This window comes from Alosa alosa, chromosome 21, assembly GCF_017589495.1.
Source record: "Alosa alosa isolate M-15738 ecotype Scorff River chromosome 21, AALO_Geno_1.1, whole genome shotgun sequence".
Taxonomy (NCBI): Eukaryota; Metazoa; Chordata; class Actinopteri; order Clupeiformes; family Clupeidae; genus Alosa; species Alosa alosa.
Window position 1 is genome coordinate 13911654 of NC_063209.1, and position 69970 is coordinate 13981623.

Here is a 69970-nt window from a genome sequence, read left to right on the forward strand (position 1 = left end):
GCTGTCTTTTGCTGACACCAAAGATCCTAGAGATTAAAGTTGACATGATATTTCAACTTTATTCTCAAAATGTTGTGTTTCATGTTGACATGTCGACTTTAAACAACATTTTGGGTTTGGCTTCTCATCATGGCAAAAATATTTGTTTTCTTCATGTGTGGCCCTAATAGTCTGTATGTATGTGACTGAACTGACAGAAAGTCGTGAAAAAAAAGTACAATAAAATGATGTCTATTGTTCTCTATGCTTTAAGTAGACTGAATTGGCAGCATGGTTGGAAAGTTGTGGAAAAGGAGGGACTAATTACAATTCAATAGATTATAATTAATTCATGACCTCTTGTTATGCCACAACCATCTTTTTAGGATGGCATGATTTAATGAAGGATTGTGTGACATATATGATTCAGTGACCTCTCAATCTGATTAAACACAGATATATCTGCTTCAGATATAGCCAAAATGAGCTTTTGGTGGCCATCTTGAAAATTATAAGTCTTTGAAAATGATGAACTGATACTTTAGACTGACATATGAATCAGTGACCTCTAAATCTGATTAAACACGAAAACACTTTCCTAGGCTGAATAATGCTTCAGATATCCCAAATTAGCTTCTGGTGGCCACCTTGGACGCCATCTTGAAAATGACCCCTTTACTGGGGTCAGATTTTACTAGATTTTTAATATGTTATTAAGTACATCTAAAGGTATCATAATCAGTTGAAAACCCTTTTGTATAATTTGTTTTGAGGTTAGGTGTTTTTTTTTTCATGTATTGACCCGCCTAATTAGATGGAATGGGAAGTTCAAAAGAGAATGAACCACCATAGGCTACATTAACGTCGATGTTTTTCATGAAACAAAAGAATCAGCTCTGAAGCTTTTGAAACAAGCACCTAGCTCAACCATCCATCCATAGCAGGACACGCCCCTTTTTCAATTGTTTAGATTTTTTAGGCATTGTTGGATGTAATTTTATTACATTGCAAACAGTATTGGAGACTAGGAGGAGACTATTGGAGACTAGCCTAACTAACAGCCCCCATACAGCTGTGCTTTTGGTTGTTTGGACTAATTTCATATAATTCCTGACAGCCGGGCCTAATCACATGACCGATTTAAGTCATATGACTTCCCGTTTCTCACTACAGCTGCTGAACCAGAACTTACGTCTCCACGGTATCCGCCGGTCGCAGCCAGGAAGTTATTTTAACCACAGATTGTCTCCCGTTTCCATCCGACTGGATTTGCCCCTCTAGGCGGGATCAGGTCGGGATGTGTCGGTACAGCTTGCTGTGTTTTCTCGTCGTGTTTGTGTACGGCGCCCAGGCACTCTATGCTCCGGATGAGGTTTTCGAGCTGCCTGGCATGAAGTTTAAACCCAGCTACCGACAGTGGTCCGGCTACCTGCAGGCCAGTCCTGGGAAGTTCCTTCACTACTGGTGAGTTCCAGGGCAAACTGCGAGCATACTACGGTGCTGGTAATTTGTCGTGGTCATGTTTTGCTGTATGTATATTGCCTCAACCTGCAGCTTCGTCTAGTGCACTTCCTTATTGAAGTGGCGGTGGGCATGGGCAATATGTCCACTGCAGCCTGTAATGCGGAAAGGTGGTTATGGGAACTTGCAACAATTGTTGCTCAAGGGGGGTTAAATCAGCAGATTGCGTGTTCCATAGGAACGCGATTTGAGACGGACATTGCACAACGTTGTCAATCCATTTGTGCAAATTGCGACATTAGGAGACATGGAATGAAAACACCCCTAAAAAAAGACTCGTATCACGCCTTTAAAGAAATGTTAGTTGTGCTTTGAACCCTGCTGGTTCAGGACCGTAGTTTATTGCATTTGTCAGCTGACTTGCAGCCACAGGTCTTCCTGATCTGCTGACTTCAGGACTTTGTGTGTCAGGTTTGTCACCTCTCAGGGAAACCCTTTCAAAGACCCAGTCGTCCTCTGGCTCAATGGTGGGCCTGGCTGCAGCTCGTTGGATGGATTTCTTTCTGAGAACGGCCCTTTCCATGTGAGCGGACCCCCACAAACGTGCAAACTAACACATACCGTATACAAACTTGTATGCTAACACATGCTGAATGAACACGCCACAAGAGTATAGCCCACCCATCAATCAGTAAGTGAGGTCCTGTGTGTGTGTGTGTGTGTGTGTGTGGATGATGATGGAGCCACGCTGTATGAGAACTCCTACAGCTGGAACCTGGTGGCCAACATGTTGTACCTGGAGTCCCCTGCTGGGGTTGGGTATTCCTACTCCGATGACCAGAAGTATGAAACCAACGATGACCAGGTGATACTCGCTCACTTCTACCACACCCTTTTCAGAAATCCCACACTTATGGGTTGTCACACAACCTGTAATGTTTTTTTTTTTTTTTTTTTTAAGTTTTAGATCTCAGTGTTCTGTCCTGGTGTTGTAGATCCCTAAATGCTGTAAGTTGTGGGTTTCTAAATGCTGTGTGGTCACCAGGTTGCGGATGATAACTATTTGGCGCTGCAGAGTTTCTTCACAAAATTCCCCAACTTCACTGAGAATGACTTCTTCATCTTCGGGGAGAGTTACGGGGGAATTTATGCTCCAACGCTCAGCCTGCGAGTGGCAACAGAGGGGGCCATCAAGCTCAACTTCAGGGTGAGCGGGGCCACATGTACCCTTACTTGTATGTACCCCCCCACCGTACCCTTATATGCTGCCCCCCCACCGTACCCTTATATGCTGCCCCCCCCTTATGCCATTTTCATATGCTATTCTTAAACACCTTGTGTTCTTTCTCTGCATAGAAAGAAAGATTGATTGAAAGTGTGTGTGTGTGTGCTCCCCTCCCCGCAGGGCTTTGCTGTGGGCAATGGTCTCAGCAGTTTTGCCCTGAATGACCAGTCCCTGATCTACTTCGGCTACTACCACGGCCTGTTCGGAGAGGAGTAAGAAACCCAGTCACTGCTCTTGCTCTTGGTGTTGATGGGCATCCTGGTCGCTGTTCATCATTTTTCTGTGTCTCCTCATAGTCTCTGGCGTGACCTGAATGACAATTGCTGTAAAGATGGTGTCTGTAACTTCTACAACAACTCAAAAGAAGATTGCTCCGTCTCGGTAATGCTGTGTGTGGGGCAGAGCTGCTTTGCATGATTTTTAAAAAGTTTGATATGTGTGTGTTTATGTGCGCACCTCAACTAGGTTTCTGTGTCTCTCAGGTGGGCCGGGCGTTCGGGATCGTGTACGAGTCTGGTCTGAATGAGTATGCGCTCTACCTGGACTGTGCAGGCGGAGCCAGATCCCAGACAGCCTATCAGAGGACCATGTCCCACCTGTTCAAGAGCTACAGGGAGCACTGGCAGGCCAATAACGTAAGGGCATGAAGTACCGCTAGTAGAGACTTTGTGACCTCTGTAAGAGGTGTTCCTGAGGTGGACCCTCCATTTTGTGTGTGTGTGTGTGTGTGTGTGTGTGTGCAGTTGCTGAGCAGCACTCCGACTCTGGGCGAGGTCCCCCCCTGCATCAACAGCACAGCTCAGATGAACTGGCTCAACAGGGTAGATGTGAGGAAGGCCCTGCACATCCCAGACACACTGCCACCATGGGACATCTGCAGGTACACACACACTTCCAGACACACATACACTCCCAGACACACTGTCGCCATGGGACATCTGCAGGTACACACTTGCACTCCCAGAGACAATGGCACCATGAGACACCTGCAGGTACACACTCGCACTCCCAGACACACTGCCACCATGGTACATCTACACACACCCCCAACACTGTTACCATTGGACTTGGTGCTTGTGTGTGCACACACCCACATGTTGCTAGACGCCTGTAGGTATGCACAACACACTACCACCAGATGTCTGCAGTAAAGCAAATGGCTCCACAATCCTCCTCAGGGGTGTCTTGTTCATAGTACTTTTCTGTCTTCAGGCAGAACATGGACATGTACCCTCCTGTGGCACACTCGGCTGCCCCATGGTAGGCACATTGAGCATTGCTGGTAGGCTGCAGTTCATCGTAATTGTCCTGTGTGTGTGTGTGCGCGTGTCCGTCCAGTGATTTAGTGGGTCGTCAGTACAACACGGTCTACCAGACGGTGAAGGGTGTGTATGAGAAGCTGCTGTCACTCGGCGTCCGAGCACTGGTCTACAACGGCGACACGGACATGGCCTGCAACTTCCTCGGAGATCAGTGGTTTGTGGAACAGCTTGGATTCAAGGTAAGCGTACGCCGTGTGATTGCACTAACGTGTGTCCTGCCAGAGCTCCTGTGGGTTTGAACGTGCATGTGTAGGGTGTTGGAGATTATGAATGGGACTTCATATCTACACATGTCTAGAGTACTTTTGCACACCAGCACTGGGTGTGCAGATTGATCATGTTCATAATCTTTGTGTCTGTAGACTACTCTTCCATACCAGCACTGGGTGTGTGATGGCCAGATCGCAGGGTTCTACCAGATGTTTGGCAACGTCACGTTCCTCACAGTGAAGGTGAGTTCTCTTAAAACACACACCACCGCCACAACTCAAACTTGCAGCTGCAGTCAACGAATTTGGTGAGTTGATATTTGAGCTCAGCAGTCAATCGAATGACTCCCCACCTCCATGCCCCTGGAGCAATGTGTTGATTGGCTGGGACAGATTATGCTGTGGCCCAAGCAGCTTTGTTTCCAGTCTGAGCCAGGAGTTCATACAAACAGATGATTAGAGGGGAGAAATAAGGGAGTAGTATCGGGGCCTTCATGTTGTCCCCGTCATGATCTCCATGTTCTCTGTTTCAGGGTGCTGGTCACATGGTTCCTCAGTGGGCTCCAAGCCCTGCCCTCTCCATGCTGAAGAGCTTCTTGAAAGATGGCCTTTACTAAGCTTGCCCCCAAACAACCACTTTCTGCTCATGCCCTTCCTGTCCACTGATTGGTCCTTTTTCTCAGGAAGAGGAAGGGCTTGAGACCTTGTGAATGAGGTGATTGTATAAGCACTGGATGCTGTAAAGGGAATGATTTGTGTTTTCTGAATGTGACTTGATGTGCTCAGCTTTTGATAAAATAAATGTCTTTCTAAAAGATTTTGGTTGCCTTGACTTCAGTTGACTTGCTCATCAATAGACCAAATGGTCTGTTCAGTAATGATATTGAAATTTTCCCATAGTTTACTTTCCCAGTGACACCCATGTGATCTAAATCAGGGGTCCCCAACCTTTTATGTACCATGGACCGGTTTGATTCCCTTTTTTTTTTTTTTTTTTTTTTTTCACGGACCGGGGGGTTGGGGGGTTTCCATGTTCCATATGTGTTGCGCATGAAAAGAACTAGCTCCAGTTAACAGTGAAGGTAACGAACTCTTAAAAATGTGAAAAACGTGAACTTGAAGTGAGAATTGAACAATCAACTATAAAAATTGAACAACTTGAAGCTACATCTATCAAGTGTGAACATGCTTAACAAAATATGGGAACTAAACGTGCATTACGAATATAATCAGTGAGAGCCCTGTGCTTGTTTTCCTGCAACAAGAAGGTTCCATCTGGGGGTGATGGAAGACAGTGACGCCCTCAGTGTGTTTGAAATGTCCAGTCGATTGCGCAATTTGGTGTTAGTTGCAGTCATTGCAGAAAACCCGGCCTCGCATAGATAAGTGGTGGGAAATGGTAGCAACGTTTTCAGAGCTTTTACGGCTATCTCGGGATATTCTGCTTTGGGTTTGATCCAAAAACCCGCCAGAGAGGTTTCCTCATACACACACTTAAGACCACCGTCATTTGACATTTCGATCAACTGCTCTTCCTCCTGCGCTGACAAGTTAGGACTATTCGGGATATTGACAAATGGGTTGCGGACCCACTCATTGTTTTGCCGTGGATCTTTGGAGGATCGGAAGTAGCCTAACGCTCAAACTCATTTGAAAGCGCAACAAGGTGATCGCGCACCAGCTGCGAGAGAAAGGGCCCTGCCTCAGTCTCTCCCAAAACCCCCACTACTGTTTGGAACATATCAAATACACCCCGCCCCCATTCGTCCCCACAGATCAAGCTTGGCTTTAAATACAACATATATACATGCATTCACAGTCGAGTGAAATCCGATATAAGCATACAAAGACGCTTAGAACTCACGTTAAGCCTAGCCTGGGTGTTCCCATGCTGCCTTGCGCGCGATTTGATTCACGCTGCTAAGGCAGCCTGGAGACCATGGAGCAAATTTTCGCCTGAGATAGGGAACCAATCCCAGAACAGGGGGGGAAGCAAGACGATGATGAGCTATGCACAGACGCATTTGATAGACATCCGTGGCACCCAATAAACGGATCTGGGCATTTTTTTCAAATACGAGAAAATGAACGTTTGGTTCCCAGACCACGTCTCATTGAGAAGTGGTGGCACACTGAATGCGAATGCACGATTTGATGTAGGCAAAAGTATTGACTGTTACTAACGAAGGTTTTATAGCAATATTATAAATGTGACGACAGAATAGCCTAGAACCCTTGCGTTTAGTAGCCTAATTGTGGTGATGGCCAAAACTAATGTGAATCACGGACTATCCTACAACCAAAGAAAGTAAAGGTGATTAGTAGGCCTACCTGCGTTAGCCAAATAAAGGACGGGACTGCACCCTTCACAAACCGTAAAATAAAGTTTATTAGTTTTACAGTTGGCTACAGTTGACAGTTCACCATCAGTCCACACAAACAATTCTGGTTTCCTTGCACTAGCCATTTAAGCCACAGAGCCTATTCTGTCTGTTTTTAAAGCGCAAGTTTTGGTGAATTTCTGTAAAGACACAGTGGCACCTATAGGCCTGGGGTATGAAGTGTCGTGTTGAGATGGATCCTTTTAGACGCAAATATTCTTGATAAGGTTCCAGGGAAGACGGAGGAAAAAAAGATCGATTTGGTTCGTGTGGACTAGGCCTTTATCTGCCAGTTTAAAGACAGTCGTCATTCTCCCCTGGAGTGACAGGTTGAGGTCATTAAGCAATCCGAATATGCCACACAGGTAGCGAGTTTTGACACGCAGTCCTCGTCACTAAAATGTGCAGCGGTGACTTTTTTTCTCTAAGAAATCTCTGCAGCAGCTCTCGAACACTCTGGCCAGTGACCTGCTAAAGATGCTTGTTTTTTGTTGCTCATTCTAGCAGTTTAGCTAACTTTGTGTGACACTACCGTTCGCCAAGAACTGATCAAGTGAAGTGAGCTGACCTGAGGCTGCTGGCGCTTCTGAAGGCTATATGTAAAGTGTTGAAGGCGGGACAGACAGACGTAAGAAAATAGACCTTGCAAAATGCAAACATGCGTGCAATCAAACAACTGCATATAGGCCTATGCCATGTAAAAACGTGACATTATTGCGAATTAAACTGAGTTTAGTTTGCATGCATTTTTTTTTAAACTCATGTCGTAGGCTAAGGGCCGCTGATCTAGATTAACTACACGGAAAGTAAAATATTTCAAGCCTTAATTTATTTAATCACTAGTTTTACAGCTCAAATCACAAATCCGGTACCTCAAAATATTAGAATAAAGAATTTGTAACATGTTAACCCGAGAAGAGCTGTAATCAACAAATTAAGTTAAAACGCTAACCATGGTTTCCTGAGCCTTAATTTTCCATTCTGGGCAGGGCAAGGGACTTTTCCACAATATGTACCTATAGGTTGGTTCAGTGATCTAGGTCTAAAATTGAATAGACTTGTAATGTGAACTTTTACAACCTAGTGTATAATAGTGTCCATTACACCTGAGGCTGTGCTTATTGCTTCTAATAGGAAAGTTTGGCTATGTCAAGTAGAAATGTTATCATGCTGCACACATCCACACAATTATCCAAAGGAGAGTGCAAATAACTACAACTACATAAAATCAAATTTCACAATCTTTCCAATGTTCACTGAAACAAGGACAGACAATACTGTTGGGTATCAGGTTTTTTTATTCTTTCAAGTGTCATTAGATTTTTCCCATAGAAACTGTAAAGCCATTTAGACCAATACAAGGCCCAATACTTGTTCACATCCACATTCAATAATACACTAGAGTTCTGAGTATCAACACTGATGTACAGGTTGGGTTGCAGTGTCAATGATTCCGAGTCTCCTTCCACAAAAAGGAGGGGAAACAACAGGTGTGTCATTACCACCGTTTCAAGTTAAAATAAGGCAAAGTGCAGACTAACATTCATCAAAACAAAAATAAAAAATAAATGTTCAGCACGGCCATGATGGCCTAGGTCGAGATTTGAGACACTCGTTCCAGAGAGTTCCACTGATTGCTTTTACATCCAACAGTCAAATAATTTGTAAGAATGAGGTCATTCAACCCGTTTGGAAGCAGAACTTTCCCTCCACTGACTAGTATCGGAATGCTAAACTAACCAATCACTATTCATCTCATTATTACATAATTATCGGTTATCATGGTAACCAAATATAGCCCCTGAAGACAAAATCCCTTTGATTAAAATGAATAATGGTCCCTTCCCCAGGGAAACCATGGCTTTCAACCACGCTAGACAAACATGATTCAGTCAAGTCTACTGCTCAGTAAAAACACACTTTGGCTGTACATTACACACCCCAATTCTCCTGTTGGCCCTGGAGGAGAAAACCCCTACAAATAATGCATTTATACAAAAACAAAAACACACTCACACACACTCACACATGAATAGGTGCAGAGGTCACAGGTGAAAGAGCAGTATGTGTGATGACTGTGGTAGGGCTCAGGGTCAACACATGCTGGACCTGAGGTCAAAAAGTCATGTAAAAACACCCAAGGCAACTCCTCCTCCTCCATTGTAATGTTTGGACATCCAGACAAGGATTAATACTTAAAGGATTATTAAAGGATTAATACTTACTAGTCTTCACTTTAGTAAACATTAAAATCAGATAAATAGTGTTTAAAAAGTAACTGATGCCACAATTCTCTGTTGTCAGTCTCCTTCTCTAGTGCGTGTGTGTTTCATTAATGAGACATTTGACAAAGGGTGGCATGCTGCATGCAGATTGTGTTTGTGTGTGTGTGTGTCAGCAGTCTGCTGATGCCTCTCTTCTCCTCTTCTCTTTGTGAACTGTCCTACTCTGAAGTTCCTGCTTCCTCAACCAATCAGCAGCATGTTGATGAGGTCAGTGCTTTTGGCCTATGAGCCGTCAGAATGGTCGATGATGTCATGGTAGATGGAATTAGTAGTGGTTTGTCCAAAGATGAAGGCTCCGAGGGTAACCATGACGATCCCGTAAACCACCAGAGCATTCCAACTTCAAGGATAGAGCAGACAAAAAAAAGAGGTGATAAACAATAAATTATTTAATTTCCATAATGATAATTTGTGTGTGTGTATATTATGTCAGACAAGACAAGACAAGGCCGTAAGGAAAGCTTATGATAACATACTGTATGTGTAAACATGAGTGAGTGTGTGTGTTTGGATAGTTAAAAAAGGTAAGATTTACCTGGCTGATCTAGCATCAGTTTCAGACAGCTTAGCCTGAATCAAACATAGACCTGAGAGAGAGAGAGAGAGAGAGAGAGAGAGAGAGAGAGAGAGAGAGAGAGATTGTTTTACATCTATTAGGATAGAGCACTGGGTAAGCAGAGAGAGCAGCACATCACTACTAATGGCCTTCTCAAGATGATGATGATGATGATGATGGTCACACACCCGGGAAGACAAAGATGAAGCAGGCGGCGAGTCCGCCGATGAGGGAGATCACACGGCCGATGTCGGGGATGAAGAGGGCGAGGACAAGTGTGAGGAAGAACCAGACTAACGTCTGCAGTAGACGCCGACGTCGCTCACGCGCTACATCCACCTCCACCTGCTCGCCATGGAAACGCAGCCACAGCCCCTCCAGCACCGCCCTAAACACACACGCGCGCCCACACACGCACGCCCACACACACACACACACACACACACACACACACACACACACACACACACGAGGGTTTGTCTGGATGTATGTCTGGAGTACATTTTTGCATGATCACAACTTCACTACTCCATATGACCGTGACCTTTGACCCTATGACATTGAAAATACCTATCTTCTGGCCTTTATGGTGATTAAGAATGCCAGGTTTGATGAAGATCCTCCAACATGCAAATGAAAATCTCACTATATATATTCAACTCATTTTGAAGAGGGGGTCTATTTAAGAGCTGTAAACTCACAAAGCTACCAGATCCAAATTGATATCATGCAGATATATACTCTAGGCATATATAAAAGGTAGCTTTTGGGGAAAATATGTCCGTCCAAGTCATAGTGAAACCCTCATTTTAGGGGCCCTCCAGAGTGTAGGTGACACACACACGCAGAAACGGCGGGAACAGGACGTTTATTGTAAGCAGACAGAATGTCACCTTACAACAGCAAATAGTGTACCTAACTACCGTAATCATTCCCCAATGATACATCTTGATTGAATAAGGCCATATCACTACCGTTCTGGACCCCCAATCAATTTCACCCAGGCGTTAATGTATATTCTGGCATTTTAATTAGCAACTAGTATCTTAGATCTGGGCTTCGTTCATTACCTTGGCTTCACTGTGCAACACTGTGCTGTGCTGTGCATACAACAGAGCTACAGAACTCTGTTGTTAAATCCAGAATAAAGAACTCTTCTTTCGCAAGCCAGCCTCAAGTTTTTACCTGCTCTTAACTATACTGGAATCTACTCGGTCAACGGTGTTTCCATTTGGAATTAAGGAGACAATTTGAATAGCATTCTTCACTACGTATGACACACTACTCTTTAGTCCTTCTTTAAACACTGTATTCAGTGTCAATGGCACAGATGAGTAACACACACACACACGGCCAGACACAGACACAGACACACACCTGCCCTTACCTGCCACAAAAGTGCAGAATGGGGTAGGAAGTGACCACACAGATGACGATGAACGCTCGGGCAATTGCCACGGCAACATCATTAGAAGGGTATGACATCAGCACGTCCTGATTGACGTTGGAGCCGAATGACAGGAAGCCACACACACCTGCAAATCAAGCCCCGCCCCACGAGCTTAAACCATCAAACTTGAATACAACATGCAGTACACCATGAAAAACCTCACACAACACAACACACTAATCAAATACAACATGCAGTACACCAACACACCTATAAGCACTCATTTACACATGCACACACACACACACACCTCATAAGACTGTCATCCCCCACACACATGTATACATGCACACAGACACAAATACACAAACTTGTTCACTTTTTGCTTTTTCTTTCTCGGTCTCTCCCTCTTGCTCACACATACACACAAACTTGCTTACACTTGCTTTTCTGTCGCACACACACACGCATACACACACACACTTGCTTTTATCTCTCTCTCTCTCTCACACACACACAATTGCTTTTATCACACACACACACACACACACACACAATTGCTTTGATCACACACACACACACACAATTGCTTTTATCACACACACACACAATTGCTTTTATCACACACACACACACACACACACACACACACACACCTGTGCCGGTATAGACAAAGAGGCAGATGATCATGCCAACTGTGACCACGCCCCCCCAGGGCTTTATGTCCCGCCTCCTCATGCTGTTAAAGACAGGAACGCTACTGATGTGACACTGAAAGAGAGAGAGAGAGAGAGAGAAAGGGAGAAAGAAAGAAAGGCAGAAAGAAAGAAAGAAAGAAAGAAAATAAGAGAGGAGGGAGAGAGAATATAAAAACATATGGGAGATATATGGGAGCAGGGACAGCAGAGTGAGTGATATGGGAGAAGAGAGAAAGAGAGAAAAAGAGAGGGCAAGAGATCAAGGAGACAAACAGTACAGTGTGTTATTCAATAACCAGTGACATCCAGTCAGTCACATGCAGTACTTAAAGACCAAACACACACACACACACACACACACACACACACAAACACTTAATGTCATTTCAAGTCAGACACATCTCAGGTGCTGTTCTCTCCCTGCAGTGGCAATCCACACCTGGAAGCCAAAACAGATGGTAGGCATGGCATTAAACACAGCAGTCCAGTCTGACGGTCTGAAAAACAAAACAAAAAAGAATGAGATTTCAACTTCAATTCCCATAAACTTTTGTGCACCAGGCAGTACTGGAGAGAACTATGGAAAATGTGGTTCTTACCGGGTAGGGATGTACCCTGGGGTCACCTCAGGATCAGGCCAGATGTACTTAACGATGACCACGATGGTGACGTACCAAGTGCCAATCACACTCAGTGCGCTGCGATGAAAACAACAGAGCGGTCCAGTCAGCCAGTGACATCAATACAACAAAAATATCTGGCCAATCACAGAGCAGAGCAGCAAACACAATAGAACACCCCAGGGCAAGAAAGGGGGAGTGTTCTAGAGATCCTCTCCAAACGTCAGGTCAGCTCAGAGGCAGTCCAGGGAGCATGTATGTGTGTGTGTGTGTGTGTGTGTGTGTGTGTGAGAGAGAGTGTGTCGTACCTGGCATACTTCTGGAAGCCAATCTCTTTGGGGATGGACAGCGGCAGGATGACCAGTACTGCTGTCATGGCGATGGTAAACTTCCTGTCAGTGTACCAGTGAGCGTTCACCACTGCTTCAGACTCCTTCGCAATCGCACCGATCACTACACACACACACAGACACAGACACTTGCAGTTGAGTTCCTGAATGAGAGAGAAACTGTTTTAGACCTGTTTCACTTTAACTACCTCTAAACAATGTGGTGCCTTCTCATGTTAGAAGGAAGCTGTACTGTCAGTCAGTAAACATTGGTCAATTTCAATTTCAATTTATTGTGCTTATAGAGCGCCAAAACATTACACATGTATCATGGCGCTTTACAGAATGTAGGCAATCAGAGAAGGAAGAGAGGAAGAAAAGAAAAGAAAGAAAAGAAAGAAGTGGTCGTAGTGTTATCCAGTTGCGATAACAAATAATGTTATTTGCAAATGCATGCTTGGTGCCGCCCTTTGATTTGGGCCATTTTCATTACTCGTAGCCAGACCCTTAATCTTTCTGATTTGGGTCTGGATGTCAAGCTAGCAATTCCTTTGGAAACCACAGCTCTTACATCCCCTGACTATTTTATACTGAGGGATTTTTTCAGTGTGTGTGCATGTGTTGGTTTGTGTCTTACACTTGTCCAGCTGGTCCCCGATGATGATGAGGAAGGCGATGCAGGTGCCGAAGGTGTAGACGGCGATGGCCACCTCACACACCACCCCCATGAAGCGGCCACACACGGCCCGCACCACCTCCTGATATGTGCCCTCATTACTGACCTGCACATTCACACACTCATTAATCACACTGCTGCAAGTGAGTGTGTGTAGTGTGTGTGTGTGTGTGTGTATACAAGTGTATGTATGTGTGTGTGTGTGTGTGTGTGTGTGTGTGTGTGTGTGTATACATACTCACCTGTGAACAATATGCCAGGATGACAAGTCCAGTGATAATGAACACCATCATGATCTGTAAACAGGTAGTGAGGTCATCATTAATTCTTTTTATACACCCATTTGACTATTGTCTGTCTGTCTGTCTGTCTGTCTGTCTGTCTGTCTGTCTGTCTGTCTGTCTGTCTGTCTGTCTGTCTGTCTGTCTGTCTGTCTACTCCTACTGCTGATCCAAATGCTTCCTACCCACTGGAAACCTCACGAGAGGAAGTAGTGTGGATGTCACAAGAGCAAAATTGCTTGTGTGAGCATACCCCTTACACCCACCCACACACACACACACACACTGAAGGTCAGGGTCCCTTCACACAAGGCCAAACTCTGGTTCAGACCAGGGCCAGATCAGTGCATGTGGCAGTACATTTTCTCTTCTTTCTTTGTGTGTGTGTGTGTGTGTGTGAGAGGATGTACCTGATACACAAATAGAGTAGAAGTACCTGATAGAATAAAAGAGTGTGTATGTGTGTATGTATGAACGTGTCTGTGTCTGTGTGTGTGTGTGAGAGAGAGTGCGTGTGCGTGAGTGTGTGTGTGAGTATGTGTGCTTAGTGTGAGTGTGTGTGTGTGTGTGAGAGTGTTTGTGAGTGTGTGTATGTGTGAGTAGGCGAGTACCTGAGAGAGTGTGTGTGTGTGTGTGTGTGTGTGTGTGTGTGTGTGTGTGTGTGTATGTGGCGAGTACCTGAGAGTGTGTGTGTGTGTGTGTGTGTGTGTGTGTGTGTGTGTGTGTGTGTGTATTCTCACCATCTGCGTGATCAGTCCGGCGCTGATACCTCCAGCCATGTTGAAAGAGGCAGGGAAGTTGAGTAGCCCCGCCCCCAGAGCAGCATTGACCACGATGAAGACGGCCGCCACCGCAGAAGTCCCGCCCCTGCAGGTCTCTGGTTGGATGGGCAGCGCCTCTCTGTCCACGCTGGGACTCTGGAGAAGCCGCGCCCTCTCACCAGCGTCGTCACTCAGTCGCCAATCGCCACCTTCGCTGTTCACAGCCATGTCCGCTCGCGACATGATGGACAACAGACACACACACAGACACACTAGAGGTGCTGAGGGAGGGCTTTGGCCAAACCGGGTGGGTGGGTGGGTGGTGCTTAGGTCAGTCTGCAATGAGTCAAGGTCTAAAGGAACGTTCAGGAGATTTTACCATGGAGACAAAACATTGCTATAGGGATGGGACCTGGATCACACACACACACAAACACCTGACGCACACAAAGGGCGACTTCTTTAGAGCAACCTGGCAACACACACACACACAGACACAACGTCCTGTGGAAAAGCAGAGAAGGGGGAGAGAACACATAATTATACATTGTGAACAGTGGACACAGGGGGTGCTTTCACCTTATCACACAAAGCATTCCTGCACTGATTACTGGATGCTACAATTACATAATTTAGCTGACTTGGCTCATTCTGCAAACTGCCATGTCAACATTCTTATCAGGTTCAGTTCCCCTGACAAACAGGAACTCATGTCACGGGGGCACTCGAAGTGGCATAATTAACATTGCTGCGTGACTATCACGCAACTATTTTACCGTGCGTGGAATGCATGGGCAAGATGCACACGAGGGCTGGATCTGAAATGCCTACCATAACTGACAGACACACGCGCGCTAACCCTGCAACTGCAACTCTGCAGTCAGTGAATCTATCATCTCGAGTGTCAGGAGATGAACAGCGGCTTGACACCAAATAACTCACCCAGAAGTTCTATGCAATGACGTTCTGCTGCAACTCAGGACTCCCTGGACAAATGAGCGCACTAGCGAAATGGCTGAGGTTATCACCACATATAGGCTACCAAAATACACTGAATCCATTATCATGCAATGGGGCCATTATAAAGTGGGATTGTTTTCATAAGACTGGACTCACGACTTTACATGAAGTGAGGTTTTCGGGTCAAACTTAACCAGCCATCCCTTCAGTTTGATCTCGCAAACTAATCAACAACTGGATGTCTCAAAACTGAAGTAATTATATTTGGTAAAAAGTAGGGGTGTAACGGTTCATGTATTCGTATTGAACCGAAACGGTACGGGCGTCACGGTTCGGTGCATGAATTTACACGGAGAATACACGGTATAAAAAAACATAAAACTCGTGTGCGTATTAATTAATGTCATGCGCAATTACTGTTAAGTAGCGAGAGTTACTGGAGTTCTTTAGCGACACCTAACGCTAATCTGTAGCCTCGCCTTAGCTCTGAAGCTCTGATTGGCGCTTATGTTTTTTTTGTCAGGTCGTTGGTCGAGTCAGTCAGATAGTAGCACTAAGGTGACGACACACATTAGAGGATCCGCTGGTCTCTTCGCAAGTTTAAAACTTCAGTTACAGTAGTACAGGCGAGAGAGTGGTGGATAAGAAACTTTGTGTCGGCGTTGTTCAGCGGTTGTTGGGTATGTGAGTGGAAATATATTCTACACATGTTCGAAGCAATCACCCAGATGATGTAGGCTACCAATCACCGAAATGAGAAAAAAAAAAAAAACTTCCCCTGCGCTTCACCAGCCTTTGGATACACATACAAATGAGCCAAAAACCTATGGCTTAAATTAAATGATTTCGTAATGACAGAAAGCCATGTAAATCGCGTGGTAATTACCTTTATGTTGGGGTAACTTGTAACTTCTCACATGAGGAGCTGGTAGTGTTAAGTGCATAGACAGTAAGTGTCAACGCTAACCAGGCTAATAAACAAACCATGCTACAGTGAGTTAACGTAGAAGGGCAAAGTCATGTGACTTCTAGTTGTAGTCTGTTTATGAAATGAAAGGAGCAATTTCGTTTTTTAAAAGAAGGCAAAATAGTGTGATATTTTCACAGTTAGTAGGCTAGATTATTACTGTACACACACTGAAAATACTGAGGCAAATTGTAGACCCTTCCATATACAACTAAACACAGATGTTGAAGGTCTTGCTTAAGTGGATTTTTAAAAATCATTATTCTATGTAATTTGCACTTTCAGAAATAATGCTGTAGGCCTATTTTAAGTTTTATAGCTGATTGTCTTATTTTGTTTACAACTTACAGATGGAGTCTGGGTACTTATTGTACTGTTTAGCCTACATCTTACACACTTCAAGCTGTTGCAGATAGCTCAGGGAAGAGACTGTATGACACTAGGTGGTACAGCCTGATACATGCACAATAAAAAAAATTGCTTTCTGCATTTTTGGTTTTGCTTTTCCCTCCATTGTACCAAACTCGTACCGAACCGTGATGTCCAAACCGAGGTATGAACCAAACCGTGACTTCTGTGTCCCGTTACACCCCTAGTAAAAAGGAGGAAAGACTTAGGGTTGCCACTCTCCTTGAGACAAAAGGGTTGAAAGCAAAGGATACTGTTAAAAATCATTCATTGACAGTGATCTAAATTTCAACAGCCACATGAAAGCAATAACTAAATTAGCTTTTTACCACCTCAAAATATTGCCAAATTTAGAGGGCTGATGTCAAAGATGATTTAGAAAAACTCACTCATGCATTTATCTCCAGCAGAGTTGATTACTGCAGTGGGCTTTTCACAGGCCTTCCTAAAAATACTATCAAACAGCTTCAGGTGATACAAAATGCAGCAGCCAGAGTTCTCACAAAAAACTAAAAGAACTGACCACATTCCAATTCCTAAGTTCCGGCACTGCCTTCCAGTAAGAAACAGAATTGACTTTAAAGCACTACTGCTTGTTTATAAATCAGTAATGGAGCAGGACCTAAATACATGCTTCAGCGGTACACAACCTTCTCGACCTCTCAGGTCTCAGGAGAAAAACCTGTTAGTAAAAACTAAACACGGTGAAGCAGCTTTTAGCTATGCGGTTCAGAAGACATCAAGGCCCCAACTGTAGCCAGTTTTAAATCTAGACTTAAAGACCTGTTCTCAGATGCCTTCTGCTACCTTCACTGAGTTACAATTTGCCTTTAAATTATTCTACCTTGTGTCTATTATTTTGTCTTTTAATTATTCTTTATTTTTAAATGATTTTACCTTGTGCATTTTATGTTTTCTTTTTTATTATGATCTTTACCTTTTAAACTATTCTTTGACTGTTGGCTTTCTATGCTTTTTATTTATGTAAAGCACATTGAATGACCTAAATGCGCTTGATTTGACTCGCATCACTACGGTCCTGCTACAACCGCCCAACAAACAACAACCAATGAAGGACAACACATCGCCATCAACAACTCTTTCATGACAGCTATCACATTTACAGAGCTATCTCAGTTCATACATACCAGTAAAACGGGTAAAGAAATGCCAATAGGAACAGAAGTCCTGGCTGATCTATCTCACAAAGACCAGGCTGGCTGTCATCCACTAGTGCCTTCTGCGAGCGAGACGTTTGTTATTGTTAGCGAAGCAGCCAAGTCGGTCTGTTCTGTTCCTTTTTTTCAATAATCAGCCAGTCTCGTATTCCCACGGGACCCACAGCAAATCCACCGCAGCAACGTCAAAGTCACTAGAGTTTCAAACGTGTAAAAGGGGTTGTTGACAGAATGTTTTAGGACACAGACGTTAAAAGTCTCGCCAGAGCGCTAAATCTGAGAAGTGCTGTGCCACTACTGCTGATAAAGCACCGCAACACGTGACGAATGGTCATGTGATTCAAAGTCGGTGACATCATCAGTTGAAAGCAATAGACCGAAAGTAGCCTAGATAGGTGTCAACTTTCACAACCTACATGATTGATCTAGATGGCCTACATTTTCCTTCACACGTGTTAATGCATTTATTTAGAAGTGAAACGCCCACGCTCAAAAAGGAAAAACGATAAACTTATCCTATGGCCTAGCCCGTGCCCCCCCTCAAAAAGGCAGGCTTTTGACTAACAGAATGACCTATGTCTCTGCCAACATGTCTTTTCAGTTGTGTGTCTGTAGTTTTATCCTATATGTTGAGCTGCCCTTCAAGCAACCACAGCTACTGGAGCTCTTTAGAAATAGCCTATTGTGAAATGTAAATATGAGAGGGGTACGATGAACTGCATGGACTCATGATTTTGGAAACAGCTCCTTGTCTCACCTGTCCTCTCCCTGATCGGGCAGAGGTCTGGGGCACAGATCAGTCTAGCACAGCTACTTAGGCCAAACTTCAGACAACCTGTCTGTCAGAATAATGGACACTTTAGACCCATATCCTCCCCTAACGGGATAGTTTATCAAGAATGTGCTTTTGTGGCTCTGAGTGGAATGTGATTAGAACTCAATAGAATGGTGATTGTCATGATGTTTGTCACATGGGCCTAAGATTGGATGGGAAACCATAACAGACCTAAAGGTACAAAGGCCTCTTCTTACTACAAGGATACAAGGATTTACACATGCATATAGTTTATTGTCAAATGCATATATGTCTACTGTCAGCCTATTTGTGCATTAATGGGGTAAAAGTGCAGTGAAAAGAGGGTTTAGTAGATTAAGTGGCAAAGGGCTGCTATTTGGGATTGGGTGGGGGCACCAACAAAGGGAGCACCCAAGAGCAGGGGCAAGGAAAACTCCTTACCAAGGAAGAAACCTTGGGCAGATCCACGGCTCAAGCAGAACCCAACTGCCAGGGGGTCTTGGTATGACAGGGGAGATATGATGTGGGGATGGGCAGTGTGCAATATGTGTGTTGGGGGAAGCTTCCTCATGAGACAATGTGTGTATGGGGCGGGGACTTACTATTGCAAGCAGAGTACTGTATGCATGTGTGGTGTGTGTGTGTGTGTAGTGGGCAGTGTGCTGTAAGTATGTAGAGGATGTGTGTTGGAGAAGATCCTGTAGACAATGTGCTGTGTATGTAGGGGCAGTGTGCAGCAAGTTTGTAGAGGAGGCTTACTGTAGCAAGCAGTGTGTTGTATGTATGTGAAGTGATGACAGTGATGATGTAAGTGTGTGTGTGTGTTGGGGGTGGGGGCAGAAAGGCTGGGCAATCAGGGACATGGGTAGATGGAGGAGAAATCAAAAATAATAAATAAAAAGTTCTATGGAGATGTGCAAAAGTTGGAGAAAGTCAGATATGTGTGTGTGTGTGTGTGTGTGTGTGTGTGTGTGTGTGTTTTGGCGTGTGATGAAATAATAAAATAAATAAAAAAAGGTCTGTAGCATAGGAGAGGGATGTAAAAGTGCTAAAAGTCTTGTGGTGTGTGTGTGTGGGGGGGGGGGGGGGTTACTGGGGGGTTGTCCAGCTACTGATGGACATACTGAGCGGTACTGAATCTGAATCAGAATCAGCTTTATTGGCCAGGTTTGTGTAAACAAACAAGGAATGTTTTAGTTATATTGTGCAGCAAATGTGTGTGTGTGTGTCTGAGAGAAAGAGAGGGAATGTGTGAGTGTTTGTGTGTATGTGTATGTGTGTGTGTGTGTCTGGGGAGGAGGATGCATGGGGATTAAACCTGACTAATGCAAGCCGTTTCCGGTTGGCCATTCTTTGGGTTTCTGGTGAGTGATACCCGGAAGTCTGCAAAGGGTGATGATCACTTCTGTGAAGTGATTTAATCAGTCACCTGTCTGAGAACGTAGGTGGCAAAGTAAACGAAATGCATATAAATCCACATGAGTGAGTCTGATTGGGTCTGTACAAAACACTCATATGTTCCCAAACCCATGGATTGAGAGGCAACTCAAAGTTATTATATAATAAAATATAATGTGATGCAGAGGGAAGAATAACAAGGATGAATATAACATCTGGCAAGTGGAAAGAATGTCATCCATCTGCATAATGTACGCTACAGCCATTGACTTAGATATAATAACACACAGGGTTTTTTAAAGGTAAAGGTCCCCTGAAGAGTTTTTTTTTACTTTATAATAACACATATACTTTTAAATACTCTTATAACACACTCTTTTTGGGGGCTTTTTGCCTTTATTCAGATAGGAAAGTGAAGACTGACAGGAAGGAAGTAAGTGGGAGAGAGAGATGGGGTGGGATCGGGAAATGACCGCAGGTCAGATTCGAACTTTGGTGCCCGTAGACATTTGGACCTGTAGAAGCTCATGGTATGGGCGTGTAGCCTGTTGATCCACAGTGCCCCTATAATACTATATTAATAGGGCGAACACACTTCTGCCACACTCTGAGCAGCTCTTATTGTTTGTAAAACAGCCAAGTTTCTGTTTGGGCAAGTACACTGAAACTTTGTTGCAAAAGACACATATTTAGTTTGTTTATTATTGCGCTTCTCAACTGTAGGGGGACCCCTTTAACAGCATGCAGTTAGTCCACTAACCATAAGAGGGCAATATAATATGTAACACCAACAGCAGCAGAGATGTCAAGATGGGAAACAGCACCTGTCCCAGGGCCAGCCATGAAACAGCAGGTATCCAAACCACCACCAGCCATGTGGACCTGAAAACAACTGAGAGTTGGTTCTGATGCTGAAAGTGATTCTGCTGTGACTCTTTTGATCACAAAGTCCTCTAGAGACAGTGCAGCCTCATAGCTCAGAAACTGAAAATAGAAACAGAAAAGAGTGAGTGAGGTGTGCCTTTTCTGTGCTCCTGCATGGTGTAGCCTATAATCAGTTAAACATTTGTGTGTGTGTGTGTGTGTGTGTGATCAAAATCAAAAACTATGCAAAAACTGCATGATGATCATTGTCTGGTGATTGTGCTGCTTTAGGCATGGATACAGATAGCAGCACTGTGCGATATGACAAACGCAAAGGCTCTATAGACCCTTTCAAGAGAGTTCCATTATCAGTATCATAGTTGGCCCCACAAGACTTCCTTTTTAACATTCCATATTATCTTAATGCAGAGGAAGTAGATTGGGGCCTAAATAGAACGTTCAAGCATTGTTTTTGTTTTTATTGTTGAAAGGGTCAGCTGTGGCACATACTGTAAATTGACAGCACCAAAAAATGTGTTGCAACCGATTCCTATGGCAGTTGTTTTAATAACTTGAATTGAACATTCTGCATGCCGATATGGACACTTGGCATCCGAAAGTCAGCCAGTCCCCTGAACTTTGATTTCACAATGGGATAGCCAGGCTACTTAAAATGTATTCCACTACAGAATACAGAATGACCAAACTAAACTGCAACAAAACTAATTTTACCTTCTACATTCTCTGAGAGGTTTTTCATTTAGGCTATCAGAGAAGGAAAGACAAATGAGCCATCTGAGAGATACATAGGCTATAGGCCTACATGGTGCGGTTAAAATAATATTTGCATTTGAATTTGAAAAGTCTTGGCCTTCATGTTATAATAATTTAAAATGTAATCCTTTAAATGTGTCTATGTAGGCTAACTGTATTCCAAATACCACCCATTTAAATGTTATAACCTACCTGTATTTTTATTTATTATTTTTGATTTCTCCTCCATCTACCCATGTCCTTGATTGCCTAGCCTTTCTGCCCCACCCCCAACACACACACTTACATCATCACTGTCATCACTTCACATACATACAGCACACTGCTTGCTACAGTAAGCCTCCTCTACATACTTGCTGCACACTGCCCCCCCCCCCACCCCACATACACAGCACATTGTCTTCAGGATCTTCTCCAACACACATCCTCTACATACTTACAGCACACTGCCCCCACCTACCCACACACACACTACACACACACACATACACAGTCACTGCTCCACTCCCCCCCGCCCACACACATCTTCACTGTCATCACTCACATACATTACATACAGTACTCTGCTTGCAATAGTAAGTCCCTGCCCCTACATACACAGCACATTATTTCATCAGGAAGCTTCTCCAACACACATCCCCAACATACTTACAGCACACTGCCCCAATACACAGCACATTGTGTCTCATGAGGAAGCTTCTCAACACACATATTGCACACTGCCCTCTCCCCCACATACACAGCACACTATCCCATCTCCCCTGTCATCCCCCAACACACACACACACCAAGACCCCTGGCAGTTGGGTTAGCCCCTTGAGCCGTGGATCTGCCCAAGGTTTCTTCCCTTGGTAAAGGGAGTTTTCCCTGCCCCTGTTGCTCTTAGGTGCTCCTTGTTGGTGCCCCCACCCAATCCCAATCCTCCCCACCTTTTTTATGCAGCCCTTGCCATGCAGCCCCCTTCTACTGCACTTTTACCCCATTAATGCACAAATAGGCTGACACCAGACATAATTTCACTGCATTTCTTACTTCCAGTAACTATATGCATGTGACAATAAACTTCCTTGTATCCTTGTATCCTTGTATTTAAATAGCCTACTCATTTGTATTTTTAAATTCCAGAATATGTATTCTGTTACGAATTGCCTATTTAAAATCGTCTGCTGCCTACTTAATTTACCAGGAACGCTGCGCATCAATTCGGTCTCTAAGGCCCCACTTTCAGCATCAGAACCAACTCTCAGTTGTTTCAGGTCCACATGGCTGGTGGTGGTTTGGATACCTGCTGTTTTCATGGCTGGCCCTGGGACAGGTGCTGTTTCCATCTTGACATCTCTGCTGCTGTTGGTGTTACATATTATATTGCCCTCTTTATGGTTAGTGGACTAACTGCATGCTGTTAAAGGGGTCCCCCACAGTTGAGAAGCGCAATAATAAACAAACTAAATATGTGTCTTTTGCAACAAAGTTTCAGTGTACTTTGCCCAAACAGAAACTTTTGGCTGTTTTACAAACAATAAGAGCTGCTCAGAGTGTGGCAGAAGTGTGTTAAGCCCTATTAATATAGTATTATAGGGGCACTGTGGATCAACAGGCTACACCCATACCATGAGCTTCTACAGGTCCAAATGTCTACGGGCACCAAAGTTCGAATCTGACCTGCGGTCATTTCCCGATCCCACCCCATCTCTCTCTCCCACTTACTTCCTTCCTGTCAGTCTTCACTTTCCTATCTGAATAAAAGGCAAAAAAGCCCCCAAAAGAGTGTGTTATAAGAGTATTTAAAAGTATATGTGTTATTATAAAGTAAAAAAAAACTCTTCAGGGGACCTTTACCTTTAAAAAACCCTGTGTGTTATTATATCTAAGTCAATGGCTGTAGCGTACATTATGCAGATGGATGACATTCTTTCCACTTGCCAGATGTTATATTCATCCTTGTTATTCTTCCTCTGCATCACATTATATTTTATTATATAATAACTTTGAGTTGCCTCTCAATCCATGGGTTTGGGAACATATGCTGTTTGTACAGACCCAATCAGACTCACTCATGTGGATTTATATGCATTTCGTTTACTTTGCCACCTACGTTCTCAGACAGGTGACTGATTAAATCACTTCACAGAAGTGATCATCACCCTTTGCAGACTTCCGGGTATCACTCACCAGAAACCCAAAGAATGGCCAACCGGAAACAGCTTGCATTAGTCAGGTTTAATCCCCCATGCATCCTCCCTCCCCAGACACACACACACACATACACATACACATAAACACAAACACCTCACACATTCTTTCTCTCAGACACACACACACATTTGCTGCACAATATAACTAAAACATTCCTTGTTTGTTTACGCAAACCTGGCCAATAAAGCTGATTCTGATTCAGATTCAGTACCGCTCAGTATGTCCATCAGTAGCTGGACAACCCCCCAGTAACCCCCCACACACACACACACCACAAGACTTTTAGCACTTTTACATCCCTCTCCCTATGCTACAGACCTTTTATTTATTTTTATTATTTCATCACACGTCAGAACACACACACACACACATATCTGACTTTCTCCAACTTTTGCACATCTCCATAGAACATTTTATTTATTATTTTTGATTTCTCCTCCATCTACCCATGTCCTTGATTGCCTAGCCTTTCTGCCCCCACCCCCCCAACACACACACACTTACATCATCACTGTCATCACTTCACATACATACAACACACTGCTTGCTACAGTAAGCCTCCCCTACATACTTGCTGCACACTGCCCCCTACATACACAGCACATTGTCTACAGGATCTTCTCCAACACACATCCTCTACATACTTTACAGCACACTGCCCACTGCACACACACACAGTCACTGCTCCACTCCCTCCATACACACACATCTTCACTGTCATCACTCACATACATCATACATACAGTACTCTGCTTTGCAATAGTAAGTCCCTGCCCCTGCCCCATTAATGCAATAAATAGGCTGACACCAGACATAATTTCACTGCATTTCTTACTTCCAGTAACTATATGCATGTGACAATAAACTTCCTTGTATCCTTGTATCCTTGTATTTAAATAGCCTACTCATTTGTATTTTAAATTCCAGAATATGTATTCTGTTACGAATTGCCTATTTAAAATCGTCTGCTGCCTACGAATTTACCAGGAACGCGCATCAATTCGGTCTCTGCGTCCGTTGAGTGTGGAAAATAAAACTGGACCAAGTTTATAAAGTCTACTGATGCTCTAACAAGGACGAACAATGCGTCTGCAAATACGGGTGACGTACAACTCTTGATCAACGGATGTGCGCAAGGCTCGATGCGGATGTCCGCGTGTGCTTACCCGCCACTACGCTACAAGGGCACAACGTGCGCTTGCGCTTCTTAAACAAAATGGACATTGAATTTGATGAGAAGTTGTGTGAGGAGGTCCGTCGCTATCCGCACCTGTACAATCCGTCTTTAAAACAATATAAAGACTTGCAGGCATGCAATAAGTCGTGGCGGGAAATTTCTCAGACTTTGGGAAGAGAAGAGATTCTGTGTCGGAATAAATGGAAATATTTAAGAGACAGATTTGTGAAGGCAAAGAAGATGCTCAGGGGGCGAAGTAGCGATGACGGGAACGTTCCTCGCATGTTCTCACTTTTGAGCTGGCTCTCCGATTATGTGAATCACCGGGTCCGCGACCGGGACCGAAATCATGAGTTCCGGCGTTCGACCAGAGGTACGTGAATCAAATTGATGTCTATAATGTTGGGGTTATGATGGGTAACTTTTGATAGGCTGTAGCATATCATTTTTGTTTTGTTTACATTTTATGGACAAAAAGATTCAGGCTATGCAAATACACATAGCACAAATATAAGGATAAAGAGTTATTAACTAATTTGGCAATGCCCTATAAGCCAGACAAGACATTTCTCTGTCTCCCAAAAGTCAGGAATAGCTCAAGGTTACATCACCTCAGGGAACATTTTTCTCTCTGAGACTTGACAAACTGAAAGTACCCAAGCGCAACTCACGTTTTATAGTGGTATAGCATGCAGTCTATTCACTTAGCTGATCTGAACTGAACTGAAACAGCTGAATAAGTTTCATACGTCTTTTAAGGCACCGTTCAGCTTCTTGACTCTGTACTGTTACCTGGAAAGTCTGAAGAGGTTGCTGTGGACTTTGGTGAAGTCATCACTGATAAATTATATTGACGGAACAATTAATGTAATTGGCAATTAATCATTTTGTATCGGAAGGGGACAGGATGCCTATGTGATTGGCTATGAAATTAAACAGGTTTTAACAGGTAACACTGTGATTTGTGTGTGCTTGGGGGGCTACCTGTTAGAGACTATGTTTGAATAAATCTGGCCTCCATTATGATTCTAGCATGCCCTCAGTTCTGTTCTCTTCCCCAGGGAACTCTACTCCATCTCTGCTGCCAGTGACTCCATCTCCAGCTGCGCCTCCAACAGCAGGGCTACCACCCGTGACCTCCGCCTCAGCCTCCCCCCAGTCGCCCCTCAGCCCGGCCTCCTCAGTGTCCACCGGTGACTCACCGTTCTCCACCACCTCCACGTCCCGGAAGAGGAAATCCTCGTCCAGCGTCATGGAGGACGCCCTCCTCCGCCTGCTCCAACAGAACGATCGCACCAGAGACAGCCAGAGTCAGAGGGAGGAGCAGCGCTTTGGGATGATGGTGGCGGACATGCTGGCCAAGCTTCCAGTTCCTGAGCGCATGGAGGCGCAGTTTGAAATCTACCAGCTTCTTTATCTGAAGCAGAAGAAAGTATTTGAAAAGAGCCAGTAATCTGACAATAATGTATTATTGAAGACTTTTGTAAATATTTTTTTGTAAAAAATAGATTTACTGCTTTTTATATTTTATTTGATTCAACGTATACATTTGCATATTTGCTAGAAGATTGTCTACTGTTTTAGAAAAATTGTAAAGATTAAGATCATATAATCCACTTAAAAAAATAATTGATTAGACTACTGTGGCCAGAGGCCTTTAATGAAAACAGTCAGAGCAGTTCATATTCATTATGTAAATACCACACCGTCTTCACTGAAATCTAAATACAACAAGAAATGTACTCCGGCCTCCACTGATACTGCCATCTGGGAAATAAAACTCTGACGCTCAGTCTGTGGAATAGATCCTTTACTTTTTACCACAATACTCTCTGCAAGTAACACATCCTATTTTATAACCTCTTCAGGAGTTAGGCAAAATAACCAGGATTTCAGATACACAAGAGAGGTCTTCAAATCCTTGTGCTACAGGTAGGGGATTTCCCACTGCGGTCAATCAACAACCAAATCTATTTAACATCAAACGCAAAATCACCAACACAGCAATCTTTGTGGGCAAAACACATGACCAACAGAGCAGCCTTCAAGAGCATGTCACTGTGGCTATCAAGCAGGCACCGACCTTCATCGGTGCCCATGACAACTCCAGAGGGCGTCCCAGAGCCACCACCCTTCACCACACTCATGATGGGTACTCTACCAACAAATACCAACACATTAGATAATTCCTCTTCTTTGCTGTGGCCATTTTTGATATATTTCCCTCTGAAATATGGTCAATGTAGACAATAAGAAAAAAATATTCATATAAACTTTACATATTTGTTCTTAAAGGCACACTATGCAAGATTTTCACCTTTATGAAGCCAATTTGATGGTAAACGAACTTGTAACAGTTGAATTGTTCACCTAGCATAGCTATACAGCAAAGACATAGCGAGTCCCTACCGAGAAAACCAGCCATGCAACTTCCAAGAGTGGCGCCCCACCAAAACTCGCGAGAATCTGAAACATTACCTTGTCAGTAGATATAGCTCTTTGGAGTTTTTCCCTGTTATTAATCCTTCACCTTCGCAACAAAAGCATTTGCATTGTGTAGGCTACACTGTAAAAAATGAATCCTGGTGCCAAGGAAATTACACACAAAAATCAAGTATGACTTAATTTCTTGAAGCAGTCAGTCGCCTTAAAAAATAACTATTATGTTTTCCCCAAATAAATCCAACTACATTTCCAGGAGAAATATATTCAGAGAAAAATGTTCCCTAAAAGAATTGTGGGAAATTGCACAATTTCTCGCTGATAAATGTGCAGCCTTTTCCTCAAATATTTTGAACATCTGAAAAACGTCCCTTCAGTTGAGATTTTGAAAAGAATGCCTCAAGACGGACGCCATTGAAGTTCAGCATGGAATAGTAAAAGGTAAAGTATTTTGTTCCTACTTGTGAAAGCTAGCATGAAACCTACTACAAATATACAATTAAGTAATGTCACATCACAGGTATATATTTTCATACCAACGTGTTTGACCTACTAGGAAATATTGGTGAAGTTAGCTTAACAGTAGCAAGGTCGCTAACGTTAGCTGTAGAAGCTAGCTGCTACTCAGATGGTTGGTAAACTAACCAGCAAGCTAACCTTAACTTCGGTAGGTTATATTATAACCTTATCAATTTCAAATGGCCAAGTTTATCATCATTTGTAATACTTGGGACACTCTAAACTGACATTAATATATTATTGAGCTCGAATTTATGTCTTAATCTTTTGTAAACTTAATTTGAAAATGGTTGGTTGGAATTTTAATAGCCACTGAGGGGAATAGCTAACATGCTAACGTAGCTGGTTAACATTAGTTAGCCAGGACTCCACTGTTCTAAGCGATCTAGTGTGGTGTCAAATGCTTGTCTGGCACTAAAGGGATCTGTTGACTGACTAATAACGTTAGCTGAGACCACCAGGGCATTCTTTTAGGCATTTGTAGCATACACGGTGTAAGGTAACTGTTGGTGTTGTTGGTTAAGGTTAGGTGCATTGTCCATTCTCAGTAATAGTATTGATATTAGTTAAGTGTCTGTTGGTTTTATTTGGGTTATTTAGCGATTATGTTAACATATTTGAACACAAAACACTTCTGTTTGTCTGCGGTTAAAACATTTGGTAGCCTACATGGTAAAATGATGTCAGGATGAATTTTGGAAGTCCTTTGCTAGTTAAGTTAGTTGATATACTGCTGATAGTCAATTGTGGTTCTTGTGTTTATATAATTATGGATTTTGTTTGTTTTAACAGGGTTGGCAAAATGCTCATCAAGGTCCAGTACCGTGGACTAAAAAAGTACCTCAAACTGCAGCCTGGTTTTTCTTATGAAAGTTTCATTGAAGAAGGTAAGGTTTTATGTGAGCTTAGCTAATACATTTAAAATCCATGTTTGCATGCATCTGATATCAGATCACTTGGCCAGTGGGTAAGGTAAAAAAGATTTTGTTACCCTTTAGTTGAATTAAATTAACTAAAATTGGAAACTGAATTTCTTAAATTCTTAAAGCAACCCTTTAAGATTCCAATTTTGTGTTTTTGCAGAATTTGTGCCAGCAGGTTCTTCTACTCTAAATTCTTCACTTTTCTGAAGTGATATGGAGAGGTCCTCTTCAAACAAAGGGCATCAATCTCCTGGTGCAGGAGAGAACACCTCTGCCATAGGGATGCAGCAGAAAAGGCCAAATGGGTGAGCATTTAAAATTAAAATCTCACTAGGAAAAATCCTTGTCTGTCCTCCAAATGGAAGCCTGGCCCGTGTTCGGTAGTGTCAAACCAACTGGACATCGTTCAATCTTGCAGCACTACACAGATCTGGCTGAACGTGAAGGCATGTTTTTTAGATTCAGCCAGATCTGCTGGCAGATCCAGTGCTGCAAGATCGAACGCTCCATTCATTTGGCTTAACGGAACACGAATTTAGGCAATTTTCTTCCTTCAGATACAGGTCTTGTTATAATCTCCTGTACACTTTCAAAAGTTTATAACACTTTTAGTTTGTCTGTAGAGACCCTCACCACACTACCAAGTGTAATCATATTTTGAGCACTGCCAGTGGTTTAAAATAGTGTTTGTTTTTTCAACATGCTTGCTGCCCCCTTAACTTTCACTGTAGCCTATGCTGCTGTCTGTGTTGCAGTCTTGCTCAAAACTCCACCAATTAACACAATTTTGCTACCACACTACCATAAATATACCCTAGGTTGTTTGTGCTCTTGAGTTACACTTTAATACATTTCCTGTGTTTTTAGAGGGTGCAGGTAAGTTTTCTCTTTACAAGTGTATCACCGCTATTGTTTCTCTTTTACCCATAGATGGTCCAGGAGGTTCTGGAGAAGAGTTCAGGAGGAGAGGAAACAATGGAGGAGTGTAAGAGATTGAGCACCTTGACACACTGCACAAGACGGCATCATATCCTGGTCAGCCACATTGTTGAAATGCATGGGTATGTTTTGTTTTGTAATGTGAAAAACAAAGTAGAAGCATTATTGTGCACATATAGCCTCTCACACAACTTGCCTGCAGCGTGACAAGAAAAACCTAAATTTGGTAGTAGAATTGTTGTGTAAAAACAATTTTGAACTGATGTTTGTCCTTCTTTACACTTCTCTCATCTTCTTAAAGGAACTCTGGATCTCATTCATAGTCAGCATTGGGTCCTTGGTTACCTGTCTGACCAAGGCCCCTTTGTCCCAGGATTACTCAGTTTGGCTTGCATTTTTTGGAGAGTTGGAGGATTTTGTGTAGATGTTGATGAAGATGATATGTTTGTTATATCTCTGTCAGTCGCCTGAATATTTTTAAATGTTTTTTTTAAATGCCCAAGCTATTGTTGTTTTTTTTTTTCTCAACGTCCAGGTTTAATTTACACTGAATAAATGCTGTTAAATGAAATACTGACTCTCTAATTGTGTATATACACCACATCCTTTAAAATGTATAGTAATAGACTTATTTAAAACATGCATAACTGCTCAAAATAAGTGAGGCAACTATATTACACGGATTTTATCATGATATTAACCAGAAAAAAATCAGGGAAATTTCCTTGATTTATTTTGAATATGCTTAATTGCATTGAGATATTTTACACAATTTGTTTTGTATACATGAATAATTTAAGTAAATTTCCATGATTTGTTAAAATCTATATTCTTAAAAATAATAGGGTTATATTTTTCCCTAATATTTTCACGTGTAATAAGTTGCCTCATTTTTTTCATGCATTCCTACTGTGTCATTTTTTACAGTGTACAGGGGGTAAAAGTCGCGAGAAGTTTGCTATTTACAATAGCAGAGTAACATATAAATACATCGGGACTCTAGAGGGAGCTCTAAACTCTCCAAAAATAGCCTACCTGCATAGTATACCTTTAAGTACAGAACTTGAGGTAGTAGTTAGGCCTACTTTCCACCATTGTGAGCTGAGAATTACAGAGATCCCAATGGGATTCAGTTAAAAATGTTCTTTTGATGTCGGAAACATTTTTTTATTATTATTTTGTGTTCCCTCATGATAAGCTTTGCAGTAGGGGTGACTTGTATGGAGCTAAATTTGTCTCAATAATATTTGTATATGCGCAGAGGGGATCCACAAATATTTCTTGATTTGCATGTGTGTTTTGATATCTACAAATAAAAAATCATATTTGTAACTTCATTATATTGATTTTTACAAATATAGATGTGCATTTGTAAATAAAGTGCCATTTGTAAAACCGAAAATTTGTGAAATGTGATTCTGCATTTGTGGATCACCAGCACACGATTCTTAAGCTTTCCAAAGTTACTTGTTTTTGAGACGTTCTTCACATGAAAGTCACACAAATCCACACGTAAAAGGCCTACTTTAATTCACCGGCACACAGAAATCGCATATTTGTAACTTGTAATCCAGTAGATGGCGACATCCACAAATATTTCTTTTGACTTGCATTTTAAGTTTTCGTTTTGACATCCACAAGTCATATTTGTAACTTGTAAATTGGTTTTCACAATTGTACATGTGTATTTGTAAATGAAATGGCATTTGTAAAACTGAAAAAAGATAATTGCCTTTGTGAAAATCTAATTTTGCATTTGTGGATCACCAGCACACAGTTTTCGCTTTTACTAACCATGTGACTTTATTTGTGGATCAGCATTTGTGGATCATGCTATTTTTAAGACAAACTTTTTTGCAGAGAGAATAGCCACCCAGATCCAGTGAAATATTGTAGTGAGGACAAGTTTTGGCAGCCTGTGTAGTCTGACACTTCCTGAGACTGGCCTGCTTAAACACAGTGCATAAGATAGGCTATCAATCACTAATAAGGTCGAGATTTCACTCAAGCGTCTGATGTTCATAACTCTGTTCTAGAATCTTTGGTTTTAACACTTAACCTGTTGAGGAGTACGGTCACAAATATGTGATTAGAATGTTTGCAATCCGAAAGTTCCATATTATGATGCGACAATTACCCTCAGAGATTTTCCCCATAGACTGTATAAAGAACACTGAAACTATATAGATTGTTTGCGTAGAGTTCTAGAAGGAACAAGGAAAATAATTCACTCCTCAACAGGTTAAAGCCTCGGTTGCTAGGTAACTATAAACAAACTCAAAGATCGTAATTCTTGATTTCGCTTGCAAACTGACGGTTTTATGCGTTTACTAAACAAAGATAATGGAAATGAAACACCACTTTTTCATCAAAAAGCTTGTTGTAAAAGGCATAACTTGTTAGATTTAAGAACAAGGTTCGCTAGCTCTGTGTGTTAATAGCAAAGAATCTTTGGTTATGAGTCCCATAGAACAACACTGCCATCTACTGGATTAGAAAGTGTCAGCAGGCTACTTGTGGATCTGGGTGGCTTCTCTGCCGCAAAGTTTGCCTCAAAAATACGTGATCCACAATGCGAAATGCGAAAACGAAAACTGTGTCTGCTGGTGATCCACAAATGCAAAATTACAATGACCAGAATAAATCCTTTATGAATGAAGGTAGTGAAAATGCCCTAAAAACAGCTTATGGTTAAAATATACATAGATTTAAAAAGTAGAATCGATGCAAATCATGCAAATATACTTTAAAAACAATTATTTAATAAATATTTCAGGAAAATATAAGTTAATAAAATTATATTTCAGTAGGCTATTCAATGTCATTATCCTTAAAACCCAGAGTCCCCCTCATACCAGGATGGTTCGACCCAACCTGTCACATGCCACCCGTCATCACCTGTCAATCACTGTCAAAACTCAAACGATGGATAGATAGATAGATAGATAGATAGATAGATAGATAGATAGATACTTTATTGATCCCCAGGGGAAATTCAAGGTCTCAGCAGCATACATACAACACAAACACATTCTTTAACAGCAGAAAGAGTAATTAAAGTATATAATATAAAAACACAACTAAGCAGTAAGGACAGTAGAAGATAAAGAATATGCTAAATATTATACTAAAACAATATAAATTATACTAAAATAAAATTATACTAACACTTAATCTAAATCAAGTCGTGGTTGAAGTTTATGGATGGAGTCGTGGTTGAAGTTTATGGATGGAGTCGTGGTTCCAAAGTTTAATAAATTAGACACGGATGTCACAGTGCTCTGTTTTAAGTCTTTTTTTCTCAACTAAAAATGCTTTGCGCTAGTTAGGGGGTACTTGGCTGAAAACTTATTTCACAGGGGGTACATCACTGAAAAAAGGTTGAGAACCACTGCCATAGAAAATCTATGGGGTATTGTGAAGAGGAAGATGCGATACGCCATACCCAACAATGCAGAAGAGCTGAAGGCCACTATAGAGCAACCTGGGTTCTCATAACACCTGAGCAGTGCCACAGACTGACCGATGCCACGCCGCATTGTTGCAGTAATTCAGGCAAAAGGATTGAGTGCTGTACATGCTCATACTTTTCATGTTCACACTTTTCAGTTGGCAAAAAAACTTTTTTTGTATTTGCCTAATTTTCTAATTTTCTGAGATACTGAATTTGGGATTTTCATTAGTTGTCAGTTATAATCATCAAAATTAAAAGAAATAAACATTTGAAATACATCTGTGTGTAATGAATTAATATAATATAGGCAACAAGTTTCACTTTTTGAATGGAATTACTGACATAAATCAACTTTTTAATGATATTCTAATTATATGACCAGCACCTGTACACACTATTTCTACCTACCTGTTCTCTGTTTCTACACACATCCCTGACATCTGATAATTCTGCAAACCTACTCGGTTCCACCGTCAGAGAACCGGTTCCGTTCCCGTTAGTGAACCAACTTGTTTGAACCGTTCGACTCCGAGCATTTCAACCAATAGTCCTAAACGGTACGGAACGTGGCACCGTGCTTCGGACCCCCCCCCCCTTTTCTGTAGATATCAACTGGTACCATGCGTAAACAAGTCAGCACTACACTGCAGATTAACAAGCATTTCAGTATCTCATTAACTTTCGTTATGCATGCAACACATTATTGATGACGGACCCTTGGTTCGGTTCAAAACTGGTGGAAATGTGGTCTGGTTCACTAGATAGCACGAAAGATCAAAGAATTCTGAACGGAATCGGTTCAAGAATTGCGTTCTCTGTAGGTAAAAAAACATTCGTTGAGTGCTCTACTGCATGTGTGTGTGTTCCAGTTTGAAAGACAACCCTGAGGGGTTCTACACCTGAGTACGTGGTTTACAAACCCTTTGAAGTTCACTCAGAGTAAGCTTCAGTGACAAACCTGGCCTCTTAAAATACCTCCCTAGTAAATATCATTTTCAGTTTGCATGCTCCCGAGTGTCTGTGTGTTTCAGAGTGCATGAGGACAATCCACTGGTTATGTAAAAGGGATGAAAACTACCAGACACAACAGTACCAGAGCGCAGTTTATTGACAACTGATGAGTACAAACAGTTATGAGTGTGTGTGTTTTTTCACACATGTTCACAAAAACATACAAGCACTTTGTTTGAAACCGTTAACCTCATCATACACGTACGTGTGTGTGTGTGTAGCATGACTGAGGTGTACCCTGCCTTTGTAATGCCAGCTGAGCCACAGAAAGAGGAGATAAAACCACATCATCTAAGTGCCAAAGGTAAAGTGCGGTACAGTAAACCAGAGAAACGCGGGACAGCAGCCCCAGGGAACCAGGCACCGTCAACAGCAGACCCTTAAACCACTTCTCAGCACATACACTCTGCTCTGAGAGTGTGTGTGTCGTACAGGTAGAGGTGTGGCAGGAGCATCATTAGTGTGTGTGTGTGTGTGTGTGTGTGTGTGTGTGTGTGTGGTACAGGTGTGACAGGAGCATCATTAGTGTGTGTGTGTGTGTGTGTGTGTGTGTGTGTGTGTGTGTGTGTGTGTACATTCCTTGGACTACAAACAGATAGGATGTAGCGTGACCCTTTGTAAGAGCAGGAAATGACTGTCAGTATGAAAATCTCAAAGTAGCATGAGGGTCAAATTACAGAATCACATGATTACACATAATCCCATCACACACACAAACACTCAAAACAAGAGCTGTACAGAAACAGATGAGTTTAAAAGGATGTTATTTTTCTGCTTAAGAGATTGCAACTGGTTGTATGACAGAACATTTCATGAGGTCACACAATGAGCATCTCTTCCAGGTCAAAGGGGAACCAGCAGCCAATCAGACGGCTGCTGTATGCAGGATTGAAAACAGAAACAGGAAATGATGTGTGTGGCTCTGACTGGACTTCCCCTCCCAGCATGCATTGCTCTACTTTGTGACTTGGTGGATGCCATGTGCCAGGTATTCCACGTTCCCAGACGTCACACCAGCAACCGAGATGCGTCCGTCTTTGGTCATGTACACAGAGAATTCCTTGGTCAGGCGCTCCACCTGAAACACACACACACACACAAGATTAATTTTAGGTCATTACAGGAGATAACTCCAACCTTTTCATTACACTTAAGTTGGCTCTGCATGTGATTGCGTGTGTGTGTTACCTGTTCAGGTTTAAGTCCAGTGAAGCAGAACATGCCAATTTGGTCAATGACGTGCTGCCAGTTGTGTGTGGACCCCTCCTTCTTCAGGTTGGTCACCAGCATTTCCCTCATCCTAATGATGCGGTCAGCCATACCCTTCACCTCGTCCAGCCTATACACACACACACCCGTGCACGCACGCACGCACACACACACACAAGGTTATTCACCTGACAGGCCTGAGGAGCTATATACGGTTGATGGTATTTCTGAGTTGTAAGTGAGGACAAGTTGCCTGCCTGGGCACATGCGTGTTTACCAGAGTGCTCTTAGCTCGGGTGTGTTGAGGATGGTGGTGGAAGTAGTGTGTGTGTGTTTACTAGAGTGCTCTTAGATTGGGTGTGTTGAGGATGGTGGTGTTGGTGTGTGTGTGTGTGTGTGTGTGTGTGTGTGTGTGTGTTTACCAAAGTGCTCTTAGATCGGGTGTGTTGAGGATGGTGGTGTTGGTGTGTGTGTGTGTGTGTGTGTGTGTGTGTGTGTGTTTACCAAAGTGCTCTTGGATCGGGTGTGTTGAGGATGGTGGAAGTGATGAGAGTGTGCATGCGTGTTTGTGAACGTGTTTGCGCGTGTTCGCATGCGTGCGCGTGTGTGTGAGCGCGCACCAGAGTCTCAGGTGTGTGGAGGCGATGCGTGTGTGTGTGTGTGTTTACCAAAGTGCACGTAGCTCAGGTGTGTGGAGGCGATGTGTGTGTTTTTTTGAGTGTGTGTTTTTACTAGAGTGTGTGTGTGTGTGTGTGTTTACCAGAGTGAGCGTAGCTCAGGTGTGTGGAGGATGGTGGAGGCGATGCGTGCTCCGTTCATTGGCGGGTTGGAGTAAATGGGACGAATCAGAATCTTCAGCTGAGACTCCACCCTCTTAGCCTCCTCTGCGTCCGCACACACCACTGTGAACCCTCCCACACGCTCACCTAACACACACACACACACACAGTCTCAAACATGTAAATAAATGTGCACTCTGCCAGCAATGAAACACACACATGCACAATGAGTCTCAAACATATAAATGAATGTGCTCACCTCCAGCAATTAAACACTTTCAGCCACACAGACAAAGAGACACAGACACACTGACATACTGACCGTAGAGGCCCATGTTCTTGGCAAAGGACTGGGAGAGGAGGACGTTGTGGCCCTGTTCGATGAAGTACCTCACGGCCCAGGCGTCGCGGTCGATGTCCCCGCTGGCGAAACCCTGATAGGCCATATCAAAGAACACCAGCAGCTTCCTCTTCTGCAGGGGAATATTGATAGATAGTCAATATATTCATTTCACCTTCATTTTTAGCATTTCAGTCCTAATTTAACTTTACACACACAACTCAAACAGCGGTTAATTCACCTAATGAATCCGCCAGAACACCTGCAGAGAACTTAAGTTCTTCCTTCGGTGCCACACAAACTCTGTGGGGGGTTCCTGACACATGCTAATTCAACCAGTTTAAAGTTTGTGTCTCAAACTATCTGGAGATACTGTATGAGTGGACACGTTCTGGACAGCGATTTAAGTCATTTGCATGGCTCAAACTAGCATATGTTGTGCAGAAATACATATGAAATTATTTGTTGTCCTGAATAACTCAACAATCCTCCATACACAAAGCTGCAAATGAACCTCCATATGCTCCAAACAGAGCTCTGTGATATGTTTGGCTCCAAATCTCATGTAATGCAATGCAATGCCATACATGATACAAGAATGAATACTAATCTGGACATAGGACAGATAATCTCACGACCGCACGCACACACACACCTTGATGACTTCTGACATCTCCTTCCACTGCTCCGGCCGGGGGTCGACCCCAGTGGGGTTGTGGGCGCATGCGTGCAGCATGATCACGTTGTGCTCTGGAATTTTCTGGAACAAGAACAATAACAACCACATTTAGAGATCATTCTTTCATGAAGGGCTGCTCGACTATTTCAAAAATCATTATCACGATTATTTTTATTATTACTTCCATGTGTGTTCCAACTCACTATTCTGCCGGTCATCCATCCATTCATTAATTTAATTTCATTATCTGTCCATGTTCTAGACTTTCGTTCTCTCCCTCCATCCCTTTTTTCACCTTTAATCAATTAATTCAATGACCTAACCAATCAAATGATCATGTGATACAACAACTGGCATCCAGCGAACAGCTCACTGATCTGATTATCTATGAGGACCTCCACATGCCTGTGTGATAGTGTATAGGCCTCCGGCCTCGTGGCTACGGCCGAACAACACCCGTGGGAATATCCATGACCAACCCCACTCTCACTCGTGCTATATTGCTTAATTAATCATCGGACCAATAAGCAGAATCAACAATGGCATTAACATTGATCAAATCCCATCAATTCCCTACTCGACACATTTCCTGAGTGAGAGCTGCGCTATAGGAGATGGACGTACCGAGATGTCGTCGAGGGCCCCGGTGAAGTCGAAGCCACAGGTTGTGGGGTCGTAGTAGCGGTAGGACTTGAGCTGCATGCCCGCGTCACGGAAGATGGGGGTGTGGTTCCCCCAAGACGGCTTAGGGAGATACACGTCCTTCGCCACCGTGTGGAAACGAGACTGTGGGATCACAGGCGCAAGCACAGACACAAACACAAGCACAGTCAGAGAGACATTTTATCCAAAGCAACTTACAAAAATGAGTAATAACATTCAAGCTACAGTGCAGAGGACCAGAGCATTTAATACTACATCAATCAATACTATTACCAGAGGAGGCAGCGACTGCAGAACCTGACGTGGCATAATATCTCATTATACACCATAAAGATACAGGAAGACACAACAGGAGGAAGTGACATACCAGGAAGTTGGATCCGATCCGGAGTGATCCAGTGCCTGATATGGTCTGGACTGTTATGGTCTGAGACACAAAGAAGAAAAGAACACTGCTTCACACAGGTGAAAAACACACAGTACATGACAGACAGACACAAACACACTGAACAACTGAAGTAAACAATTACTATACAGGTTTATACAGTACATCCGTGACACAAACAAACACACAAAACGCTGCTTAGTGCATATGCAATATATTCGACACACACACAGGTGTATACATCCTCAAGACACACATACAGCATAGCACACACATGTACACACGATACCACAGAAACACCGCTAAATGGATCAAAGATACCACACACTATACAAACACACAGATGGAGTACACATCACACAAACACGCACTTACCCGTTTGCTTTTGAGCACCTCGCTGTCGGATCCCAGAGCCAGTTCAGCACAGGCCTTACTGAAGTCCCCCAAACCACCGATGGGCAAGTACTCCTTATCCAGCTGTTTAGAGGCAATCAGAGCCTCTGCCTACAAACACACACACACACACTTCTGGTCATATTTACATCGGAAACCTATGTTGTGCCGGGCTCTGCATACCGAGCTGTTTGTAAGTGATGAGCGGCTCTGCCTTGACACATAGGCCTCCTCCACCACCTTCACATTTATACACACAAGGGTTAAACAGACCTAACACTCATACCATGGAACACGGCCTGGTACAGCAACGCGAGTGTGATATTTACTGAAACAACTGCATGAGATGGAGAGAGAGCAGAGGAGAGTGAGAGAGAGTAAAGGAAGAGAAGGAGGGAGCGAGAGTAAAGGAAGAGAAGGAGGGAGCGAGAGTAAAGGAAGAGAAGGAGGGAGCGAGCGTGTTAGAGAGAGGAGCTCTGGCCAGGGTAAGGCAGCAGAGCCATGTGTGTGCAGTTTAGCCATAAATAATAATAAAAAAAACATATGTTAATAGTTAAGCATGACTCAAAAACACATGCTAACACAGCCCAAATCGCCAATGTTTCCACCCCCACACAAACACACACACACACACACACACACACTCTTGCGCCTCGCCTCCTACCCACCCCTCTGATCCTCCCGTCCCATGCAGCCAATCCTAGAAGGACAAACACACACACACACACACACCTCTTCTGCAATGGGCTTTCGACCTTTCTGCCCTGTAGCTTTTTGACCATGTATGCGTCTCTCGCTCACCAAAACCAGCAAATGCCAGTATCAGCAATCTCAGGCAACACTGACATTCTACAGAAACAGGAAGAGATCATTACCTACCACTAGTAAAACGACTATATGCATGGGCTATGTGCTTTAAAAATCTCTTAGGTTCTCAGTTCTTGGTCTCAAACACAAAGAGGTCAAAAGACACAGGCGGCCCTGTGATGTGTGCCTGTTGCTCTGCATACTGGACTGTGTGTGTGCGTGCGTCTTTGCCAAATGCGTCTGAGTACCTTGCGGACACAGCTGAGCACGAAGGGTTTTCCGTTGTCGTCACGGTATGCCCCCACACCCAGGTTCATCTTCTTGGGGTTGGTGTCGCGCTTGAACGCCTCTGTCACCCCGAGAATGGGATCTGGGGGTCCCATCTGCACCTCGGTCCACCAGGAGCTGGCGCGCACACACACACACACACACGAGGTAAAGACAAGCAAAATAACCCAGACAAGCAATCTAATGCTGCATAACAGGTCTATATTGACAGAAGTTAAAACATTTCAGAACTCTGGCAAATTAACTCTCTTTCATCAGATGAAAATGCATGTTTTGAGCAGTGCCATCTATTCTGACATTTCGGTGCGTGAACTAAGCGTGATCTGCTGGGCTTTAAGGGGTTTTTATACAACTTTATATAAACAGACCAGGCTTCTAATTGAGACCTGCCTTTATTTGTCAAACCTGTACAAAAACAGGCTGGTGAAAGGAGCCTGCGTCTAATTTGGATTTAGAGTTTTTACGGTATATGTACAATGTGATGTGCAAGCATTTGAGCATGCATAAATTATAATAATGTGTGTTTTGTGTGTAGGCTACACTTTTAGGATGTGTCTGCAGGGGTGTGTATGTATAGCGAGGTGCATCTGTGTGAGGTCAGGGAAGAGCCACTGAAGAAAAGGTCACTTCTGGGGTTGAGTTACATGCACCGCAGCCGCGCGTGCGTGGACACAACTCGAACCCGTGCACTGGGTATCCTACCTACACACAGTTGACACTCAGCTGTTTCTGCTCGCCCATGTAGCACTGGGTTAGTTGAGAGTTAACAAGATATTGGTTCACAGTGCCCAAGTCCAACTGAAGCAAATCATCATGGTATCTCTTTGATCAGCCGTTTTTTTTTTCCTTTATCAGTGCAAAGTCCACTATGTAGTCCGATAAGGACATCTGCGGTAGTCACGGCGGTGGAGTATGTAGGATCTTTATCGGATCTCTCAAGTGTCTTGTCTTAATAGGATAAGATTAGTGCTGAAACGCAACTATAAGAAGTCGTCTAAGCTAATCAAACCACTGCTAGCTCTTAAATCTCGCACATTTTACTTATTCATGCGGCCCCTAGTTTTAGAGACGTGACTGAACACACCTCGTGAATGGCCTGCGTGTGGGTTGCTATGCATCTTCATGGCGTCAGAGAATGGAAGCTCGATTTACGCTAGGCCTGCCTGCGCGTGCGATGGGAGATACGGGATGCTTCAAAAACTTTCTGTGTAGTGTGTACATCACTAGAGCTACAGTAATCAATATCAGTCGTGTTCAAATAACACTGATCGAAATTATAAGCGCAGGCTGTTTGTCCTCTAGGATCCTCTCAAAAGGACACGAGCATCAGTCATTACGCTACAGTGAGAAGCGGAAAACATCTCACCAATCGGTGACTAGAGGGCAACACACATTAGCCAATCATATCTTAGATAAGCACACGTACGGTGTCCTCTACGGATCAAAAATTAGAACACGTTCTGACCCGCAACGCCGAAACCACAGCATTCCTAAACCAATAATGCATTTAGGCCTACATTGGCGAACAAGAAAGGGCGCTTTACAAAAGAGGGATATTGGTTATTGTCTGTAGCCATTTACAAAACGGCCCCTGTGTCTAGAGCAGCTCTCAAGTTGCACATCCTTCTCAATTTCAGACCAAAAAAATGGCCCGAATAGTGATTCCCAGCTCGTTTAAGATTGGCAACTTAACGTTTGTAGGCCTAAGGGCGCACGGTTCACTTAACACAATAATGAAAAACATCATCATAAAGTCTTGTGATCATGAAGACGATTACACCTCACGGTCACCACAGCCACATCGCAATCATTCAATGATAACTTCCGCGCACTGAGAGTGGGCTCCAGCATCTTCCACATGTCAACCATAGATTACAATGTCACGTTCTACTTAAAGATCAGTAATGCCAACACAATGAGCAAGTGAGTCACGAGCAGCTGGAGCATTTAGTAGCGTGCCTGTAGCCTCCTCGAGCTACACGGCAAGGTCAACGGCGCCGCCAACCCTTCATTCGGTAACGTTAAAGCCGACCGTGAGAGATCTGTTACAGGACCTCAGACGCACCGTGAAACACGCCATGTTCTTGAAAGCAACGATATGAGTGAGGAAGTGAGCAAACACAACATTAAGGTTACCTTGCCCGAGAGGGGAAGACCCCCAGGGACGGGGAGAAAGCTCCGACGGCGGAGACAAGCTTGCTGGTCTTCAACAGCGCCATGGCTACGGTCAGCTGCGGATAGGGTCCTGCTGGCGCGTCCGAGGGAAAGGAAAGAAGCGGTGGGCGTGCTGCAACGCTATTAAAAGCTGGCAGCAGTCTGATACGACTGGCAGCTCCACAGAGACACCTACAGGCTATAGGCCTATCCTACCCAAGTACACCTCGTCATCCTACCTGTTAAATTATGATATCAAAATTAAATCATTTTATTTTATATTATATAGGCTATATGTAATTTAATTTAGTGTAGACCAAGGTCTGAAATATCAGACAACACAAATGTAATTCCAATTGAGAAATTAGAACATTACATGTAGGCTAACAGGAGACCTGTGTTTCAGCCCATGTGATGGATGTTGGTTCTGTGAACTAGCAGCAATGTCTTTTTTGTCATTTCCTTATTGTAGCCAGGCTACATCTCAGCATGATCATGTCTGAAACAAAGAATCAAGATGCACACACAGAAGAGTGTTGATAACCATGATAGGCTAATGTCTTTAGAAATCCATCTTCTTTTAGCCTGAAGAGCCATTACATTGGCTGCCGCTGGGTGCGTCTAGATTTCTAGGCTAATCTTCTTTCTGTCACTTGCTTCAATTCAAAATTCACTCATCAAATGTGCTACGAATGGCAGCTAGGTGGCAGAGTTGCACTTCAAAAATGCTAACTGTAGTTTGACTTGGACAGCAGCAGCAGGAGTTCCAACCAGGGATGGGCAAAAATACATCAAAATATATTTTAAATAAAATATCAAATATCCTAATTTCAAGTGTATCAAAATAGCCTAAACTACAAAATACAGTCGCCACACCATGTGTCAAAATAAAATACTGTATTTCTATATTTTGAAAACTAAAAATTCTCTTTAAAGGAAGCATGAAATCACTTTGCAAACCTTCCATATATGTCTGTTTAGTCTACTCCTTCATCAGTACACTGACTCTGTTGATTAAAGGAACCGTATGTAAGAAATGTATTTCCAATAATCATAAAATGGCCCTGATATGTCACTAGACAAATCATGTTCATTTCAAATACTTATATCACTGACAACAGTAGTCCGGCCAAGATATTGTCATTTAAAAAGTGAAGTTGCAGCCCTCAACTGATGTTGATGTTGTCATGTTGTGTTTTGGCCACCCTCCACCTATCTACTAATCACAAAGTCTGTAGTGTTCCGCATCCAGGGTGCCAGTTCTGCTAGTCAGGGGGGAGGGGGAGGGGATACACTGCTCTACAGTAATTTGAAAGTGATTGCCATACCAGTTTTGGCCACAATCTTACATACGGTTCCTTTAAGTGGACAGTGTTTCAGAGCAACAGCTTGTCTCTGCCTATGAGCTCCCAGTCTTTCTCTACATCTCATAGCATAAATACTGTATCAGAGAGGCACTCAAAAAGTCACAGCTGAACTTGTCAAATGCTAAGACAAGTTCCTGACATTATCAATGCATGCCCAGATTGCTTGATATTGCACTGAACACTGTTGATCAGGAAGGATCACCCTTATTTTTTTTTTTTAACTGGGTACTGTGTAAGCGCTAAATGGTGTTATATTGATGCCAAGGGGGATAAATATGTTATGTTAAATATTTATGGTACCAAAAATATTTGGTAGTATTTTTAAACTACAAAAATACAAACCTACGAAGTATTTTGATACAAAATACGATGCCATTTTCTTCAACCCAATACAATACACATTTCATAATACTATTTTTTTTAATAATGTATTTTAAATGCCCATCCTGGTTCTCCTCAGAAGTGGGGAGAGGCATAAGTCTTCTGAACGCTGTAGATTAAAACCATTACCAAGAACACAACACACACACTTGTGTGTGTGTTAGTGTATGTGTGTGTGTGTAAAAGAAAGACTCTCTTGCTCTCTCTCTAGGCTATGTATGTGTGTGTGTGTGTGTGTGAAACATTAAGACAACGGCGCAATGATCTGAATTACATGAGTCATTTTGAATCATGTGATACTTCACTTTGAATAGTTCCTTATTCAAACTTTTCCAAGGTTTGTGCTGATGAGTCATAAAACCAAGCTAAAAATGTGGTGCTTCCCTCTAGTAATCAAGTCCCCTACCACTGAGAATAAGAAGAGTTTTCAAGTGACATCTATAGCCAACAACCACGTTGACATTGAGGAATACACAGACACTGTGACATCCTACATCACCAAATGTGTTACAGAAATAAAACACATCACCACTCGGGCCTAACAGAAGCAATGGCTGACAGGAGACGTCCACAGACTGCTGAGGGCCAGAGACAAAGCCTTCAGAGCTGGAGATGTAGCTGGCCTAAGAACAGCGAGGGGTAACCTGTCCCAGGGCATCAGGAAGGCAAAAAAGGATTACACAGACAAAATAACAACACACTTCAAAGACAGCAGAGACGCAGAGCCTGTGGCAGGGCATACAGGCCATCACTGACTAAAGCCTGTGCCACGGAGCTGTGAGAACAACACCTCTCTGCTAAATGACCTGAACAGTTTTTTCGCCCATTTTGAAGCACAAAATGACACTCACCCACAGAAAACCCCACCTCCCCCCTACGACCAACCCCTGTACCTGTCCTCTGCCAGCGTGAAGAGGACAGCCACCATTAACCCACGCAAAGCAGCAGGCCCAGACAACATTCCAGGCCGAGTGTTGAAGGACTGTGCAGAAGAGCTGAAGGATGTTTTTACAGACATTTTCAACACCTCTCTGGAGCAAGCAGTCATCCCATTACTTTTCAAAGCTGCCACCATCATACCCGTGCCAAAGAAATCATCACCATCATGCTTCAATGACTACCGTCCTGTAGCACTCACGCCCATAATCATAAAGTGCTTCGAACAGCTAGTCATGTCACACATCAAAGCCACCCTACCCCCCACCCTGGACCCCTTCCAGTTTGCATACCGAGCCAAACGATCCATGGAGGATGCAATCTGCTCTGCCCTCCATCCAGCCCTCACCCACTTGGACAATAAAGACTCGTGAGAATGCTGTTCATAGACTTCAGTTCAGCATTCAATACCATAATACCACAACAACTCATCAGCAAACTGGACAAGCTAGAAATCAGCACCTCCCTCTGCAACTGGCTGCTGGACTTCCTGTTGCAGAGACCACAAGCAGTACGGGAACAACACCTCAAGCACTGTGTAAGAAACGAAATTTCAATTCTTTGTATGACCAGTGCATGTAAAGAAATTGACAATAAAGCCGACTTGACTTGACTTGACTTGACTTGACAAATGTTATACATGAAGAAGCTACTTTAGTTGCTGAGTGGCTGAGATTCTTCTGTTTGTGAGAGTATTTAACATGTGTTGGAAACAACTTAGCTTAAGAATTCGGATGTTGGAGGACTGAGATATGGTGACCTTCTGCCTTCTGTATAAAAATCCTTATGTGAGCAGACTCACGAGACAGATGGATCCAATTAACTATTTCTTTTGGGATGTGCATTTTCACTAATGTTATTGAAGAATGTGTACGTCACAGTCGGTTGGGATTGCTATTGCAATAGCAGCTGAATCACAAGATGATATTAAGGAACCAGTGATTCTAAATAACAGAATGAGGAACTCACCTAGAGTTGATTTAAACTGAGTTCATTTAGACTGAAACTTTCTATCAAGACCAACAGACAGACGACTTGATTCTTGTTCTTTTCTTGTGGTAAGAAGAGCTGTTTTCTGTAGTAAAATCTCCATCTATTGTACATCTATCTATGTATCTGTCTATGTACATGTATGTCTGCTTCTCTTAACGAGAATTTGTGTGTCTGTGTGGAAGTTTGAAGTTTGACTCGCGGTGTGTATTGATTGTGTTTGCTGTCAGACAATTCTGTATTTCATATTTGTTCCACATATGCTGCAATAACTTGATGGATTTTATAGTAAATATCTTGAAATGCATACAATATATTTCTAAATATATTATTACATTGTGGCAAGTGGTATAAGTTAGGGCATTGACCCGTATAAAAGTTTTTCACCTGATACAGGGAAAATAATGGCTCTGCGTTCATTCAGACACAATGAACAACTAATGGTGGACATTAGGAGAGTAAAGATGATATACAAAAAGTCCTGGGCAAACTAGCAGAGCCAGCGAGCAAGCCAGTGATGATGTATGTGTGTGTGTGTGTGTGTGTGTGTGTGTGTGTGTGTGTGTGTGTGTGCATGTGCTATAGGTGCAGAATGGACCTGCAGGAGTACTTCCAGAGGATCGGCTTCAGCGGTCCGTTTGAGAAGCCGGACCTGGCCTCTCTGCAGCTGGTGCACCGCCTGCACGTGCTGAGCATCCCCTTTGAGAACCTGAGCCTCCACAGTGGCCAGCAGAACAGCATGGAGCTGCCACTGGTCTTCAACAAGCTGGTGCATCAGCGGCGTGGGGGCTGGTGCTGCGAGAGCAACCTGCTCTTCTCCTGGGTGCTGGGGCAGCTAGGATACGCACACACCGCGCTGGGCGCCCGTGTTTACCACCCACAGCAGCAGGACTTCAGTGCCCGCGAGGGACACCTCATCAACAGGGTGGACGTGGCCGGACGCTCCTACCTTGCTGACGTCAGCTTCGGTCTGGCAGACCAGATCTGGGAGCCCCTGGAGCTGGTGTCAGGGAAGGACCAGCCCCAGCCGGCCGGAACGTTCCGCCTGAAGGAGGACGGTGGCACGTGGGTTCTGGAGAAAACGTCTCGCACGCCACTGATCCCCAACGAGGCCTTCGCCAAGTCCAGCCTCCTGGACCGCAGTCTGACCAGCCCTGTGTTCTGCTTCACCCTGGAGCCCCGACAGCCGGGGGACTTTCATGCCGCCGCCCACTTCCTCCAGACTGCCTCCGACTCGCTCTATACCAACAAATCAATCTGCTCTCTGCCCACGGCCACGGGATACAGAGCTCTGATTGGTTGGATTTACTGTGAGGTCACGTTTTGCTACCAGGAAGAGTTTGACCTGATGGAGATGCGTAAGATCACAGATGCTGAGGTCCAGGACATCCTGAGGGAGAAGTTTGGCATGCCACCAATCCACAATCTTAAACTGAAGAACAATAAAATAAATTACACCATGTAACTATTCTTCCCTTGGGCCAAAAAAAAAAGAGATACTTTTTTTACTTTTACTGTTTTGTCCCTGTCAGTTTGAGTAGTCTATGCAAACGTTTCTAGCGGCTCTCTGAAGTATGTGGATCACTTTTTTATTCATATGCCATTTGATGAAGATTGGCCTCATGGTATATGTGGTATTTTTCTAAATGCAGCATGGTGTGTGCTGACCAAATAAATAAAAAGGTCCTGTAGAAAGGCAGTGTTAGCCTGTTAATCTGACCTACAGATAACCATCTATACATATTCCTAAATATCTCCATGGTGCCCATGTAACGTGTTGTGTCCTGTGGTGTATGTATGTATGTGTCGTGTCCTGTGGAGTATGTGTGTGTATGTGTCGTGTCCTGTGGTGTATGTATGTATGTGTCGTGTCCTGTGGTGTATGTGTGTGTATGTGTCGTGTTCAGTGGTGTATGTGTCGTGTCCTGTGGTATATGTGTATGTATGTGTCGTGTTCTGTGGTATATGTGCATGTATGTCGTGTCCAGATGAACATTGTGTGAACTAGATGCAATTTCCTGAATTCTGGTACATTTTAACAGGTTGTTAGCTTCTATCTAACAAAGTAAAGCCTTTGATTCAATGACTAATTCGGAACTATAGCTTTAATAACCCCATGATATAGGCCTATTAACTGTTAATTGCATGCAGTTGCAGTATCTGTTGATTCTTTAATGTTTTGAATGGAGGCTCGACGTGGCTAATCGGGAGCTTCTGGAGGATTGGGCATGTAACCCCACAAGGATGACATGGAACCATTGTTTTTCGTTTTGATCCATCACCCACCGGCCGCACCGCCCACCTTTGGCTGACATGTTTAAAACTGCACAAAATTTGAAGAGTAGGATCATTATGATACCCTCTGAATGCATGCCAAGTTTCGGTGGAATTCTGTTCTTGGGGGGGCCCTACAATAAATTAATATATGTGTACATTTAGTGACTGTACACCAATCGGTGTGTACAGTACATATAGATTTACATAAAATATTAAAATCTTTTCACAAAAAATAAATACATAAAAAATCAAGAGTAATGCAGTGATGCTGTTATTGCTGCCATAACCCTATTAAGCTCATATTCTGAATACTAAAAACTGGAAAAAAAGAAAGAATTCTTTTCACAGTAGTCTCAACTTGTAATGGGATCTCAATGTAGGAAAGAACATTCTATGTTCAGATAAACAATTAAGACAATAAAGCAGTCATCACAAACGGAAACCAATAGTTATTCCACTGCCCACTAAGTAAGGGATAATGTATAGAACGCCGGTCATTGTCGTATTGTGCTTATACACCTAAGGCTGTGTATGTAACCAAAGTCTGGTTTCTTCTTGTTGTTGTTCTTGGGCTTTTCTCAAAGTCAAGGATGGGTCCTTCAAAGCCGCTCTTTCAAGGACATAACGTCATCAAATCTCACCAAGCACTGTTCCAATGTCAAGGGTGCTTTACAATTCGATCAAGTATAGGCCTACCAGAGAATGTCTAATAAGGTAAAGGTCCGTTAACAGGCTCTGGGCCTACTGAGTCCTTCGTTCTGAGATTTTCGAGGATGCATGCGTGTATCCTCTGCATGCTTGGAACACCCACAATCCTGTGCGCACACATGATTTTTAATAATGCACCTGCAGCTTCCTGCACACTCGTTAGTCTGTTCCATTGTGTGTTTTCCGTATGCTAGGAAGAAGCCTTGTCTTGTCTGTGAAGGATTCGACTCGGCAGGACTCGTTTTACCAAGCACGAATCCTTTGAGAGAAGGCCCTTGTTTCTTGTTCAGTCGCACAAGAGGGACGTAACCGTATTCTCTGGATGAGAAACTCGAATGCAGTCTGAGGGAAAGTCCACAGGTAAGCTATGTAAGAAAGCATCGAGGGAAGAAAACATGTTTTGTTGGGTTGGCACTAAGTCGGAACAAATCACCTACCAAAGGCTGCACTTGAACTCGGAGCACTTGTTATCAATTTTCTTAGCTCGGCTACCAGACAACTTACTGTGTTTCTGTTCTGTTCCTTAACGTCACATGTCTGTCACTGCTTTTTGCTTCTCATTTATCTCCCCAGTTCAGGTGCGCTTGTGGGCGTGGCTGGCTCCTTAGGGCTAATGCAGTACACTGGTGCGCCGGTGTGCTTGGACTTTTAAAGGGGAACTTTGCAACTGTTACTCCTCTCAAGTCGAAATCACGAAACCAAGTCGTTCTTTACTATTTACTGGCATTTATTCACATGTGCAAAGGCGTGCCGTGAGAACTAGACATACAGAAACAGAAATACATGAAAACATAAATTACATTCTCATAGAGACCACATACATAGCGTAAATAACCTTACGATTACACGGACAAACACAACCTTATCAAGCTAGCATTAACATCTATTAACACAAAAATACCAGCAAGAAAGCAACTGTACCTCATTGGCCGCTTTTACTTGAGAGAAATAAACCAACGGGTCTTCACATCTTCATTAAACACAAATAGTAATGTCCATGTACTGTATGAAATAAACCAACTTTCTTGCATACTGTAGACGCTCTCAAACTGCGTGGTCCAAACGGTACCAATCCCTTCAAAAACAAAAGCCCTGACACCGCCTCTCTAGCTTCAGAACTTTGGTTCCGCATGAGTCAGGACGACTCTTTGGCTTAGACTTAAAACTCCAATGAAATAAACACACAAATAATATGTATATATTTAAACATTAAATTGTTCTTACTTCTTAACTATTTATTGATGTATGTATTCATGAACTAATTTATTTGTATTTATATTTCTTAGCCTATTTATTTATTCAGCTGCCCTCTACTGCAGCTACAGCAACTATTTCAACGTAATAAACCCGTTTAGAAATAATTTGGATGGTTAAAGGAGAATTCCGGTGTGATATTGACCTAAAGTGTATTGAAACATGATACCGAGTGTGAACATGTCTCATAGCCCATCTCGGCTTGTCCCCTGCACTCCAAAATCTGGCGGCTAGTTAGCGATGCTACCAACAGCTTTTTCAATAGTGGTGCTTCGGCATCGGGCTAGCCATGCAAATAAATCACTGTTTTACACCCATTTGCGAGGCTCAATGTATCTCCACACTTCATTGGTAGACTTCCGAGGGCCCTGACATTTAAAACGAGACATTGAGAACTTTGAAAAAGCACTGGTAGTTTAATTACAAGACGATTTACACAGACAGTATCTTCACGAAGTTTAGCGTTTGCAGCCATCTTGAATTTAGTCACAATAAGTCGAGCAACGAGTAAGAATGAACAGGTATGATAAGGGATCAGATTCCAAAAATAATTCAGTGGAAATGCATGGATTCCAGTTGCTGCTACTGGAAGAAACTGGAATCCATGCATTTCCACTGAATTATTCCACTGAAGTGTGGAGATACATTGAGCCTCGTAAATGGGTGTAAAACAGTGATTTATTTGCATGACTAGCCCGATGCCGAAGCACCACTATTGAAAAAGCTGTTGGTAGCATCGGCTAACTAGCGCCAGATTTTGGAGTGCAGGGGACAAGCCGAGATGGGCTATGAGACATACGTTCACACGCGGTATCATGTTTCAATACACTTTAGGTCAATATCACACCGGAATTCTCCTTTAAATGACCTGTTCCGGTGAAAATGGTGACTTTCCCCCGCTGCGCCTAGCGTCCCCAGGCGGACAACCAACCTTGCAACATTGAGACTACCGTCCCGGAAAGAGAAGTGAGAAACAAGAAACTCGTTTTAAATCGTGTTTCTTACCTTGAAACATCCACATAGTTCTGCCAAACTTATGCTAACCGTTCGCTAGCTTGTAAACAAATCCATGTGCTTTATCATTAGCTTTTCCCACAGTTTGAAATAGCATAATGCACAATTTCTCCAGCAGAGGGGGAAATCCTGCCAAGTTTCCCTTTAAGGCAGCTGTTCTGTTAGCCTGGCGAGCCAGACCCACATTAAAATGTAGGGTCTGGGCACTCACCGTTCGCAGTGCTCAGTCCGAGGGGCGGGATAATCAGTTGTCTTTCAAATTCCCTCTGCACGCAATAGGACAGCGACAGCGCTTAACGTTTGCCAACATAATAAAAGCTTAACTCGTGTCACACTGTTCGCCAGCAGCAACATCCATCTTATTTGTTTTCAAGTAGCAGGGAATTCAAGCCAAACCGTTGCAACTCTGCCATCAATCATTATGTTAAGCCCACCTAACGACTCTATACACGATTTCAATGGCCTGATTAAGTTTCGATTTCTGGAGCTCACAAGCCAACGGAGAGTTGCTAGACTAGCCCTGACAGCAAATTAATTTGCTGCCGCTAGGGGCGCGTCTAGATTTCTAGGCTACTGTTCTGTGACTCCAGCAGGAGAGAGACCCCTTTACTTTGCTTCCTTTCAGTTTTGAAAACGCAACCCACACGCAGCACACCTCCCTCACCACAACACCACTGACTGATTTGCTAATTTGTTTTTGAGAAATACATATACCATTGTACACTACGCAGGCCTCATCTACCTCCTCTTTGTTGTGGCTTCATTGAGGCCTTAAGTGTCACTCAACTGACACTGAGGATACGCGGCACATCAGTAGACCAACAGGAAACGGGTTCAAATTGGTTTCACTTGTCTATTGAAGTCCTATGGGGTGACTGCGTCCATTTCTTTTGCTGCCTATGATTAAATGTCCAGGCTAATGTTAATGTTATTATTGAGTGCCTGTCAAACTGTTGTCTAGCATAAAAACTGATATAAAATGATTCACCCCCTTGGATATTTCCCCTTTTATTGCTTTTATTAATAGAATCTTGGTCAATTTAATTTGGCCTTTTCCCCCCAATAATTTACAACAAAACTCATTAACTCTCTGAGTCTCCGAGGTCAAAGGGAATAAGGTTCTTTGGTCTGATGAGACCAAAATTGAGCTTTTTGGCCATCAGACTAGATGCTATGTTTGTTGGACACCAAACAATGCATATCACCAAAAACGCACCATCCATAATTCAAACAAGACAAACAGAGAAGTATGCAGATGTGACAGTACAAACTTGGATTTCAAACGGTTTTTCCACAGCTAATAGAAAATGCATCGTTTTGTCACGTAAGAACTCTGTTCATATTGTACAGATCTTTTAATGACATTTTGAGTCTGTTAAAAGGCAAACAAGGCATGTTTAGATGATGCCCCCAGATTAAGCATTGTAGCTCAATAGGAGTACTGGCCATTAGCTGCAGCTACTCAAGTTCGGTAGCACCGATTTTGGTCGTTATTGTTCCTATCGGCAGTACTCGGTGACGTGTCATGATCAAGATTCATGTAAAAATCAGCCGGATTTCTCCTTTAATACTTCTTCTGTGTAGGTATGACCCCCTGCATGCAATAGGTACTGTAGGCATGCCCCCCTGCATGCAATAGGTAGGTATGACCCCCCTGCATGCAAGGTATTTATGACCCTCTGCATGGGGGAAGGCAGAAAGTCAGATAATCAGTATCAGATAGTCAATTAAACAAACAGTTGCAAATTAAGTAAATAAAGGATCAGTTTGATTTTTAGTGACAAAAATATATGAGCATTTGAATATTTAGGTTAGAGCACTAGACTGGTAATTCACTCACACAAGCAACTGGACTCAGAGACCAGTTACTGTTTAAACCAACAGCCCAGTAGTCTGAAAAAATACACCACAAATGCTGTCCACAAGAAGGAAAAAAGAGGAATTGCTGATATGTGTTTATCTTCGATCACATCATTACCTTTTATACTGTAAATGGGAACCTTTCAAACTGACATTTCTTGTCATTTCAGTAAAGCAGGGAAAACTGTAGTTTTGGTGTAGTTGCAGCCGTAGCAGGGATGTCCCTACATCAAATCAGCAATTTGTTTTATGTTTATGGTTCTTAGCGGACACTTTTTTAAAGTAGCTTACAATGATATCAATAAACATTACATTAAAATAAACATTACCATTTTATAAGAAAGTCAGAAGGCCTAAATAAAAAAAAGTATCTCATTGGCTTTGCCACTAGATGGTAGCATTACACAATGTAGATGCAAAAAAAAAACACTGGACAGAGAACAGGGAAATGGACATTTTAAAGTGCAAGTGAAATTTAAAGTCAGTGTTAACAAATATCACACAACTAAAAGCAATTACTGCGCCAATGCTTTGTTGAAGCATCTTTTGGTTATCACATTGCTTTTCTCTATGTAAAAATATGTTACTTTTCCTGTAGTGATCCACTCAGTTTGTCCAACATTAGAGAAATGTTCAGGTTTCCTTCATCATTAGATACACATAGATTTGTGAGCTGTTTACCAAAATATTTACATAAGATGTCACAAGAAAGGAGACACATTTTCTTTGATGTTATTGTTCCTGTTTTGTGTACACCCTTCGGAAGTCAGACTCTAGGTAAAAGGACTGTGGTTGCAAACGTACAGAAATATCAATAACAGACAGATGTATGGTACCCTTTTTTACTCATAATTCATGCATGGGAACTTTGCCTATTGACTAACTTTGCATTTTGCCTGCCATTTCAGTGCAGGCCTGGCCCACACTTAAAAAAATGCACAACATTACACAGAAAACAATGAAGAGTTTAGTCCAAAATGCTATATCTCCATTTTTAAAAACACTAATAAGTCATGTTATTTAATTGTGTATTTCAGGTTGTATCAATAAAATTGCAGTTGTGTTGTTTATAGCCAATTACAGTTCTACTGAAATTACTTTGAAAACAAAATGTAAAAAAAAAAATATTTATGAAAATTCATTAAAATGGAGGATATAGCATTTTGGAACCAAACTCTTCAAGCCATCTTATTTCTTTAGCTGAGTGAGGCTCACAACTGTAAGATTTAACATTTTTTAGGCAGATTTCTCAGGGCTTTACAAAAATACTTACAAGCCACAAGAAACAAGATGTCTACCTTTTGTTACTACTTGTTCTATGTCTTCTTCTTCTGAAGACAGACTAAATTTGGAGATAGCACAGTGGTCACAAATGCATGTACAGAAATATCAATGGCATGCAGACGTACTGATAACCCTTTATGAAAGCATTTCAATCTTGAAAATGATTTACTTCATGGTTTCAAGTGTACTCATATGTATGGCAATGGATGGAAATCCAAAGAAAAATATACTTGATAGCTAGCGTCATTGTTATTTGCCAGAGGCAATATACTGTATTTTACTGTCCTTTGTCAACATCTAACTTCAATGCATACTAATACAACAACACATTTAAAACTGTAACAAAGAAAGTGAAGGTATGTGTGACTAATATATAACTGGATTTGCACATGCCCGTAATGTCTTTGGCCTTAGAATGTCATGGGGGCGTATGAAAACATCTCCTCTGTTTCTGTGTGTGTGTGTGTGTGTGAGTGCGTGTGTATTTGTGTTTGTGTGTATATAAACACGTGAAGGCATGCACGGCCACATCTCCCCTTTAGGAGCATGATCAAATTATCAAGTGTGGTCACATATACACTGTGTGGCTAAGTTTGAGCTCTAAATATATCAAAAGAAATAAGTGTGTGTGTGTGTGTGCACGTGTGCGTATGCGTGTGTGTGAAATGTGCTTTGTGAGTGTGTGATCACCACAAAGGCACACACTATAAGGGTGTAGTGAGCAAAATCATTTTTTTCCCTTCTTCTTTTGTCGAACCAGCCTCTAACAGAAAACCGCACTATGTTTTTGCAGGAACAGAAAATGGGGTTATGAGTAACTAGCCTCAGAGTAAGGAACTGGCCCCAGGGAAGCAGGCTGATTAAAACAGGCTGGCTTTTGAAGCAACAGACCTTTACAGGGGAGGCACATAACTGAAGTGTTCCATTTGCGTTGCGTCTGATGCAACAATTTGCTTCCACTACTGTATGTGTGGCCCTTTGTGTGGGCCAGGGGAGCTATCTTGGTCCTGTGCTCTTTTATGCTTCCGTTAGAAAACATCATAAGTCAGCATACAGTAATGTAAACTTCCACAGCTATGCAGATGATACCCAATTATATATTGGAGCCAACTAACTCAGATGGGCTTTGCTCCCTTATCACATGCTTAACCTCCATTAATCAGTGGATGAGCAACAATTTTTTAAAGCTACTGTAAATGATGACAAAACAGAAGTGATTTTGGTTGGACCAAAATCAAAGCGAGACACCATTCTTAGTAATCTTGGGAAACTGGCACACCAGGTCAAACCAAAAGTAACAAGCCTAGGTGTCATCTTAGAGTTAAGCTTTAAGCATATCAGTAAAGTTACTCAGGCAGCTTATTTCCACCTGAGAAAACATTGCCAAAGTGGGGCCCTTTTTAACTCAACAAGATGCAGAAAAACTAATTTACTAATTTACTTTTCTCCCAAAAAAACATATAAAGAAATTGGAACCCATACTGAACTCTACTGCTAGACTTTTAACTAAGACCAAGAAGAGAGAGCACATCACCCCTGTGTCAGCTGAACTGAGGTATATTTCCAACTGCTTTTAAAACCGCTGTTGTGAAACCTTTACTTAAAAAGTCAAATCTTGACCATACCAATCTGAGCAACTACAGGCCTATATCAAATCTACCGTTTCTGAGCAAAGTACTTGAACAAGTTGTTTGTAATCAGTTAAATACCTTCCTCAACGAAAACAGTATCCTTGAAAAATTCCAATCAGGTTTTAGATCAAATCACAGCACAGAAACGGCTCTAGTAAAATAGTCAATGATCTCAGACTGGCTACTGACTCAAACAAAGTCTCAATCCTTATTCTTCTGGATTTGAGTGCGGCATTTGACACCATTGATCATAGCATCCTAATTCACCGCCTTCTTAGAAGTGGGTGGGTCTCTGATAATGCTCTAAACTGGTTTCAAACCTACATTACTGGTAGAGATTTTTATATCAGTCTAGGAGATCATGTATCTGAAAAAAACATGACTTGCCTTTTGGGTGTGGCCCAGGGGGAGCTGCCTTGGTCCCCGCTATTTTCCCTATATATGCTTCCGTTGGGAAACATCCATAAGTCAGCATAATGTAAACTTCCACAGCTATGCAGATGATACCCAATTGTATATTTCTGTGGAGCCAACTAACTCAGATGGGCTTTGCTCCCTTATCACATGCTTAACCTCCATTAATCAGTGGATGAGCAAACATTTTTTAAAACTAAAATGATGACAAAACAGAGGTGATTTTGGTTGGACCAAAATTAAAGCGAGATATTGTTCTTAGTAATCTTGGGAAACTGGCACCAGGTCAAACCAAAAGTAACAAGCCTAGGTGTCATCTTAGATGTTAAGCTTTAAGCATATCAGTAAAGTTACTCAGGCAGCTTATTTCCACCTGAGAAACATTGCCAAAGTGGGGCCCTTTTTAACTCAACAAGATGCAGAAAAACTAATCCATTCCTTTATCACTAGTAGGTTAGACTACTGCATTGCACTATTTACTTTTCTCCCAAAAAAACATATAAAGAAATTGGAACCCATACTGAACTCTACTGCTAGACTTTTAACTAAGACCAAGAAGAGAGAGCACATCACCCCCCTGTCAGCTGAACTGAGGTATATTTCCAACTGCTTTTAAAACCGCTGTTGTGAAACCTTTACTTAAAAAGTCAAATCTTGACCATACCAATCTGAGCAACTACAGGCCTATATCAAATCTACCGTTTCTGAGCAAAGTACTTGAACAAGTTGTTTGTAATCAGTTAAATACCTTCCTCAACGAAAACAGTATCCTTGAAAAATTCCAATCAGGTTTTAGATCAAATCACAGCACAGAAACGGCTCTAGTAAAAATAGTCAATGATCTCAGACTGGCTACTGACTCAAACAAAGTCTCAATCCTTATTCTTCTGGATTTGAGTCGGCATTTGACACCATTGATCATAGCATCCTAATTCACCGCCTTACGAAGTGGGTGGAGTCTCTCTGATAATGCTCTAAACTGGTTTCAAACCTACATTACTGGTAGAGATTTTTATATCAGTCTAGGAGATCATGTATCTGAAAAACATGACTTGCCTTTTGGTGTGGCCCAGGGAGCTGCCTTGGTCCCCTGCTATTTTCCTATATATGCTTCCATTGGGAAGCGTCATAAAGTTAGCATAATGTAAACTTCCACAGCTATGCAGATGATACCCAATTGTATATTTCTGTGGAGCCAACTAACCCAGATGGCCTTTGCTCCCTCACTGCATGCCTAACCTCCATTAATCAGTGGATGAGCAAACATTTTTTGAAACTAAATGATGACAAAACAGAGGTACTTTTGGTTGGACCAAAATTAAAGCGAGATATTGTCCTTAGTAATCTGGGGAACTTGGCGCACCAGGTCAAACCAAAAGTAACAAGCCTCGGTGTCATCTTAGATGCAGAGTTAAGTTTTAAGCCCCATATCAGTAAAGTTACTCAGACAGCCTATTTCCACTTGAGAAACATTGCCAAAGTGCAGCCCTTTTTAACTCAACAAGATGCAGAAAAACTAATTCACGCCTTTATCACTAGCAGGTTAGACTACTGCAATGCACTTTTCACTGGTCTTCCCAATGTCATGAGCATTCTCTCTCCCTGGTAACAACCTTAATTGATTCAATTCTCTGCCACTCTGCTCACTCTCTCTCTACTCTGCCTAACGAGCTCCACCTGGCTCCGCCCTGCTCTGCTCTTGTTACCTGGCCAGCTGCGCTGCATTTCCCACTCACCATCCTCACCTTGCCCCACTCTGCTCTAATTACTCTGCCAGCTGCACTGCATTTCTCCACTAACCCCTCCCAGTATATAAAGCCCTGTTTTTCAGCCAAGCCCTGTCAGATCGTCTTCAAACCTGGACCAGTAACCTGCCTGCCTGCCTGCCTGCCTGCCTGCCTGCCTGCCTGCCTGCCTGCCTGCCTGCCTGCCTGCCTGCCTGCCTGCCTGCCTGCCTGCCTGCCTGCCTGCCTGCCTGCCTGCCACCACCTGTCTGATGTCTGCCACCTGTCTGCCACCTGTCTGCCACCTGTCTGCCACCTGTCTGCCACCTGTCTGCCACCTGTCTGTCACCTGTCTGTCACCTGCCTGTCACCTGCCTGTCACCTGCCTGCCACCTGTGATTCGGATCCTTTCTTGACTGCCTCCCTGTTCTACTGCCCCGGTTATCCCGACCCGCCTTCTGGATCTTCTCGATTACTCTCAGATCTTCAGCCCCCCCGGTAACTCGAATCTGCCTTCTGTCTCACCACGTTTAGTGCCTAGCCCTGGTCTGTACTACTGCCTGCTGTTCACCTTGCTGTTGTGTGTGTGTGTGTGATTCCCCAGGCCTCCGACCACCAGATGAGCGAGCCCCGAAGCGTCACCACCCTCAGCCCGAGACGCCGCTCGATCACTGGGGACACACACACACACACTCCGCACCTTGGACTGGAGCTCCCCGGAGACTTGGAAAACCCCAGAGCCCCGAGAACCCCTGACACCCCTGGCACCTCTAGCACCCCTGGAACCGGAACCTCCAAGACCTCACGTTTCTCACTCCTCTTCCCCCCCTGAACCCTTCAATAAAAAGACTCTGAATTTGAACTTGCGCTCTTGGGTCGTCTTCTGTCCCTGACACCCAAAAAACATCTAAAGAAATTGGCACTCGTACAGAACTCTGCGGCTAGACTTTTAACTAAGACTAAGAAGAGAGAACACATCACCCCTGTGTTGGCTGAACTGCACTGGCTCCCTATTTCCTATAGAATTGATTTTAAGGTTATGTTAATTACTTACAAAGCTCTGGCATAGCACCTTCATATATCTCTGAGCTTTTAATATCTTATCACCCACAAAGGAAACTTAGATCATCCTCTTATGCAAATCTTTTTTATTTTCCACCCTGAACATGGGCAAAATGCCCCATTGACATCAATATGTTTTATATAGAGTTACCACAGTGCCACCTGTGGTTGTATAGAGTAACCTGTGGTAGCTCTATATAAAACATATGTTCAAGCATTGTTTTTGTTTTTATTGTTAAAAGGGTCTAAAAACAAAAACAATGCTTGAACGTTCTATTTGGGCCCCAATCTACTTCCTCTGCATTACGATAACATATGGAATGTTAAAAAGGAAGTCTTGTGGGGCCAACTATGATGCTGATAATGGAACTCTCTTGAAAGGGTCCATACAAGTGCAGGCCTGCATGTCACATGTCTCCATGGAAACCCCACATCTCTTAAGTTTGCGGTCCAGCAATCTCTGGACTTAGCCCAAAACCTCTACTGCATCAGCATTCAGGTATAAGACTCTAATTTGGATGATGGGTCAAGTGCAAAGTCTTGAGTCTAACTAAAGTGAATTTCGTAACAAGGCAAAACCAATTTGTTAATTTAACACCATGAGTGAGACTTTGCAAACTTTGATGATTCAGCTCAATACTCACAAGAACACATTCAAACTTTGCACGTTGTCTGCCATATAAATTGAGGCCACACATACATAATGTTGTTACATTACACACATTATTACAAAATATTACACTGAATTTCAAGAATACAAATTGTGCTAAAACGTATGGTGATACAGTTCCGTAGGTTTAGGTGGGCTTCTTTTGTCTCTTCGATGTTGCATATGTCGCACTTATTCGAGGTCTTACCAATGATTCTCTTGGGTCTGCGTCTGCAAGAAAGTTAACAAAACAAAACACATTTGCACACATGGGCCAGGGTGTTTGAGCTGTCTAACTTGCAGCTGAAGCAGAATTGGAAACAGAGTCACTCACTGATAGCTGCTATTATAGCCTCCTCCTGAGTCTGTTAATGTCACAAGGTGTGGAGACTATTAGAGACACGCATGAGAATGCGTGTGTGTGTGTGTGTGTGTGTGTGTGTGTGTGTGGTTATGTGCACTGGTTGCACACCCACACAACATCTACGAGCCCTTGAGCTGAAAAGATGTGCATATTATACTGTACAACTAGCAATGATATAAGTATAGCTTTTGATGTTTTGCTATTTTGATTATTGTTTTTACTAGAATCAGATATTCAACATTGTAGAACACATCACACTGTACTCTACTTTCTTACTATAAATGTAACTATGACAGTAACTATACTTTTGAACTCCCTCAACACAGAAACTCTCATAGCAGTGGGTTTACTGTAATTATTTACCATACTGAAATGATCAATTTGAATAATGTCAGACTGACAGATTGGATGGATGGATGGATAGGTGGATTGATTACTCAGTGAAAATGATAGATTGAAAATATAAAATAAAATAAAAAGTCCTCTTACGAGGTCGGGTATCTCCTGGTATGTGGCTATATCTATTTAGAAAAGAAAGAAGATATGTAGGTACACAGGCAGAAAAAGTCATGTAGTAATAGCCAAAGGTAGAGATTTGTTTAATGCCCTAGTGATATTAGTTGCAACCAATTCAGACAATGTGAAAGATTCATTTTCAAGTGATTTATTTCTATTAAGATTTACAGCATTACTGCATTATGGATTTTATGAACATGCATATTGGCAACATGCATTTTTGTGGTGGACTCACCCTGATAACTTTCATCGTCACTCCACTCATTGGAGCTTCTACAAAGAAAGTAAACATGAAGAACATCCATACAGTCAAACAGTAACACAAGCCTTTTCTTTTTCTTATAAAAAGAAAACAGGCAGAAAAAGAAGGAACAAAAGAGAAAATAAATCTTTACATGTCGTTTCCTTGATCTTGTTGTATGTTGTGTGACGTTGCTACAGGATGACAACATATTGGAATGAGAAAATAGACCAATAGCATGAGACTCTAAAGGGTGATGTCAGAACATGAGATGTGAGCAGCTTACCTGTATCAGTCCCGTCCACACCAGGCACTCCACTGGTTGTGTAAAATGTTCTGGAACATATTATAGATTATAAACATTACACAAAGTGTAAGGCAACAGCAATAAAAACACTTTGTATTGTATGCAGGTCATGTATTGCTGACAGACATGTGTTATGATGCATGACTTACTGCACAGGTATCTGTAGCCCTGTGAACACACACACACACACACACACACACACACAGGTTTCAGTGTTACAAAACACATTTAATGATGATGATGATGACACCAGCTAGATCTGCAGCAGTATTGGAAAAGAGGAACTGAGTTCCATGTTCCATATGTAGTACAGATACAAAGCTAACAAGCAGTTGGCATTTAACCAGAAATGCCAAAGATAAAGAAAAAGGCTGCAGACGTATAAGGTAGTCTTGCAGTAGTCTGACTCCATTAGCAGAAACATATAGTTTTTGGGGGAAGGGGCTCAGGTGAAAAAGGGCACTTCACATAAGTTAAATATTGTCTTACAAAAAAACAGGCCGGTAATACAGTTATCGAATTGTACAGGCTTTCTCCACACAAGATGGCGGTGATTGGAAGAAGAGCAAGCTGGACTGACTGACTGTTCAAACAGTCTTTTTTATACCCTCTCTTTACACTTACAAAGGTAAAAATACCTCTATTTGTCCACAGAGACAATCTCAATAGTAGCATAGACATGTAAGGATTTTTCTAGCCCAGTTAATGGCTTACAAGCCCCCTCCCAAAAAAAAAATAAAATAAAAATAAATAAATAAATAGAAAGTCCTATATGCAACATGCTATTCAGTTGTATATGCATATTCTTGTTGTGTGTCACATTGCTACAAGATAACAAAATATTGGAATGAGAAAATAGACCAATAGCATGAGACTCTAAAGGGTGATGTCAGAACAGCTTACCTGTATCAGTTCTATTCACACTAGGTTGTCCAGTTGTTGCGTAAAACGTTCTGGAACATTTTACAGATTATAAGCACAGTAACATTACACAAAGTCCAATAAAAGCCAACAACAATAAAAAACTTTGTATTCTATGCAGGTCATGTATTGCTGACAAACATGTGTTATCATGTGTGACTTACTGCATGGGGATCTGTAGCCCTGTGAACACAAGTCAAGTCTGGTCAGTTTATTTATATAGCACACACACACACACACGCACACACACACACGCACACAAATTCAATTCAAAAATTGACCCTGGGTTGTTATTAGATTGGAGTTTCCATTTCAACGAACCTACCAACTATTTGTGAAATTAGCTGTCTACCCCAGAGTGTCTGTGTGAGCAATAACCCAGTTTGACACTGTTAGGCTAGTTTAGCATAGTTCAGTGAGTTGTTCCAGCTAGTCTATTTTAACTATCGTCAATAGGTTAACTAACAGGAATATATAAGAATGTCATATGTTCATTTATTTATTTTAGCATTCCAGAAAAAAGTAGTCTGGGTTCTCCCATGCTGCCTTACGCACGAGATTTTATTCACGCTGATAGGCAGCCTGGACTCTATGGACTTCGTTTTCACCTCAACGAAGGAACCAATCACAGAACGGAGGGAGGGCAGCAAGACGATGACGACACACCAAAGCCGTTATGAGCTATGTACAGACACATTTGATAGACATTCGTAGCGCCCAATCAACGGCTCTGGGCATTCGTAAACCACGTTTCAAATACAATAAAATGAATGTCAAGTTCCCAGACCCCATCTCAATGAGATGAGGTCTGACGTTAGCCAGGCTAAGAAAAAAGGGCACATTCTCCCAAAAAGCCCTGTCTGTGTGTGCATGTGCCTGGTTAGCAACTTGTTAGCCGCTATATTCAACATCCTTGGGTGTGTTTGCATCTGTTTTGTCAGTAAAATGAGAGGCATGTTGCCAATACTTAATTCCAGTGCAGGTGGACCCAGGTGTAAACTGTATAAAGTGTCAAAAATATATTGTTGGGCCAATTTCGAATATTTACATATATTTAAAAAATATAGTATGACAAAATATATTTAAAATATATTTGTGTTGTGTATGGGCTTGTATGGGCATACTGAACAAAAATATACAGAAATGGGCATACAGAAATAAAATATATTTAAATATATTTGAAGTGTCAAAAATATATTGTTTGGGCCAATTTAGAATATTTACATATTACATACTTCAAAAATATATTGTGAAAATATATTTAAAATATATATATTTTGTGTATGGGGCTGATTTGTATGTCCTTGCTGACAGATGCCGTGATTCTTACCTGTGTTAGTAAAATCAAAATGATTTTGCGCTGTTGAGGTCTGTTCAGGTGTGTGAAAATGTGCACTTTCAGTTGTGACCTTTGGAGATCTTGGACATGAAACATTACAACATTAAATAAACTCCATGAACAACAGACAGACAGCACAAGAGCATTGTGTACAGTAGTGTGTTCCATTTAAAGCAACACCAAAGAGTTTTTTGTACGTTAAAATAATGTTTCCAAAATTGTTTCCGTGGTTCATCAACTCGTAACAGGGTGAACAGCACTTCTGCATTCGCTTCGCGGCCCTATGTAAGTTTGCCAGATCGGGTAGCGGGTTTGTAGTTCGATGGAATGAGACATAAGAAACAACAAATTTGACTTGCATGATGTCGCAATACATTGTACTTTCATAAAATCATGCAACATATTCTACCTTGTCTGTAGACATCGTTATTTGCAAAGCTGTTGCTGGATAAACAAATAGCGTGCGTGCGACAGAGGAAAAGTTCTTTGGTGTTTCTTTAAAGGATTTATTAAGAGAAGACTTTAAAAAGAAAAGCAGCATGAGCGCACGCAAAATGCACAACCAAGAAAAAAAGACAAGGGAAAAGATGGATAAATATGGAGTCCCAAAGGGGACATGTGCAAAAAAGGTTTCTTGTGGCTTCTGGTGTTCACCAGAACGTTTTACGTGTACACCAGATACGTTCTGGGTTCCACTAGAAACTTGAAACATTCTGATGCCATAATCATGATTTTGGCCCATGTCCCTTGGTAGATAAAAGAAGAGGAAACAGACTACATGATTCTGGTGACTGAGGAACAAAAATAACAGAAACCACCAAGATATTAGCTAACCGTAGGCAGATGCTAATACAAAAAGCAAGAAGTGAAATAAATATATAATGCACCATATGATTATACAGTGTCTTACCTCATCTGCTTGTGTATCCCTGTGAACATGTAAGTTCAGACATAATTAAGGTGATACGGATCAAACATGTCTTCAAATGATGCGAGTGAACAATGCTGATGATTGCTGACACACTAGGAACTGCGTTTAGACGTACCGTTCCTCCAGAGCAGTAAAACCAGGAGGACGAGCAGGACGAGGGAGGGCAGCAGGTACAGGGGGGCCATTGCAGCTCCGCTGGACGCACATTCATCCAACTCATCCAGTTCTCCTGTCGGTTTCAGCTGCAGTCAGCATTTCTAGATCAAACCAATATTTGCTATCTTTTTCTTCCATGAATACTGGAAGTAAATATTTGGAGTGTAACAAGGTGGGGGTGTGCATAGCAAAATACAAAACTTGCACTGCAAAAACATGATATCTAACCAAGTGTTAATCTTATTATATTAATCTTATTAGAGTGCATGCAAATGCAATCTACTGTTATCCGATTTCTTCTTCTTATTCTTCTTCTAACGCTTTTTCCGCGTTTAATGCTGCTTCAACCGTTTAATGTAGAAACTTCATTCAAACTGCGTTACGTAGGTCTTACTTAGGACAGGTGTGGAATGTATTTTTCATATTTGTAACTTTTATACTTTTTGAACTATTAATTAAAAACTATTAAAAATTTCCTCATTTCCAACATTGGCGATTGTGGCATCACAATAGGGCACTTGGAATCCTATGCCAAGTGTTCCAGCCAGGGCCATATGGTTCCGGCCACCTCCAGCAACTGTCTCAGGCTTTAAGCATACAATATGGCTCTCTTAAGACTACAGATCCTGTTTCCTCTGCCCACAACTGTTTCAAAATAAAAGTCTCCACTACAATAATTCCCTATTAAATAACCTAACCATTTTCACTATCCAACTATTTAACTGTTCAGCCATTCCAACTGTCAGTCGTCATCAACTACAACTCCGTAACTGTTTCCTCTGTCCTCAACTTCAACTTCAAAATAAGTCCTCAATACAATAATTCGCTATAAAATAATTTAACTATTTAAACTACTCAACTATTTAACTGTTCGGCCATTCCAACTGTCAGTTGTCATCAACTATGACTCCCCGCCAGCTTTTTTCTCTATCTGACCATCTTTTTACCTAGATTATATTTTAGACAATATTCAACAATATTTCATTCAGCAGCCATTTTTGCATTTTCATGCACTCACCCTGGAATTACATTCTCTAGTTTTATAATCTTATAATTTTGACTTATAAGAGGACTTTGACTTATTTTAAGGAGTCTTATCAAGACAAATTTACTTAACACACTGGCAGACAAATTTGCTTGTTTTTAGGTCAAACTTTACTTAAATTATGTCAAATGATTTCACCCGCTGGGTAGCCTAAGTCTCTGAACTCCTATACAGAAAACAATACAAACTATTTTTTTTTATCTTGATATAAGATTAATAATCTTAGATTTTATTAGATAAGCAGTTTTTGCAGTGTGGGCAATGTAGAACACTGCAAAAAGTGATATATTACCAAGTGTTATAATCTTATAAAATGCACAATCTGGTTAGTTTTGTTTTAGTATAAAGATACTTACTTTGAGCTTTCTTGTAAGATTATTTGACTTAAAATAAGTCAAAATCTTCTTAAAGACATACAAAACAAGCAAATTTACCTTATTATTTATGAAATGTACCTTAATTTAAGACGAGATTTAAGATTTACATTTTAAGATATATTTTCTTAATAATTCTATAATCTTACAAGAAAGCTCAAAGTAAGTATCCTTATACTAAAAACAATACTAGATTTTTAATCTTAATATAAGATTTAGTAAGATATCACTTTTTGCAGTGAAGGTGTGGAATAAGTTAAAAATGCACTATATTTTGTAATCTGAAATATTAAAATGTTTCATAGGTTAAATAGGCTAATATTAAATTGACATAATATAGTGGTCTATAAAATAGACTAAGATGAGTGAGATATACAAAATAAAAAAAAACCTGCATGTTCCACACAACCTATTGCTCTTGTTCGAACTATGGTGTTTATGTTTGTAAAATTCTCACCATTCTCAACCTGCAGAGGCACTGAATTCTTTCCACACGTGTCCAACTTTCTTGCAGCCATAGGTTGGTCAGACACCAAACAGCCATAGCTACCTGTGTCGCCAATCTGCACTCTTTTTAGAAGGAAACTGGCCTGTTTCTTCTGAGAATCCCACAGTTCAACATCAATGATTGTTTCATTCCTACATAGGAATGCCATGAGAATGACAGAGGCTGGGGCATTTTCTGACCTGCAACCAAAAAGCACGTCTGTCCCTGATGTTACACTGTGGGACTGGGATGTGAACTGATTCACATCTATCCATGCTGGGAATACTTTATCTACACAAAGAGAGACACATGAAAATTAATCAGTATTCTCACTGTTACAGCTTGTGCACCACTGAAACATTTTGTTCTCTGTATACATTTATGTATAAAAACATAGCTATAACATATGTATATGTATGAATGATCATGAATTCATGCATGAATTATTTCATGATTTATGCATTACTTCATTCCTTTATATCTTATGAATCATCAGGAATTGACATGAGTCTCTCATTCATGACCTCATGCAAGAACAACACATCAACTAAAGCATTAGGCATGGTGGGCACATCATTATGAATTATGATTTCTTAAGCATGATCATCATGATTACATAAATTTAAGGTTCATGTTTGTGGCCCCTCAACTAAAGTGTGAACAAAATGGCATGTGTTTAGAGAACTGCACAAGTTGTGTTCAAATAAGAATTTGAGCAGTGATGACATTTTTGGCAAAAAAAGAAATCATCATGATCATTCTTAATAAATCATAAATAATAATGATGTGCCCACCATACTTAATGCTTTAGTTGATGTGTTGTTCATGAATGACGTCACAAATGACAGACTATGAACTCATATAAAGTCCTGATGATTCATAAGATATAACGAAATTAAGTAATACATAAGTCATGAATTAATTCATGCATAAATTCATGATAATTCATGTACCCTTACTGTAAAGTGTATCCATTTATAATTATATAGATGGTTACACTATATAAACTTATATATTTGTATTTTTTTAAGCGTGTGATTGATTGTTATCAATGTGATGAGAGCTCTTACCTGTCACTTGGAGGGAGATGACATTTTCTCCCTTTCCTTTCACCTCTGTGGGGTGTCGTGTTCTGGAGAACACACAGCTGTAGTTTCCAGTGTGGTCTTTTTGGACATTTCTTATAGTGATTTCAGAGTCCACTTTTTTGGTTTCCATCATTTTTATACCAACTCCGTTCTTGCAGAGGTAAACAAAGATGTGTTCATCTTTCTTTAATCCAAATGTGCTGCACTTCACTTCAAAATCTTCCCCAACTCTAAGTTCACTAGTCAAAGGTCCATAAATGCGTGCAGGGTGAACAGTGTCTCCATCTGCAACTATTACAAAATTATATTTAAATAATGTATCTATATGCTTCTAACATTTTAGAAATGTTCTTTTGTTTTGTAATAATCATTACACACCTGTACCCTGCGACACTGTTGGATGCTCCTCAGTCACAGTAACTGCAACTGTAGGAAACGAATTAAAGCAAATATGTACAATTACTTTCTTGTGATAAAAGGGCACTTACTAATACTTTTTATCAATAGAAATAATACATGAGTATTTACTTACCAAGAATAAATAGTGAGATAAACATGGCAGAGCGTGTGAGAACCAAACCTCAAGCCTGTACACCAGTAGTGACTCAGACTAAATTAAGAACAGGCAGGCCCGAAATGGCGCACATGAGGAAATGGGTCTCTGCCGCTCAACGTCTTCAGAGGTGAGAATTGTTTTTTTAACAGCATTTCCTGCTTTTGCTAGGTCTCACATCCTTTTGTCGTCCTCAGTGATATGAACACAGTGACACCTGAGTAAGGTTTCAGTCCATTGCAGTGGCTATGACTAAACAAAACGTGGAGAAATCCTATTTCACACTTTCTCTTATAACAGTTTCATATTGTCTGCAGATATAGGTCAATTTCACAATCATGTAAAGCTGTACACAGCAAATAGACACAGTTTCAGTTCAGTATTTCTGTAAATAAGCCATTGTTAAATTTTATTTAACTTTTTAATTTAGATTTTAGTAAAAAAATACTTTCTCTTTGGTCCTTTGGTCCTGAAATCAGCAGAAAGCTGAATGAGATGTGGAAATAAAAAAAAATAACATAATATATTAACATAAGCTGCTTTCACCTTCGCTATGATTAAATGTGATTATCCAAAGGAATGTACAATATTGAGTACAGTTTGCATTATCTTGTAAGCTCCTAATAATCAAATAGCTGACTTCTGCGCCTTGTTCCACCAATGACTTGCACTTACTAGGAACCCCACATTTCAGTAGTGAATTGATGACAATCATTATTACAGTAAAACAAAAACCTTTATTAGTGTAATTTATATTACAAGTACAACTTTTCACAGCTTTGTGAGATACAGCATTTAGCTGAGGGTAACTTTGTGATGTTCACTTCTTGTGAATTTGTTGTTTGTATTCGTTTATACTGGTTCAAGGCCACCTGCATGTGAAATGCAGTTTATAAGAGCCACTACATCCATAAATTCTTAAAAACATCATACTTTTGATGATCTTCAATGTTGCATGTACCCTTTACAAATGATTATTTCAATGGACAGAAAAGTTCACAATGGCTTACCACACATAAATGCAATCATACAGACAGATAAAAATGTAGACACAAATATTAGCTGTACCATGAATAGAGGACAGTGTGCAGTGCACTTTTAGCTCTAAGCCTCCATCTACCTCTTCCGTTGGCAGCAGTTTGATGGAGGCACTCCTGTTTCATGAATCTTTGCAGCTTTACAAAGCAGAGTGACTAAGAAGAAAAAAAAGGCAACAGGTAGTCCAGCCCTATGAGGTTTTCAAAACCTCCTCTGCTATGTGACTGCATTTATACTTTCAAATGCAGTCTTACTCCTTCAGTCCATCGCACTTGCTGTTGCTGTAAGACACCACTGAGACTCAACCAGGCCTGTTAAGTAAAGTAAGTAAAAACCCAACTGATTCTGGATCAGTGCGGTGACGAGGTTGGCCTGTGCTCCGTAAAGCAGTGCAAGCGTATGGCTTTGGCTCGGATGTAGAGAGAGAGAGAGAGAGAGAAAGCATCAGGTCTGGTCTGGTGTGATCTGGTCAGGGTGGTCCAATGTCATCCCCAAGGAGCAGGGGCTGGAGGAAGAGACCTGCCGTTCCCAGAATGCACACCAGGATGAACACCCACAGGAATATCCTGTCAATCACCATGGCAACGTACTTCCAGTCGTCCTGAACCTGTGGCAGATAGAGAGAGATAGAGAGAGAGAGAGAATAAGACAGACAGAAGAAAAGAGAGAAAGTAGAAGAAAGAGGGAGAGGTAGAATAAGAGGCAGGGAGAATTTGAGAGATGGAGAGAGAGAGAAAGAGAGGATGGCAAAGAAAAAAGAAAAATGGAAAGAGAATGGGAGAGAGAGGGTGAGAACACAAGGGACAGAAAATCCTTAGTGAGATGCTGTGTGAAAAGGCAACCTTGGATAGAGAATAACACAGTTATGACTCAGTGTGTGCCATTCACTATGTATGAATTTGACACCAATTCACAGCCGGAAAACAGTCATCCCACACATCCAACACAACAACACCACATCCCACACATCCAACAAAACAACATCCCAACACAACAACACCACACCCAACACCCCATTCAACACATCCCACACAACGACATCACATCCAACACCACACCCAACACATCCCACACAATGACACCACATCCAACACATCCCACACAACGACACTACATCCAACAC

General features: G+C 42.0%; 7 protein-coding genes and 1 long non-coding RNA gene across 12 annotated transcripts in view; 4 read left to right on the forward strand and 4 right to left on the reverse strand.

Annotated features, from left to right (window-relative positions):
* The first annotated feature begins 1128 nt into the window (after positions 1–1128).
* Positions 1129–4888, forward strand: si:ch211-122f10.4 (cathepsin A-like). The gene is made up of 11 exons (XM_048231449.1): positions 1129–1443; positions 1912–2022; positions 2167–2305; positions 2486–2647; positions 2846–2937; positions 3022–3106; positions 3208–3360; positions 3469–3605; positions 4064–4226; positions 4410–4499; positions 4790–4888. Exons 1-11 carry the CDS (start codon positions 1277–1279, stop codon positions 4871–4873), a joined length of 1383 nt encoding a protein of 460 aa, XP_048087406.1. The 5' UTR covers positions 1129–1276; the 3' UTR covers positions 4874–4888.
* A 3029-nt stretch (positions 4889–7917) lies between these two features.
* On the reverse strand, positions 7918–18066 carry slc38a7 (solute carrier family 38 member 7). Of its 2 annotated transcripts, none has more exons than XM_048231985.1 (12): positions 17717–18064; positions 14213–14737; positions 13434–13487; positions 13153–13297; positions 12495–12639; positions 12166–12264; positions 12006–12063; positions 11525–11639; positions 10866–11013; positions 9667–9866; positions 9458–9509; positions 7918–9262 (listed from the first exon to the last, which is right to left on the reverse strand). In XM_048231985.1, exons 2-12 carry the CDS (start codon positions 14474–14476, stop codon positions 9145–9147), a joined length of 1398 nt encoding a protein of 465 aa, XP_048087942.1. In that variant the 5' UTR covers positions 14477–14737; positions 17717–18064; the 3' UTR covers positions 7918–9144. The 2 variants fall into 2 exon arrangements, with proteins under 2 accessions (XP_048087942.1, XP_048087943.1); XM_048231986.1 differs by having other exon boundaries at positions 9121–9262; positions 9777–9866; positions 17717–18066.
* A 6845-nt stretch (positions 18067–24911) lies between these two features.
* On the forward strand, positions 24912–26732 carry LOC125286639 (transcription factor Adf-1-like). 2 transcript variants are annotated; one of them, XM_048231850.1, is made up of 2 exons: positions 24912–25324; positions 25995–26732. In XM_048231850.1, the coding sequence occupies exons 1-2, from the start codon at positions 24991–24993 to the stop codon at positions 26402–26404; spliced, it is 744 nt and encodes a 247-aa protein (XP_048087807.1). In that variant the 5' UTR covers positions 24912–24990; the 3' UTR covers positions 26405–26732. The 2 variants fall into 2 exon arrangements, with proteins under 2 accessions (XP_048087807.1, XP_048087808.1); XM_048231851.1 differs by having other exon boundaries at positions 24913–25324; positions 26013–26732.
* A 1062-nt stretch (positions 26733–27794) lies between these two features.
* On the forward strand, positions 27795–29073 carry LOC125286903. Its single transcript, XR_007192254.1, has 3 exons — positions 27795–27834; positions 28705–28799; positions 28996–29073. It is a non-coding gene; the product is annotated as an uncharacterized LOC125286903 (long non-coding RNA).
* Positions 29074–34318: 5245 nt separating this feature from the next.
* got2b (glutamic-oxaloacetic transaminase 2b, mitochondrial) lies at positions 34319–42074 on the reverse strand. The gene is made up of 10 exons (XM_048232044.1): positions 41919–42074; positions 39743–39899; positions 38670–38798; positions 38277–38336; positions 37871–38032; positions 37223–37327; positions 36550–36700; positions 36209–36374; positions 35428–35578; positions 34319–35317 (listed from the first exon to the last, which is right to left on the reverse strand). The coding sequence occupies exons 1-10, from the start codon at positions 41999–42001 to the stop codon at positions 35195–35197; spliced, it is 1287 nt and encodes a 428-aa protein (XP_048088001.1). The 5' UTR covers positions 42002–42074; the 3' UTR covers positions 34319–35194.
* A 3050-nt stretch (positions 42075–45124) lies between these two features.
* LOC125286629 (arylamine N-acetyltransferase, pineal gland isozyme NAT-10-like) lies at positions 45125–47322 on the forward strand. Of its 2 annotated transcripts, none has more exons than XM_048231838.1 (2): positions 45125–45158; positions 46196–47322. In XM_048231838.1, exon 2 carries the CDS (start codon positions 46203–46205, stop codon positions 47073–47075), a length of 873 nt encoding a protein of 290 aa, XP_048087795.1. In that variant the 5' UTR covers positions 45125–45158; positions 46196–46202; the 3' UTR covers positions 47076–47322. The 2 variants fall into 2 exon arrangements, with proteins under 2 accessions (XP_048087795.1, XP_048087796.1); XM_048231839.1 differs by lacking the exon at positions 45125–45158 and adding an exon at positions 45647–45678.
* Positions 47323–59155: 11833 nt separating this feature from the next.
* LOC125286652 lies at positions 59156–67830 on the reverse strand. 2 transcript variants are annotated; one of them, XM_048231869.1, is made up of 16 exons: positions 67789–67830; positions 67635–67682; positions 67239–67547; positions 66139–66459; positions 64222–64335; positions 64086–64104; positions 63167–63255; positions 62001–62019; positions 61819–61868; positions 61065–61083; positions 60895–60944; positions 60763–60802; positions 60603–60640; positions 60341–60372; positions 59822–59852; positions 59156–59718 (listed from the first exon to the last, which is right to left on the reverse strand). In XM_048231869.1, the coding sequence occupies exons 1-16, from the start codon at positions 67811–67813 to the stop codon at positions 59636–59638; spliced, it is 1287 nt and encodes a 428-aa protein (XP_048087826.1). In that variant the 5' UTR covers positions 67814–67830; the 3' UTR covers positions 59156–59635. The 2 variants fall into 2 exon arrangements, with proteins under 2 accessions (XP_048087826.1, XP_048087827.1); XM_048231870.1 differs by lacking the exon at positions 59822–59852 and having other exon boundaries at positions 59611–59718.
* A 696-nt stretch (positions 67831–68526) lies between these two features.
* LOC125286922 (neuronal acetylcholine receptor subunit alpha-3-like) overlaps positions 68527–69970 on the reverse strand; it is a 16472-nt gene continuing 15028 nt past the window's right edge. The window contains 1 exon segment of the mRNA XM_048232256.1: positions 68527–69454. Within this exon segment, the coding sequence (XP_048088213.1) occupies positions 69317–69454 (138 nt within the window). The 3' untranslated portion in view covers positions 68527–69316.

Excerpts from the sequence above, each read along its gene's own strand:
- si:ch211-122f10.4 (XM_048231449.1), top strand. The coding sequence starts at position 1,277 with ATGTGTCGGTACAGCTTGCTGTGTTTTCTCGTCGTGTTTGTGTACGGC. Across the intron at positions 2,648-2,845 it reads CCATCAAGCTCAACTTCAGG|GGCTTTGCTGTGGGCAATGG; the intron begins GTGAGCGGGGCC and ends CCCTCCCCGCAG. Across the intron at positions 3,606-4,063 it reads CCACCATGGGACATCTGCAG|TGATTTAGTGGGTCGTCAGT; the intron begins GTACACACACAC and ends GTGTCCGTCCAG.
- slc38a7 (XM_048231985.1), bottom strand. The coding sequence starts at position 14,476 with ATGTCGCGAGCGGACATGGCTGTGAACAGCGAAGGTGGCGATTGGCGA. Across the intron at positions 11,014-11,524 it reads CTTTGTCTATACCGGCACAG|GTGTGTGTGGCTTCCTGTCA; the intron begins GTGTGTGTGTGT and ends CTTGATTTGCAG. Across the intron at positions 9,510-9,666 it reads CTTCATCTTTGTCTTCCCGG|GTCTATGTTTGATTCAGGCT; the intron begins GTGTGTGACCAT and ends TCTCTCTCTCAG.
- LOC125286639 (XM_048231850.1), top strand. The coding sequence starts at position 24,991 with ATGGACATTGAATTTGATGAGAAGTTGTGTGAGGAGGTCCGTCGCTAT. Across the intron at positions 25,325-25,994 it reads GTTCCGGCGTTCGACCAGAG|TTCTGTTCTCTTCCCCAGGG; the intron begins GTACGTGAATCA and ends GCATGCCCTCAG.
- got2b (XM_048232044.1), bottom strand. The coding sequence starts at position 42,001 with ATGGCGCTGTTGAAGACCAGCAAGCTTGTCTCCGCCGTCGGAGCTTTC. Across the intron at positions 39,900-41,918 it reads GTCTTCCCCTCTCGGGCAAG|CTCCTGGTGGACCGAGGTGC; the intron begins GTAACCTTAATG and ends TGTGCGCGCCAG. Across the intron at positions 38,799-39,742 it reads TGCTCAGCTGTGTCCGCAAG|GCAGAGGCTCTGATTGCCTC; the intron begins GTACTCAGACGC and ends GTGTGTTTGTAG.
- LOC125286629 (XM_048231838.1), top strand. The coding sequence starts at position 46,203 with ATGGACCTGCAGGAGTACTTCCAGAGGATCGGCTTCAGCGGTCCGTTT.
- LOC125286652 (XM_048231869.1), bottom strand. The coding sequence starts at position 67,813 with ATGTTTATCTCACTATTTATTCTTG. Across the intron at positions 67,548-67,634 it reads AACAGTGTCGCAGGGTACAG|TTGCAGATGGAGACACTGTT; the intron begins GTGTGTAATGAT and ends ATTTTGTAATAG. Across the intron at positions 60,641-60,762 it reads CAAGATCAAGGAAACGACAT|AAGCTCCAATGAGTGGAGTG; the intron begins GTAAAGATTTAT and ends CTTTCTTTGTAG.